Here is a 72,089-nt window from a genome sequence, read left to right as displayed (position 1 = left end):
TACATGAATTGTTTAGTTATTCATGAGATATATTATATAATATTGTATTGTACATTATAGGTATTTAGTAAATGTGAACCCTTATAGGTTGTTATTACGTAAATGTAAAGTTGTTTAGTAAAATTTATTTTCAAAAAAATATTGTAATCAAAATATAATATAATTTGTAATTATAATTATAACGGTACCTACTTATAATAGAAAAGGTGTTGGCAACACCTGTTGTTAATAAATATTTTACTTTTTTGCAGTGGAAGGATTTCCGACCGAATTTCAAGACTAAGCTAAATAGTTTACAGTAATTTAAAAATATTTTTATTCTAATTAAGCTATTTATAGACATTTGAAATGTTGAAATTTTTTTGAATAAATCGGCGTTCCAAACAGCTTAAAAATGTAATAAAAGGTTCATGATAAGTTATTTTAATGGTAGTTTAAAATTATTAAATACATTATATCTGTATCTACGCAAGCATGATTTTTTATTAGCGTTTAAAGTTTAATTTTGACAAAAATCCATCAATTTCGCAAATATTTTCAAATGATTTTGTACCTAGTTAAACATTTATATAATTCTCAATTTTTTTTAACTAAGGATTAAAAATTTAAAACAAAGTTTGAAAAATCAAATCATTGATAGGAACACTAACCGGAATCAAAATGGTAGCCCTCGATATATTCAATTAGTATTTAAAAATGTATTTACTGTATATCTTTATAAAATCCGTGTGGCGTTAATCTTATAATAAATAAAAATAAATAAATATAGGGACACCTTTCAACACATGAAGTTATATACAATGCGCCTTCCATGTATAGAGTCCAGTGTATCGGAGCGATGGTCGAGATGGTCGAGTCAATGAAGGGGTGTTGTATAGGCAACTAATTGAGCATGTTATTTCTCACTGGGTGACTAACTCAACAAAAAAAAACAATTTATTTATACCACTATATAAGAGTTTTATCAATGAATAATTTGCCATTTAAATAAATTGCAACTCTAGGTTTGATGCGTCAGAATACACTACTTCTTCTTAAAAATCAATGTGAAATAAATGTCGTCGTAAAAACTTTGTTCAATACCTTTCAAAGTTAAAACTATCATTTTTAAAATTCTTTTGTTGCTCAACCATGCCGTAAACTATCCAACTTAGTTTTGAAGTTTGCTTAGAAATCATTCCACCGTAAAATTCAAACAAAGTAAAATATGTATTAAAAGTACCTTTAACAGGTGTCACAAGCACGTCAACGTTCGAATAAAGTAAAATATTCAATTTTTTTTTTTATTCACGTATAGACCTCTATTAAAAAATCAATTGTAAAGCCTAGGTTGAGGCGATAAAATTTAATCTTTCTACTTAAAATACTAAGTAACATAAACGTCGTTTTAAAAACTATTTTCAATCCTTTTCCTAATTATAACTAACATTTTCGAAATTTTTATATTGCAAAATTGATACTCGACGATGCCATAAGCTATTTAGCTTAGTTTTGAAGTTCACCCAGAAATAATTCCACCGTAAAATTCAAACAAGGTAAAATATTTATTAAAAAGTTTTTAACAGGTGTCGACAGCACATACAAGTTCAAAAAATATAATTTAATTTTCACAATTTTTTTTTATAGATCGCCATTTTACTAAATTGTAGAGCCATGTTTGGGACGTCAAAATAAACATCTTCTACTTAAATTTCTAAGTAACATAAACGTCGTCAGAAAACTATTTTCAATCCTTTTCCTATAGTTATAACTAATATTTTCGAAAATGTTTTATTGGAAAATCGATACCTACACTACGATGCTGTAAGTTATGTAAGTTAGTTGAAGTTTGCCCAGAAATAACCCCACCGTAAAAGTCAAACAAAGTGAAATATTTATAAAAAAGTTTTCAATAAGCTAGATGTGTCGGACCTAGGTGTCAACAGTACCTACATATAAGTTCGAAAAATGGTTACATTTTCCAATTTTTTTTTTTATCAACGTATAGATCTCATTTTAATCAATTGTAAAGTCCAGGTTAAATCGTCAAAACACACTCCTTCTACTTAAAAATCTAAGCAACATAAACTTCGTTTTGAAAACTATTTTCAATCCTTTTCCTAGTTAAAACTAATATTTTCAAAATTTTGTTATTGCAAAATTGTTATTCAACGATGCTGTAGTAACTATCTGGTTTAGTTTGGAAGCTTGCCCAGAAATCATTCGACCGTAAAATTCATATATAGTAAAATATGTGTTAAAAAGCCTTTAATAACATGTGTAGAGACAGCACTTTTAAGTTGTTTTACATGGTTAAACATTTTTATTAATATTTACAGAGTAATACTAAAAAAATTCATAATTGAAAATTTAATAATATTGTAAACATTTTTTTTTTAAATCAAACCATGTAATGGCATGTATAGAAAAAATGTATACCTAAACATTTTTGTTAAAAATTTAACGTATCTACACGGTTATTATTTGTTTTTGAATATTATAGAAATATTAAAATTTCGTTCCATGTTAAATCATTAATTTACCGGTAAATATCTTATGTCGAAAAAATCTAACTGCAAATACTCATATAAAATAAATTTGACTTTTCAGTAAATATACTTTTTTTTTTGTGTAAGGAAAAATGTATGACGCATAATCTTGTTTTAAATTTTCAAATCTTAGATATAAAATTCAAAATTTTTATGAATTTTAACACTTAAAGCATACAATTATTAATTATAGCTTTTTGTTTCTGAAGGCCCCATAAATCTGGAGGCCTAGTGGATTGCACACCTTGCACACATTGCACACCCATTTGTTGTAGCACGGATTATTCCCTATATATTGTTTTAAATGATTGTAAAATTATGTTAAAAAATAAAGTTAGTTTCCGAATTTAATTTAACATTGTATCTAATATTTCAGTTAATGTAAATTAACATGATTATATCAAACTTTGCACTTACTATTTTATTATTTTATACTCTAAGTATATAATGAAATTGTATAGAATACTTAATTAGTATGTTTTAAGGATTATGTTTTGGATATATAGGTATGTGCTGTATCGACGCGATTTCAATAGCGCAACGCTATAGGTTAGGTATATCACTACAGTTGTATAGGTATTATAGGTTTAGTTAGGTATAGATCATATGTGTAATAAGCCCATAATTAGATTGAAACGACACCCAATATTTATCTTTAAAAACATTAATCTGCACTTATTATTTTTAGTTTTGGTGACAGTCATTATCGAAATAACTGTTTTTTACATAACCTTAAGACTTATTTAAATTGAATACAAGCTTACTTGAAGCAGTTAAGCTGATTATTTTATTATTGGCTATCGTCAACCTTCACTATACGTAACATAATATGTCAAAAATACCTACCTATATGAGTTTTATTATTTGCTACAGTCCGTGTCTTCCGTACTTGTATTTGATAGGTTAGCTAATCTAAGTACACAAATATTATATTATGTATACATACCACGTTCATTTGTTCTCTTCATAATACATTTATAATTTCAAAAGGTTGTATTCCAAGAATGTGCTCATTTGAAATGTTGTGAATATTATATTATAATATTATTATTCTTCTATTGTATAGTAATATTATATTGGTGGAAAAGTATACACGAAACTATTATCACCCTACTGACATTGAAGTATTGAATTTGCATACTGAATTTGATGTAATAAAATGAGCATATTTTATAAGAAAACTATGTATGTAATATTTCTATATATATATATGTGACATGTGTGCAGTGTATACTCATGATGTGGATTGTGAATTTTGTATAGAACTACTTTAGTTTTGGTAACGAACATTATCGAAATGACAACAATTTTTCACATTACCTTAAGATCTATTTTAATTATATCCAAATGTATGGGATTAATTGATATTTCATATACCGTGGGACCGACTGGATTATTTATTCGGAATATAAACTCAACGTTCTACGTATTTCTAGAAATAGCACGGATGATTGTGTTGTTAATATGCACCTACTTATACTTTCATCAGTTCGATCCAGATTTTCATATATTTCAATACATAAGTATATTTAAATTTTGGATTGTTATTATAGCAGCCAGAGTATCAAAAATATGGATAATCAAGTAAGAGTGTAGTATATAATATTATGTTTTATATACTTCAATTCATTTAGGAGTTGGCATTTATTTGTTTGTTTTAAAATAACTTATCTGTGATTTACTTTAAAAAAGTCCATTATTTATTATCTTATACCAATTGACAAAATATATTAAAGAACTAAGGTAAATGTTAAGTTAACAAGAATAATATTATATCAATGAATCCTCTTAGGGATTCAAACAATTGATACATATTAATGACAAGCGATTTGTAATCAGAATATTTTATAGATTGAAACAAAAATATGTTTTTAGGAGATGAAAAATTATCACACGCGTAAAATATATTATGGGTTAAAATGTTTGATAGAGATTCCTGAAACAATACTACTACGGTGAAGTACACGACTTCGCTTGATTAAGGTGATCCTTAAACGACGAATATTTAAATATGACCAACGTTCAACTTAGAAATGAGGTTTTTTCGAATATTTTAAATGATAATTTTTTCGTTATTGGTGTTATTTTTTCTTCTGCTGGAATTATTATTAAACATAGAATAGGTATGTCATTATGTGACTTAAAGTAAAGTAACTTTAGGCTAACCATTTCGTATACATACATTTTCAGTGTTTCTATAGAAGATGATAGTATAACAATTTATAGCCTAACCTAACCTCACCTAACTATAACTATAATTTATTCTATAAAAAATTCTATAGAAGATGATAGTATAAGTAATAGTTTCTACAAATAATATTCTTGTAATAAATTATAACAACAAAATATTAAATAACTAAAGCCAATAAGAAAAAAATAAAAGTTGCTATTTTTTATATAAATACTAGAAGGTATTTTCGTCTTAAAAAATTTACAATTTTTAAAAATCTATGGTATTAATAAGTCTATATTATGCTACATCAAAAGTCTGCTAAAATATTGTCCAACTGAAAAAATATTATTTCAATTATTATGATTCCAAAATGTTTGATTCATATCCAATTTTCTCTTAAATTGATCAATTTCTGTTTTCAGATTTATCAATGGCATTATCGAATTTGATCGAAAAATTACACCAATTTCTACAAATTTGTTGATCACACAGCATTCATTAAAAAAAAAACAGTGGGACAGGATTTTAATTTCATTCATTGTATACCTAATTGGATTTAAATCCTTACAATTGTATTTATATCCTATGAAGAAGGTGAACATTAGTTCATTGGTACAGAGTTTAGTATTCTCTCCACCATATTTTATGGATGCCACAGTGACTATCACTTCGTGTTTCTTTCTTCAAAACTTGTACGTTAGATTCCAGACAATAATCGATTTTTGGAAATGTCTTCCTACTGAATTAGTCGCTGTTCCCGGTCAATGGACGCACACCGAAATAGTGGTTTTGATGGAAAACACTCGGCTGCTGCACTCCGAACTCTGTGAATTGTTAAAAACATTTACCCAAGGTTACGGCCCATTGCTTTTGGGTTTCTACACATTCAGCTACATTACTATGCTTGTCGGTGTTTATTTTATTGTCAACAATAACCTATTATCCAGTGCAAATACAGCTGAAAAGTTCCGAGTAGTTATTCCACTCGTAACTCACTTACAAATGTTCTCGTTCATGGTGTCCATTATCGTTTTTGTTTCATTCGTAAACGAAAAGGTACGTACATAAACTATATTATGCAATGTAGATAATTAAGCAATCTCATACCCAAACATATTTTATTTATTCAATTATTCATATTCTGATTTTTAGAATTTTTTTTTAAGTACATTTTTATATACCATATTTCCATCAGATAGGACGTATACATTTAGTCTCAAAGAGACAATTTTAAAGATCTTAGATTTTTTATGAAATTTAATGGGTATTTAAGGTATATAGGTACATGAAGCATAATATAATGATAATTTAATACAAAATTATTTTTTACAAATGAAAACTACTCATTTTTATTGTAAATTGTTTAGCAATTGATTTTTTTAATATGCTCTAGCCTGTTAATCAATATTAATCAATATATTATGAACAAGTAGCTTTTGGGTTATAAACTAAATATTATATTATTAAAATTAGATACACAATAAAAGGTTAAGATTATCTGTTTTATATAATATGGGGTCTTTAATGAAATAATGAATTAGACATTTAAGCAATAAATATTAAACTAAATATATTGTCTAAAAATGTATTTATTTTATATTTTATGTAAAACCATTAAGGATATCGGAAGCGGTGATTTCTGGCATTATCTAACACGTGTGAAACATAGGAATTTATAAGTGTTTTTATTCCAATGTACCAATTGATCTAGGGAAACCAAAATAAATCTAAAAACAGATTTGAATTTTCGTTATGTCTACTTCAGATCGAATTTCCCACCTTTTTGATATTATCCCATTAAATCCTAAAAAAATCGTACTAAAAATGGAAATGTAATATTACAATTTTTGAGAAGTTAAAATGAAAACATTTAAATTCCGGGAAAGTCGATAGAGACTTGACGACAAATTCAAATTTGCTTTTAAAATTCTTATCGCTTCACTAGATCAATTGGTGCATTGGAATTAAAATAAGTCTAAATTCCTATGTTCCACGTGTGTTAGACAAAGACAGAAAATCACAGCTTCTTATCCCCTAATTCCTAAAGTATTAAGTACTTTTATTTTTAACTAGTAGTATATTAATTTAGATTATATAAAAAATACACTTTCAAATTTAAATATAGATAATATTTTAAAAATAACTAAATATTTTACAGTAAAAATGGATAGCACTCATTTGAAAATTGAAGTTGTAGTATGGACAATCTTTAAAAATGGTAATGGTACACAAAATCTAAGTATTTAAGAAATGTTTTTCTAGTATACATAAAATTTCCAAACATAATTTGAATAAATGCATAGTTACAATAATCTATACATCCCTACCTATATAGGCTATAGGTCGAGTTAAGTTAACTCTCAGACTGCTCATAATAATGATAATTCAAAAGTAAAGTTTAACGTTTCATACAAAAAATAAACATTATGGGTAACCACAATTAAAAAAAAGTGGGTAAGTGGATGTCACTCTGATGTACAGTAGGTTACAAGTGGGTCACTGTAATAGATAGTGTTAAATTTGAATTCTTTGAATAATATCATTGTATCAGAAAAACGATTCTGAGCGAAAACGGTCAGTCAGCCTATGATATTAGGTATACTAAGTAGATTTGATGATATTATTGTGAATAAAGTAATTTATATATTTACCTATTTAAGTGAAACCATGTTTTAAATTTTCAATCCTTAGTTATAAAAGTTGATCATTTTGTAAAATTTTAACTACGAAATAATTATTAAATTTTAAATTTGATAAATTTTGTAAAATTTCGAACTTTAAATGCTTATAAAAAATATTGTGCCTATGAATTTTCAATATTTTTCAACTGCTATTGTAACAATATATCAGGAACCTGGTATTACATTTTCATGCTTTTTTACCCAACAAATAAAATTTTATTGATATTTATAGAAAAAAAAAAACTAAAAAATTAAAAACTGACAATGTCCATAAGCAGCTCAAAGAGACTCAATATATTTTCAACATTTTAATGTTTAAATTTTATGGTGTATAGAAAATAAAAATATAAATATTCAGAAAAATTTTTATGTATCTTATCTAAAAATATTTGTTTTTGAATAACAACAAAATAACAACACCGCTACTTGAGAAATCGATTGAATATATAATATTGTAAAAATATGAATTTCAAATGCTCATAAAAATTTTATTTGATTTGCTTGTAGACATTTTTTTTTATAAAGATAGACAAACTCATTAGAAATCTTGTATTAAATTTTAAAATCTAAGATTTAAAAAGAAAAATTTTCATAAATTCTTAACTCAAAATTATTTGCTAATTTTCACGATTTTTCCATATTTTGTCAATTTATGAACTTTAAATGCTTATAAAAAAAAACTCTGACTAAGGATTTTTTATATTTTTTAAATATCATTGTAACAATTTAGTAGGAGCCTTGTATTAAATTTTCAAGTATTTTTACTCAACAAATTATGTTTTATTGACATTCATAGAAAAAAAAAACTAATACATTTGGTAACTGAAAATGTCCCTAAACAGTTCAAAACAAATCAAAATATTTTGAAAATATGATTGTGTATAGAAAATGCAAATATAAACAACCAGTTAAAATGTAATGTATCTACGGTAATTTGTTTTAAAGTTACACTAAAAACCAAAGTCGATTAAATATCGAGTAAAAAATCAATGTTGCCTAAAAATTCCCGTTTTTCCTTAATTTTTCTTTTGTTTTTCACGGTGCTTTTGAAAATTACTGGGAATTTTAAATTTTGACCTCCCCAACCTTCACCAAAAATATTCACTTTCCCATCGAACAAGATACTAAAGTTGAAAATTGAAGCATTATTTTGACTACTTCTCGTGTACACAAACACAAAAAAATAAATATATTAAAAATAAAAACACACATCATTGTAAAATCAATACATTCATCGTTCCACTGAGAATCTAAAAGTATTTTAAATTTATTTTACAGCGAATAAAGATGATATCATATCTACGATTATACCCAATTTCTAATTTACACTTGGACATAAAACGTCAAGTAAAAAGTATTTATATAAATAGTTTGTATGTTAAAGTGTTTAACTATGAAAAATTTAATTACATATTTTTATTGTTTGGTTTTTATTAATATATTTTAATCACTCAGATCAAAATGTTCATGAATCAAATACCAGCTTATGAATTGAACCGAATTTCGGCGTTTGGATTTTTTGATATCAATTTAAAGCTTGTTACATCAGTAAGTACTGGTATAGACTTAATTAATTAATCATATTAAAATTGTATATATCTTTTTCGTTTAGTATATCGTTGTGCAATGTGAATTTCATATAATGTTTTAATAAACTTGTTATTTCAGGAATTTATTTTGTATTTATACTACATTTTTAGATTTATTGTTTCGTTCAAAGTATATACTTAATTAATTTTTGAATTATTATGTTTGTTTACAGATAATTGTCTTATTGATAACTGGAATATCAACTATGGTTCAGATGAAAGATCACCCAATGATATTACAATTGAACAATGACACTAAATCGTTCTTGATAAAATTATTCAAAACGTCGTAAATTAAATTAAATTAAATATGACCATTTATAATAATTTATATAAATTAACCTAAATTATGAACGAATTTAAGTTCCTGGACAAAATATAGGCAGTAGGTTATAATCACCAATACGTAAGTTTCTATACGAATATAAAAAAAATTGAATTATGTTTTTTTTTAAGCGAAAATGTGTATGTATTATACAAAATTTTGTTTGTTTTTGCGTTACATAGAAACTGTCTTAAAAACAATTTTTAACGATTAGTGTATACAGAATTCAACATAATGGGTAGTACACAATTACCTATATAATACTATAATATACTATTTCGCGGTCTTGCGGAAGAATTTTGTATTTGGTATATTATTTTGTAGAATTTAGTAATAAACATGATCTAACTGACGATTGTTTTAGCAAGTGGCAAGTGTAAACCAATGTAACAAACCATTATATTATCTATTTTACTAATTATCATCATACGTCACATTCGTCATAACTAGATTGTCGTTAGTACTGCACTCTTTATCTAAATCAAAATGTTCGAACTTTGTTTAACACTCAAAGCATTCAGGTTAAAAACAGGTAATGTTCGAAATTATCGCACTTGATCATTCCGTAGAACTGATAATTATTAATATTAATTTTATTTGAAAATTGTACGTGTGTCGAGTGGATTAATATTAAAAATTAATTATTTACACCACAACGTAACTTAGTTAGAAAATAAACATAGATACATTTTTGTATATTAATTATTTTGAAATTGAAGCTATCTAAATGTAATTAGGTATATAATAAAAATAATAAAGTTTAGACATTAGAAATATAAATAATTTTTCTTTTGAACATCGAATAATATTTCAATATATTTTCTTAATATATTGGTCTTAAGTAATGATCGAAACAAGTGAAATTCAAACATAACCTTTTTTTTAAAACAGTGTGCAATTTAACAAAATTAAGTATAATTTAACATCCATGTCAAAAATACACTTACGAATGCTATCCTTGGATACCTTTCATGTCTTGCTTGGTTGCATTCGATTGGTCAGCTTTAATCTACACAAATATATAATATTTTATGCACACACGCACTATATAGTATATACAGTTCCACTTTTGAAATGTTTTGAAATTTTATTGGTGAAAAAGTCTACAAGACACTATTACTTACCCTGCTGGCATAGAAGTATAGAATCAGTGGTGAATTGAGACATTAAGCGCCCTGGGGCAAAATTTTACAAACGCCCCCCCCCCTCCACAAAAAATATACATTTAATATTGAAATTGTCTGTAAACAGCTCAAAATAAGTCAAAATATTTTAAAAATTTCATCAAGTATAAGAATTGATAAAATAAACATATGATATAAATCTTAAATGTCTACGGTTATTCCTTTTTGAATTACAACAACATAAGAAAATCGCTACATGGGAAATCGAGTGAATATCCAATGTTGAACAATTTTGAACTTCAAACGCTCATAAAAATTTAATTTAACTTTCTTATATTAAGACCTATTTTAATTTTATTCAAGTATATAGGTTTAATAAATTGACATTGCATATATACCGTATATAGGACTGACTGGATTATTAGTATAGACCATAAACTCAACACTTCATGTATGTTTAGAAATAACATGGATGATTGCGTCGTTGATATTATGCACTTCATATACTTTCATCAGTTTGATCCAGAATTTCTTATACTTCAATATCTAAGTATATTTAAATTTTGGATTGGTATTATCGCAGCCAAAGTATCAATAATACGGATATTCAAATAACTGCTTATATGTATAGTATATAATATTATGTTTTGTATTTTAATTAATTTAGGAGGTGACATTTATTTGTTTGTTAATTTACTTATCTGTAATTTATTTCTAAATAGCCCTTTAATGATATAAACGTACAAAAAAATAATAATTAAGTGGACCATATAAAAAAAAAAAGAAGATTTTAATTTAAATTGGTTAAAATTGACTATAATTTAACTTATTGATTCATATTCATGCCCGACCTCTTTAAATCAGAACCACAAATAATAATTACCACGAAGGTCAATAAAACATTATTTTATATTTAAAGTATGTATTTGTAAATATACGTTTTGTTCTGCTTAAGGTGGTTTATAAACGATTGATTTTCAAATAAGATCTACTTTATGACTTTCAAGACACTTATTTTACACGAATATCGTGGTAAAATGGTAACTTTTTCCACTTAGTTTAAAAAAAAAGCTTATGTTCAAATTTCATTCGTTCGGATTATTACCTATGGTTACATAAAACCTATTCATTGATGAATATAATAAAAAATAATTTGTGCTTGTAATCTAAAATCATTGTTTTTACGTTTATCGTTATATAACGCGTATACGGTTATGTCGTGTAAATGTGTAATAAAGCCATTGTCAGATTGAGTGCAATTCGAACATTACTACCAGACTAGACCTTATATGCATCTATTATATTCTTGAATAATTTTTTTTTTGTTTCGGCTGGAATTTGATTTTATGATAAAATGATAGTGAAAAAGCGGAAATATAAAGTTATATTGTATATTGAAAAGTAATAGAAATACTCCCCAAAGTTCAAACTAGAAACAACTTGCATACATTAATCACTCCACTAAAAAACAAAACGATTTTAAACCTTAAACGACCTTAAAATCGTCTCAAGTATGTATTTCATTCATCTTTGTGTTCAATTTGTTAATATGAAGTGAGTGCAACGTTTGCGCGTCGTTCGTAAATTATAAACAAGAACAGAGATCTGAGAGGCTACTGTATAATATTATTTCCTAACACTGATCTGTTTAGTGAACTGAATTTTTGGTATTTTCTACCAACCAATTCTGTTGGTTTAAGGACTGCGCGTATTAATGTTATTTACAAATATTTTACATATACAATATACATAAACTACTTATACCTGTACATTGAGTTTTTATTCTTAAAAAGTTTCCACTTTATGTTTAGGATTATAAATAATGCTCAGGTGAACACGACAGTGAAGGATTCAAGGATCTAATATTATTATACCATTAATATAATACATATATACTTAATATGCATGTAATAGGAAACAATGGAAACATGTACATGTTTGTATATAACATGATATAATATAGGTAGGTATGCATCTATTATTTATTAATAATGATGATAAAAAAAAAAAAAATAGAACAAAATCAATTTTTAAACATGTATTTAATTTATTTATACAACTATGCCTTAAAATTAACCATTAATATTGACTAAATTCCATCGAATTTTTATATATATAATATATTATACTAATGTGATACAATTGATCACCACATTATAATATAAGCTTACGTGTCTAATCATTTATAAATAATATTTAAATATATAATAATAATGTTCTTATATTATACAACATTAAATAGGTACGTTAAATTTTAAAATATGGTGCACCGGAATATTTCCCATATGACTAGCTTCACCGTTGGTTATGTATAATATTATGTTTTCGCCAACAATAACTAGGTACTACATTTTTTTTTTTGTTTTTTTACAAATCGTATTAACTTTAATACATTAATAATAGCCGTGTGAAATTATATTTTATTTAATTAAATTTTCTTTAAAAAAATCAACTTCGATATGTTCATACATCGTAGTTCTGTCTTAAAAATCGTTAAGTACACAAAACACGTCATATTTTATTCATCTTGCGCGTTAGTATTTTATTATTTACAATATTATAGTCGAAAAATAATATGAAATCTGTCAGATTACCGAGTATAATTATTATTGTTTATTATTATTATTATCATTATCGTAGGTAACACATCAATATAACAATAGAATTAAACATGGATGAACGTCAATGCTATCGATTTTTTTGCTTTTTTTTACTTAAATTTTTTATATATCAAAATATACATCTATTATTCTTATTTTTATTTTTTATTCACTTTTATGTAATTTACAAGGCACACCAGATTGAACATAATATAATAATACATTTATTTTTATTTTGTACATTTAGCTTTGTTTTTATCATGGAAGTATATTATGTTAATATTATTATATGGTACAGGTATTTTATATAGTTGATTGGGCCGGAGTGGAGGTGGCGGGGTTCAATCACCCCTTTTTTTTTTTTAAATCGATTAAATAGGTACCTACTATTCAATAATATATTATATTATCGCTTACGTAAGGGGACATTTCACACACTTATTATATTATTATTATTTATTGACATAATATGGACATTGCGCCCACGGTTCACACAAGACTAGTATAAACCACGGTAAAAAATTGTTAATTTTGTTCTACGAAAAACAAATTCGATTTATTTACCCCGCATTTAGAAAAATACTATACAATACTACTACATTTAAAAATGGAATTACAATTTTCTTCTGGTCGACATCGCTCTACGTAAACGCTAGAAATAAACACTCATAATATTATTTAACTGGCTCTAAGTGTAAAAAAACAATCTTCAGTCTTTTTTTACATATATATATATAAAAAATTAGAGTTTTATTCATTGTAAGTGTGTGTTACATAGAGTAAAAAAATGAACTACAAGCTTGATTGTTATACATAATATCATATAATATACGGGAAGAAAATAAGAAATATTATACAATATGATGAGATGGTGGCACCAGTTTAAATTATTATTTCTAATCTATAAATGCTCAAAATAGAAAACTAAAATTCCTGTAATTTCTTTTTTAAACGTAAGCTCGTATGTTTATAAAACAATTTACTGATGTATTTTAACGAGGCTATACACGGAAAGGAGTGGTTCTGTTCGTATAATATATAATCTGGAAAATGTCTGCCTCTGGCTATTTTATTTATATAAATCGAGAAAAATGTTCGTAAATAATTGTCTTTATAAAAATTGATTACTTTACCTTGTGCTTGGTTAATAGATTTGACGTTAAATATCACCTTAGAAATATTAAACATGTATAAAATAAACCTATTTATAATAATATATTTATGTATTATATGACATAAAAATACGTTTATACACTATACAAATGTATAGATACCTGACAATAATATTAGGTTAACTAATTAAACATAATATATAATAATATTTTCTCTTAAAATTAAAATTGATTAATAAACTTATTGTACACATGACTAGAGATGCGTGGCTGTTATTAAAATTATGATATAAATTCTTTATAATAATATAATATACTAACCTAAAAATATTAAATATGTAAAACAAAAAATAAAATTACATTATAGACTAGGTATATATAATATATATAAATATTATATTCGTTATCGATAATTCTTTAAATAAATATATATACGATAATAATTATATGGATAAAAATAAAAACATATTAATTATAATATCATATAATAGTACATAATCGTATTTTATACGTTTAAAAAGTTATTTAGTTGTTTCAATTTTTTTTTTAAAATATATTTAATAAAACAATAACCACTTAATATTTTAATAATTAGATGGCTATTTTAATATATTATAATATGTATTATTATGATATTTATCTTATAATATAAGTTATAGTTAGATACTTCATTCTTTACCGCGTATAATATGTTATAGGTATACCCACCAATCAGCAGGTTTTCTACTAATTTAAACAATTTTACCCACGGGGTTTCTTGCACATAATTTTATTATTTGCACTTTTGCTTTGGGATAGTTGCTAGTTAGTTTATCAAATATATCACATTTAAACTGCCCAATATTTTCAATGTTTGGCACAAAATGTATTTTACTGAACCCATTTATAATCATTAAAATAATAACTAGGTAAAATCCTTTAATGTTTCGACATTTAATAGCCCAAAAATAATTGTCTAGAATTAACGTGATGATAACTACTACGATTTCCGATCGCTATAAAATAAATTAAAATCTAAAATATTAAACAAACAATAATTTGTATACACAAATAAAATAAATAATCGAAAAAAAATATATAATAAAATTGAATAAAATAAAATTGAACTAAACAAAATAATAATACATAATTTATGCGCTCGAGATGCGATTGCACGGTCGTAACCTGTATATAATATTATTGTATAAGAATAATAATAATTGTAATAATAATTATAATATTATATTATATACAGGCTCGTATAATATTCGTATAGGTAAATCAGGTAAGTATTGTTACAATATTTTGCGTCGGTTACGATAGTAAATTGGTAACGGTCGGTATCGATGTATAAAATGTAATTTCAAACAGCCGCGTTTGTAGGTTTCGATTTTTTCCGAAGGGCGAAGATCGATTGATCGAAAAACACAAACATAGTAGGTACATTGATACGTGGCTGATTATTATATTCATCACTTTTATATAGTACGTAGTATATTATTATATACAATAGTAAAATAAGTGATCGACACCATCGTCCACAAACCAAATATGGACGAAAAGCTTAAGTGCGCGCGTTTCAGTTTCAATTTTTAATTCACATATTATACCGCGGGCATTGACCACGACGACGGCCACTACCTAAACACTACATGACAATTTATATTATTACAATAATTATTATCTATATAATATAATATACTTATAGTCTAAGGTTTTTTTATTATTATTAAATAATAATAAAATTTTTTTGGTAAGCTGTGGACAATTTCGTTTTTGACAACGATTTAGTTTTTTTTTCGTTTTTTTTTTTCTATATATTATATATATAATATGATATATGATATATTATATTATTTTACAATTAATATTAGTGTTATGTTATTTAATAATCGAGCGTACTCCTAAGTTTTATTTAATAAATTTTTTTTTTTTTTTGTTTTTGTTTGCCTGTCGAAGACGACGACGACGACGACACACTACCGATGTCCCTGACTCTGAAAAATTCGTAATCTAGGACGGAGGGCACGGGCTGCTTTGAATTGACAATGCTACTGTAACCGTGCTTCTTGCAGCGACGCCGCTTGTTGGGCTGCGGCCGCGGTGTACGGAGACAGGCCGGTGAAAGCGCTGGCCGAGCTTGCCGCTGTCGGCAGACCGGCAGTGCTGCTGGGCAGTGCCGCGTAGGAGTACGGCGTGCCGTAGTTGGCGACCCCTGTCAAAAAACAAAACGAAATATCGTCATTAGACACAATCACTGTAAGTACTAACCGGCAGTAATCACACGACAATATTATTATTATTATTATAATGTTTCATTGCTATTGTATACCTCTACGCCGGTAGTACATATATGCGATGGACGACTCAAAACACGCACGTCACGCGATATTGTAATATATGCCATCAATATGCCGAAAATACGGTCTCGATCGTTTTTCGATCGGTAGGGTAATATAAAACACTAAATGTAATGATATTAATAAAATGTAGTAATAGGGCGAACAAGTAAGAAAAATCGAAGAGAAATATGTAATTTATCAAACGATAATTTATTTTGTTATATAATATGATGATATTTGTCAAAAAGTCTCTTTTTTTCCACTTGATATAATTCTTAAATTCGTATTATACCCGGGCCAGTGGTCCCAAAATCTTGGATTTTGAACGATTTCCCAATAGATGTCAATACAATTCTTGTATTACAGGTAAATCGTATTATATATGTTGGCAAACTATCACAGATGATATCGTTATAAACATTTGACGGCTGCAGTATAATATTGATGGACGTATTAAGCTATTCACATCATAAACCTAAAGTCTCGCATTGCATGCATGGAGATCTCTATTTTTTTTCTGTCGAAATCAAACTGTTTTAAAATTAAATTAAACGATCGTCTTTTTGGTCTCGGCTCGTTTACCCGTATATACACAATTAAACATAAAACAACTATAATACTGTAGTATAAGCGGTTGTTTTGTAAAAGGTAAAAAACTATTCACCATTGTACCTACCTATAACCTATTAGATCTGCTGATGTAATCGAGAAGAACTAAATTTTTTTTATTATTATGTGTGCAATATTATATATTATATTGAGTGTAATATATAGATGGTAGGAAATTACATCGGTGAAATTAAACAATACCTATACACAGATAAGGTGTATTATAATATATTGTGTATTAGAATTCCTGTATGGTAAAAACACTCGAAATTCTAAACTTAACCTAACCTAGAGGCGAGAAGTTGAAGTGAACTAGCAAAGTAAGGTTGGTTGGGGTTGACACTCAGCCAAGATACGGAATATCTGGAGTAATACAATCGCTCCGTATATACGGCGAGTGATAACCTCAAAGCAACTTTTCCTATGTCTGAATAGAGGATTTTAATTTTCCGGCGTTAAGAATTTTTCTGTGAGAAAAGTCGTTTAGAAGTTAAGCTGAACTCACCATTTCGGTTACTGACTGATTCCGTATAGTAATAACACACACCAGATGGGTATCAAAAATTTGTGCTACGCTACCAAAAGTGTATGGAGGAGGACGAAGGTTAGGTAGAAAACAAGTCAAAAAAAGATAGTAAATGTATTCTAATTTTGACGCAATTTTTGATTCACCACAACACGGGAAAATTACACTACCCCTGTTATAACACTGTTTCAAAACAGTTAATAATTACCTGCGGCTGCTGATGTGTACGGGTCAAACGATGCAGCCGCCGCAGCTGCGGCGGCGTACTGCGACGGATAGGACGACAGGGCCGCTGCGGCTGCTGCGGCCGCGGCGGCGTTCTGGTACTCGTAGAACTGCGACGTGGCCGCGGCCATTGCCGCGGCGTGCGTTGGGGCAAGTGGCATAACACCACCTCCACCTAAGTACGCCGCGCTGGCCGCTTGACCAGCTTGGTACAGGTAGCTTGGCTGCACCCTGAAACACGGTCGAGGTTGATTAAAAACGTCGCACTCGACAAGTCTGTCGGACTACGCGTAATATTACATTATATGATAAGACTTATCAGACTGCTCTACACGCAAAACGTACTACTACAATTATGATTTCCTTAATAAAATCATTTATTTAAATTGATAATATTATGTGTTTATATTTTATTTTTTACGCAAAAACAATTTAACTGCTGTATTACGCAGTCTATGTGTGTTTATTATATGTGTGTGTTTAATTTAACGTAAAAAGTGTATATATATATATATATAATTATGTTATTACGCACGTAAAATGTCTTAGGGAAAATTGGCATGTCCTAAGCAACGCTCGAGTCCCCAGTACTTCCGTAAATTATAATATGCTCTTAACGGCCATAGTATAGGCCGTAGTAAAGGCCATAGTTATACTCCAATCAAAGAAATAAAAAATATTAGATTTGTCAATAGTACATAATATCGTATAAATTAAACACCCAGAATATTGGCATTCCAAATCGATATCACTATTTCAAAAACTTAAACAACTATTTTTCTGAAAAAGTGATACCAAAAAAACAAAATTGACATGGCGATGTCAAATCAAAGCTCCGCTCTATGTTGTAAACATATTTTTGTCCCTTCGTGCGGTCTTTTTGGTCTTATCCAAGCTAAACTGTTTTTCAGTATAATATCGTAATCAACCCAAAATGGCACTAAAAAGGGACCACTTGTAAGTTACTTTGAATTAATATTTTTGCATAATATAGAATTATATTGAAACTGTCTATACCAAACCTCTTAAAAAGCTGGTTTAGTGTGGCCTTTTCAGTATTCATAACGCGTCGTCTCGAGTTTTAGTGTGATCCCGTGGATTATTTCATCTGTTACACAAAACTGAGATAAAGGCGATGCGGTTATGTGATGTATATTCAATGGTTCAGTGTACATATATAATATTATATAATCCGTTCAGATTCTAAGCAAAGACGAGAGACGTATTCATTTCGACATGAGGGATAAAAAAAATAAATTTTCGAGACCATTTAATTTTTGGAAGAGGGTGGTTGACAGAAGTTGAAGAAGGAGTATTTAAAACGTCGAGCAAATGAGCAATTTACGAGTTTTATAAGATTTATAGGTACCGGGTCTATTTATTATGCAAAGGCTATTTACTCAATAGGTACTTTGTCGGTATATTGTAGTACCGGTGCAATTTTCGCGAGCGTAAAAAAATCAGAAATTGTATCAAATGTAAATAAATAATTAATCGCAAATCTAATTTTTTTTATAACATTATTCACTTTGGCCGTTTTTCAATTGCGTATCAATAATCTAATATAATATTACGAAGTACCTATATAATATTATGCGTATAATAATGATATATAGTTGAATAGTTTTGAATTGTATACCCGAAGGATTGCAACGAATAATTAACACAGCGTTTTAAAAGTTATTATACTTATTTGACCTAGTCACCTGCGTGTGTTGTTTGAAAACGTACATAATATCATAACTTTATGGACGTGTTATTATTTATAATTAATCTGACGCGGTACAATGAGGTAGGTACCTAACCTAACCTGTAAACGGCTGTGTATTCAAAAGAGGGGAATCATTAGTCGTTTTCATTACAGAATGTTTGTATGTAATGCGTTGACTTTTGTCACTAAATTTTTACACAGGCTTTATATTATTACACATGAACGGGGCATACGTACCTACCTACTACCTATATCACACCGTGAAACTAGATACGAAAGTGTGCATGTGAACGCATATATTAAAGTGTTTTATCGACTCTTATTATAAGTTATACACGTTAAATATTATATTGTTATAACTTATAAGTTGTAATACTCAGTCGTTTATAAATATTTATTATGCACACTGTTTTGTAAAAAAAAAAAATATTTAAATATTTGCTTATAGTCGAATAATGTGGTGGTTTACGGTTCTACATTATAATATGTGATTATGTTAATATATCAATTCCAATGTACAGGATTGAGAATTTAATATTTTTTTTATGCGCTAATCAATTTATCACAATATTATATTAGGTATTTTATGATTGCGCGGGTGCTGCGGGTCTTTCAATTTCGTACACAAAAATCGTTGTACGGCCAGGGTCGATAGTTTTTGAGAGAAATTATATTACTTTGGTCGTGCGGATGATATAATATCATAGGTATTGTCATGTAATATATAGGTATGTTATGAATATTTGTTATTATACATTTTATATGCAAGTGGTTTTTTTATCATTTTGAGATGAGTACGTGCGGTACGTCACGTCATTATTGTTTAAGAGCAGAAAACTATATATTATATAACACAATAAACTTTTCAAGTAGCTTACTTTTTTAAAAATAATTTATAGTACGTACTCTACTAACGAAGTAGAGACATATTAATAATTACCCACCTGCACGTGCATCCGATTAAATTAGAAAAGAATTTAAACAATTACTTTTCTGCGGCATTTAATTAAATCAATTAAAATTATAATTGCCCTTCTTAAAATTAAAACGTGATTTAAATTTGATTCCACAGGTTGTTTTGTTATGCGACCTACACTGCGTTCGTAGAGACTTTAAGTTCTTTAGAATGTTATTACGAAACACTTTGTAGAATCAACGCTTGTCTGAAAAGGTATTACGGGACTTAACGAATACAAATTACAAACAGCAAATTGAGTTTCAGCGGCTATAGTAAGTACTATCGATTTTAATTTTATACCCATATACGTGTAGACATGCGTTATATACGTGATAAGTTTTGCGAAACGCATAAAAAAACGGCCGCCATATATGCGACGCATGTTTGAAAAGAGTTTTATTTTTTGAATGGCATTTTATTGATTTAACCCGATATTATGACTAAACATATATAGTTATAGTTTTGTGTCATCTATGAGGACATTTTTATTACTTGGTTAGTCTGGCTTTTAAATTATTATAATATATAATATTACGTTTAGAAATATGAAGTTAATATTGTGCATAAGACAAAATATTTGGGTCTACGCATATTAATTACACGGCCTATAATAGGTATTATTTCGTACCGGAAATGCGAAAAATCTAGAGGAAATCCATTAGTCAATACATCGACTATTATCAATATCGCGTTATGAGTCGGCGTCTGTATTCTAAATAGTTTTAAATGTATAATTAATATTTAACACCCACATACGTATATTCGATGTCGACGAGTGTTTATAAAGAAAATGATATCATCCCCCGCGTTTCAACAATTTATAACAAACAGGTAGGTATAGTGCTTATTTCGTTAGTCGTTGAAGTATGCGCTATAATAGCGTTGTTCGTTAATAATCGCGAGTATTTAATTTGTTAAAAAGAAAAACTACACTCGTCTTATAAATAGATACGTCACGGAACGTTTAATGTTTCTTCTTCGGGGCTGAGCGGCGTGTACGAGGGGGCAGGGTACAGAAGGGTTTGTAATGCTTGATGAAGCTCAACGACCCCCTCGCGTATCCTTCGCACGCACTACAGTAGTGCACCGCGTTTCGTTATTAATCGTAGTGTGTATATATGGCCTAAAAGTGTATGTGTGCGAACAGTGTACTCGGATCGTTATTTAGTGCCATGCCATTTTTCCCTACTTTATAATATGTAATATGTATACATATTGCATATAGTACCTACTCTAGAAAATTAAATAACACGTTCAAATAATAATAATAATAATAATCATATCGCGTTTTACTTCGCGTGAACGTTTCCATTTCGATTGCCGCAGTGGCGGGTCGAAATTGTCATGCGTTTCTATTTTGTCATCATAATATATTATACTGATGTTTATTATCGAATGTTGCCGCGGGTAAAAGATGACGTTACGTCGACGAAAATAATAACAATATTATTATAATAATTTAATGATACATAATCGTGCTAATCATTAATTATTATACATGATATACAGAAACTACGCTATACTGCACTGCTAATGAAAACGTTTACTGTGTTAATTCAATACAATATAATTATTATATATCACAAAATTTTAAAATATAATATAAAAATGTAAATATAAACTGCAACAGAATAAAATCAACCTAAAGCGTTTTCATATCCGATACTGTATGTAATTGCAGTAATATTATAATTGTGACTCACAAAAGGCACAGGCAATTAACAATTGTGGCATAAAAAACCCTCCCCGTGATTATATAATTCTATATGTACGTAATAATTCGTGTTTTATAATAATATAATATAGGAATGTAAAAGCACAGTAATCAATCGATGCTTCATTTCTAAAAAAAATTAAAAAAAAAAAAAAAAACAAAATGTAAAACACTGCAAACCAAAAACCCTGCACACCAAACAGGAAATAAATTAAACAACTATTACATATATCATATAATATGTGTAAACAAGGTAAATAATATATATATATAATATGTATGATTCAAACAATATATGGTTTAAATGTTAAAAATATTGCATATGTAAATTATATTTATTCGTACGTTTTGTTTATATATATCATCAAAATAATTATATTTATTTCACCAAAGCCTACGAAAAGCTCTCACCACAACAGCACGCATATTATTATATAGTATATATATATATTTAAATAAAAAGGATCAACACCAAAATGAATTTTAAACGAAAAAACACCTTTTTATAATTATATATAATAACAAGAAAACAATATAACAAATAATATGATGATGATGATGATGATGATGATGATGATGATGATGATGATAATGAGTTGGCAATGTAAGAGTAGAACAGTGCGTGTGATCGTAATAAATCAATGAAATTATGATAAATTAAATTAATAAAAAACAGTTTGTGCGTTAAAACGACACGAAATGTTTTCAAAACGAAAATGAAACTATTGCAGAATATACACAAATACACAATATAGAACGTCCGATATGTAGTAGGTAAAATAATATATGATGATGATTAATGGATGATGATGGATATGATGTAAGGTAGTTACCTATAAAACAATAATAATAACATACTCTAAATATATGTGTAAAGAAACAAAACATCAAAACCAAATCCCAAAACGAACAACTGAAAACTGTCCGGGATTCAGAAAACGTATATAAAATATATATTTCCACACGTGCAACTGTCATCAACACTTGGTGGCAAAAACAAAACATGGCAAACAAAGAAAATAATAATAATAATAAAAATTATCAAATAAAACCACACGAGACAACGCACATAGTTTATATATGTGTCGAACACGTATAAAAAATATGTGCGCGATGTATAAAATAATTGTATTTAATATTTATTTAGTGTCATAATAATTTTATATATATACGTTTTTGCCGGGTCGATCTCTGCGCCGTGACGGCCGCGATATATACCAACACGGCATCAATAATCTTGTATAATACCGCTCTACTCGCGCAAAACGTTTAATGGTTTTTTTTTTTTTTTTTGGCGCTCTCATTCTACACACTCGGTAACACATACACTGTCTGATGTGAATATCTGAAAATCCGACGAGCAACAGATTAGGAACGTGAATAAAAAGGCACATGCACACACATATCATATCATAATATTGTAATATTATATTGTATCATTAAATGATATAAACTATAAATTTTATAGTTTATATTTTTATTTATTTTATTGTACGTAGGTGTACCTAGTTTTGCCTACATGTAGGTAAGCGCCAGTACATCGTAAAACGTAGCATGTGCCCATAGTAAGTGCACGACTAGCGCGACCGACCATCGACCAACTCGACAAGTTTATAGCTATTGGGCCAACAAAATATTTTTAATATAGTGACCGTAATTAAAAAAACTTTGCCTTGTCTTTGCCCACACCCTCTCCACAACTCCCCAGCTACAAGTCGCTAATCACATTTATCGAGATATCGTCATTTTAAAACAAAAAAATAAATACTTTGGAAAATTTTCAATTTGGGATTAACAAAGTATGTATGGTCTTCTTTAAGATGCTAAAAATTTTAATTCTTTGTGAATGCGAAATAAAATAAAATAACACAAACAGTAAAAAGGTTAAATTTAATAACGCGTGATTTCTTTTAAAATTTGATTCGCCTTGATCTTTCTTACTAACATAAATCTCGGCGTAACACTCTCGATTAAGTATTATATTTTCCGACTAAAAACGGAAAATAATGTATATACTTTGTAAACAACGGGCCACAAAGAGAGACACAACGATAAAAGGAGAAATACCATTATTTTAAACTAGAATTTCACAATAATTTACGTCGTAAGAATACATAATATTATATATTGGGTAGGTAATAATATTTTTATATTGTAAAGACAATTGTACAACTGTATCATCTCGCTGTCTGCACTTTTATAGCTACGCTCGCTCGTAATTCGAGAAAGCAAAAATAAAAATATGTGAACCGAAAGTGGGATTTTCCAAACAAAGAGACTCGTGTGCTCCGTGTAAAATTAATTGCCGTACCAACGACACCGAGAAAACCGTGGCAGTGGCGGGATATTTAGTGTTTTTGCAACAAGTGTATCCGTGCAAACGATATCAACAACAGCTATATACATACACATTACCGAATTTATGTCAATTATGTTCGCTAAAAAATATTGTGTTTTGTTTACAGCACGTGCACCTATATAATATATGACGTGTTCTAGTACCTATACATATTGTTGAGATCCACGCGCACCAGGAGTGATAATTCACGAATTCCGTCTGATAAGTTTATCTGTGTATACAGATATTATAGTTAGTTCATCAATACATCTCAAAAACTACGTACCAACTTGAAGTTAGGAATAGTGGTTCCTCTAATGCTCTACATGTGCAATAATAAGAAAGGATTTTCCAATATTCACATTTTTAAGAGGTCATCAAACAGGGATCTTGAGATTCACGATGGAAATCGGAAATTATTTTGTTGTTTATAAATAATTGCCATTGGTCACTCGGGCAGATGGAGTAAAAGCGTGCATCAAACTGTCGCGTTTATGGTCTTGAATAAACAAATTATAGCTTAAAACAATTATTTCTATGAAAGTTTATTAATTATAAAATGATTCTTCATTGTTTGTTGCCCATGGACTCAAAAACTACTCTACCGTTTTTGACGAAAATTGCTTTTAGAAGAAAAGATTGTTTTTAGAACCATCAGGAATGTTTGGAGAGTAATTTGATCCACGTTCCGAGTTATACTAAGAGCTATAAAATACATCAAAACCGAGATATTTTGTACTGATTGATCATCACAAGTGAGTATCGCGGACCCTTATTTGGCACGGGCAACGCCAGGAGCGGGATATTCATGTATAATATATTTTATATACTCAAAAACTACTCAATTGAATTTGACAAAAATATGATTTGAGAGATGTATAAAAAAAACTGCACGCATGCGAAGCCGGGATATTCAGCTAGTTATTCATAATTTTAAACACATATTATATAATATTATGACGATGCAATGATCGTTATATTATTTTTTTTATTAAATAATAACGAAATACGTCTGTCGTTAAAATTATTATAAAACCTATTTGCAATGGACTGTCATTGGAGGTGTATAATAAATTTAACAAACCACGATTATATAGGTTGTATTAATATAGGTATTTTTAAACTAAACGACTTTTGTGCGAAATGCTTGTCGTAAAAGTGACTAATAAACGTATTTATATTTCGTTGTATGCATTCTAACGTATTATTATGTATTATTATGTATATCAATACGTTTTATATAGTACTGTAATCAATATATTATACATTTATGTACTATTATAGTACATAAATGTATAATAAGTATAATAAGTATTGACGTTCGACTGTTCGAGTAATCATTCAGTCGATGTTACATCGATATTATCGGTACTGCAGTTATATAATTATTATTACACTGGTAAATAATTGTAGTCATTGATATTTACTGAACCATTATCAAATGTGAGTTTTTTGAATAAGTTTTTTTGTTTAAAAGAAACGCTAATAATATAAATGAAAACGTAAGCGAGCATATAAATTCTAAAGAATTCACAGCTTAAAAAAAATAAATAGTTTCGCTATTAATACAATTAATGTAAACTTATCAGTGCGGTATGGGACGAATCCTTGTTTTGTGTTCGTCGATAGTGTATATTATTATTATAAGTTAAAACCAGACGGGACTCCTGCGGAATATTGTAAGAGCCTAAACCACGTGTCCTTATATAACAATATTAAATTACGGTTAGATCGTGTCAAGTTTGGGGAACTAGGTATCAAAATTCATAACTTTCACAGTGCCAAAAAGCAATTTTGTCTGTTTGTAAAGAGATTTCCATTTGAATATAGCTACCTTTTTTTATAAACTGATTTTTATGGGAATGATAGCCATAGACATAATAATAGTCTTGTGTACTTTGTGGGACAGGCAAGCTCGCGTCGTTGCGTCCAGTCGATTATTTCCTCACTGGGATAATATTAAATTTAAAATACGTCGTATTTTATGATTTTAAATGTTCACTATGTAATATTGATGAACGTTCGTATGTATCGTACCTAACAAGTTTTCGAATTGCGTAAATTTTAAACAGCTGATCCGATGGCGCAGTGGTGCAGGATGTAGTCATCCCGTCGCAGAAAAAAACGTATAGACCGCGTTCGGGAAGTTGAAACAACGCTGTCAAACACACCGCTCGTAAATTTTTCAAATTACTCGCACAGATCCCTTTGTTCGCACGCACGCACGGGGACCCTTAGCGGGATTTCCGGCGCGCAACAACCCTTCTTCCTTCGTACACCCTGTCTGCTGGAGTCTCGTCATCGCCACCACCACCACCACCACCACCACCACCGCCACCCGCACTGCTGTATACACCACTTCCGCACTACCAGTGCAGAGTGTACACAGGGTTAGGTTACTCATAAACGGAAAATACTATGTATATACGCTTTCTAGAAAGTTTTTTTTTAGAATTCTAAACGTTTGTCGCAGCGATCTTCCGTCGATAATCACTTGCAAGATAAATTTACGAATGATAAATCCATACAAATCTAACGCAGTAGGTAAAGACGATAATATTACAAAACGATTATCGCAACCCTGGCGGGATCGATGTGACGGTATATTGGTGCCTAAAATACCAATTAAAAATCGTTATTATTTGATCTCACGCTAGTCCGATATCGACGTGCGAATTTAACGGTCGTATTTAATTTAGGTACACACGCAAACAAACACCTGCAGCGGTAGTTCACTCACGCGGGAGATGAGCGCCGGTCGGGTGCGATGCCGGCACGCGAGTTGTGACGGACGGACGGACGGGACGGTGGATCGGTGTGGATGTGAGTGGAAGACCACGGCGGACGCAGGGTGGAGGGTTTAATTTAAATTTTACCCTCCCGTCACCACTTGTCCATAGTAGTTTTACGCGCGTATAGTAACCGGTCGCGTATTACTACGTGTGTATATATAATTATTATATATATATACGCGCCGCACTCCGTAGTAAAGAGGTGTGCACACAGTGCAACGGGTGGGGTGGCTTTGGTGGGGAGGGTTCAGTGAGCGGTGGCGGCGGATCCTCACAAAAGCCCGGGGATAATGACGACGGGACGCGGTGGTGGGTAGGGTTGTCGAACCGAGAGAGAGAGAATGATAGAGAGAGATAGAGAGAGAGAGAGAGAGAGAGAGAGAGAGAGAAAGAGATGGGAGATATAGGAGGAGGAGAAAAAGAAGAAGAAGAAGCGGTGGTGAATGAGCCCTGGAAGGAGGGACAAAGGGGTCGTATGCCCGATGGCAAAGTGCGGCGGGGGTGGGGGACTTTGCAGCGGCGAACGTGCGCGTCCCGGGCAAAAGGGCCCAGGGATTCGAGCGAAAGTGTTTACGACACGGGGTAGGTTGGGGCGTAACAGTGCCGGCGGCGGGGCGAAGAGGTTGAAACGGAAAATGGGGTTGCACCGAGCGCACACGCGCGCACACACATACACACACTGATCGATGGTGACCGGCGGGAGTGCGCGAGGGTGAGCGACGGGGGCTGGAGCTCGTGTCGGACGGGGTAGAAGGGCTAAAGCGGGAGGAGGGTAAGGATGACTCAAAACACGGTCGGATGACTCATCGCGCGCACGACCCCCTCAACCCCGCCACCGTTTATAATACCGTCCCACCGCACGTGGCGCACACATATATGTATAAGTGAGAGAGATAGAGAGAGAGAGAGAGAGAGAGAGAGAGAGAGAGAGAGAGAGATACGCGTGTTCCTTTTTTCTTTTCTTCCTACCACTCTTTTTTTAAGCACTTTAAAAGAAGGGGGATGTCCTCGCACAAAAACGCGCGAACGGACTTAGAGCCATTTTTCTATATTATATAATATGAGTTTATCGCAAACGAGGGTTCTCTACGGCGTGATTATAATAGTAATAGTAATAACGATATTATATTGTGTAATTTTATATTACTTTGTAATATACAGAAAACAGGTGTAATATTTTCTATACCTATAATAATATGATTAACTGACGCGTTACATGATGTAGATTGAAAGATCGTATCGCTTTTAAGACACAAAATCTGTAAGCTAAAAATAAATTAAAACACAAGTTTATATCGAGAACGGGTTGAGCATCGTAGGGAAAATGTTTATCTATACGTTAAAAAGTGAACTTTTACGAGATCAAATAAATTAACCTCCATATTAATTGATATTTTTATTTAGGAGCGTATGATTTATTTTCAAAAAATTAACTAAAATATATTATTCATTTGTATAGTAAAAAAATTTTATGATGCAATCTAAACTTTGATCCAGGGTAGCCTTGTTTATATTTTGAAATATTTTTCGTCGTAAATAATATTATATTATGTTATTTTTAAAACCAAAACCCTAAAATTTTAAACACGTATCCACTCGGAACAAGCGGCGGCGGTGGCTCTTCGACGGCAATTTGTTGCACGCGTCGCCGCCACCGCCGTCGTTTCGCTCTCGACGGGAAACGGCCAGCATGCGCAAAATGCCGAATGCAGCGGAAAAGTAAAAAATAAAACTCGTAACTGTGTAAGCTCTCGGCCGATTCAATCTTATCGTACGCGAACGGGACAGCGAGCGTCTTCTTCCCTTGCCTCCGATTAATGACGTCGTGTTTCGCGCTCGGCGGAGAGTAACTAATATTTCTATACGGCGTATAGGTACATTTACTGCTCTAGAGTTAGCACTTGGCAGCCGCGGAGCTTATAATATTATATAATAAAAATATAATATTTTACGTGCAAACGAGAAATAGCCAAGAGAAAATCACGCGAGGGCTTAATGATATGATAGTATCTAGGTATATCTCTAACAGCGTGGGTATTTGAATATCTATTTTATACGCTACGTGACGCTGATTTTGGGCCCAATTCTATACAAAAAAATATTCTATAAATCATTAAAATTATACATTTTCATGAGATGTGTAATAACAATAAGTACCCAATAACTCATAATAGATCTGATTTTTATAATTAAAATTATTATATTATAGCTTTTTCATTTTGAAATAGATTTAAAATCTATACTAGTATACTACGGCCTATACTCAATAGCAAATGTTTTATTAATTATTGGTGAATGTAAATATAATTTATTTAATTAGATTACAAATAAACTAATAAAAATAACAGATCATCACTCGATAACTACACAGTAGTTATTAAGTTAAGATTTTCCAAGAACAAAAAGTAGACAATATAGATCATTTATGGACAATTTTTATGAGCAATTGAATCTAGTTTATCATTGTATTAATTATTATTATTATTATAGTAATGACGAGAATTATAATTATGATGTACTAGAACTGTTTTTTTTATAGAAATATTATATAGAAGTGTATGCATTTAAACGTGTTATAACACAAAATTTAAAAACAAAACTATGATACTACATAATATAGGTACTATATTGATTATATTATAGAATATAAAATATAGCATATTGACAAATTTATTACTATGGGTAGTAATTTAAATAATATTAAATATTAATGATCGCTATTGCCGTAAATTTATCAATTATTTAAATATTTTTTTGCAAACACATAATAATTATTACACATTGTTATAGTCGTTACAGTGCGTTATTGCGTGCTCTACATTTTTTCATTTGTTCAGTAAAAATATGGTTTTTGTGTGTTTCATCTGTCACGTTTTAGTTTGAAATTTGGCGTTACAAATGAATAGTGCTGCTTACAGTTCAAAGTTATATTTTTTACAACTCAATAACCATTGTTTGAACCAGTGTTACCAAATACAACGAATTTATTTGTAAGAGTAAAATACTAGAATAATGTTTATTTTTTCAAACTTGTTTATAGGTACTAACGGAAAACATATAATGGTTATTTAATTACTAAAGCCATATAATATATTCTCATTGAAATTTTATATGAAATAGGCACCTACGGTATTAATATTATTAATTATTATATAGGTACAATCAAATACACATAACGAATTTTCTGAAACGGCGTTTTATTGAGTATTACTATTAACGTTGTTATTAATTGTAATTATAATTAATTATATAGAAGTATAGAACAAAATATAAACACGTCGGTAATTGAGCAAAATTAAAATTATTAATAATATGTTTTAACACGATTAAAAATTGACTCTTATTTGTACACAGTAGATAATAATAGGGAATCGAAACAATATCGTATATTCGTATGTTCATAACCCATAAGATATTATTTTTCCCTGTAGGACATTATGTAATAATATACGTGTATGAAAAAGAGAACGATAGCACATGCTTTAGGTATATCGGAAACTCGAAAGAGAAAATATAAGGTGCGTGTTTGTGATGGCATAGAAAAATCTTTTGGAATAATCTAAAATGTATAACCTATTTTTTTATCTGTGTGAACATACATCAAATCGCTTTGTTACTTTGCGTTATCAATATGGAGTAGGTAATCAAATAATTATTATTTCAAAGCTTTCCATGTCGAACTGGATTTACATATATGTAGTTATGCGGGAAATGAATACGGAAAAACGCTAGGTATATTATCAAATGTGTAAATAATATTATAATATATTTATCATATTAATTGTTATATTTAAAAAGATTTATAGTATAATTTTCTTCTTTTATCAGCTCGCTACTACGGACAGTTTTACGTGTAAATGATAAAATTTTGCAATTTCAGAAGCATACATGATTTTGTATTTGTCGTCATCTTAATTTTTCGAGAGCGTAGAGGAAAATACTATAACTGCACGTCCAGCCTCTGCCCGAATTGGGTACGCGCCAGAAGCAACGGTAATCTAGCACCTGCGGGTTTTCGGGATTATACACTTAATTTTGTTAAATTAATTTTTCTCCAATTTCGCCGCCCGGTGGGACCGCAACCGCAGGCAAAACATTAAACGATTTATTGCGACGACACGTGCATTCGTCGAGACTTGAACAGCTAGATATATTATATATACCTATAGTTACTGTATAACTGGGCACCTATTAATATTCATTTAAATTACCTTACTTAAGTACGTTGTCGTTCGCGCCACTAAATCGTTAAATTTAAACGTAGTATTAATTCCCAGTCAATATTATACAATAGGTACCAATATCAATTGTGCTCGGTGGTAAATTTATACACAGGGTGACTGCATGTAAAACCGCTTACTAGACGTATATTATATTAGGTACATATATATACTTTTATTCAATTTATTAATGCATTTTCAGCGTATAAAACGAAGTATAGACTCAATCTGCAGTACATATAATATTACTATCGTTAAAATTAAAATCGGTCGCTATAAATTATTGTTTCAGAGATAGTACATTTTGTTGTTCAAATGGGCTTCGATTATTATTAACTGAATATTTGTAACTTTTTAAATTTATATTTTCATGTTTGTAAAGTTTGCGTGAACATTTAAAAATAAACGCATATATAAAACCAAGAATAATATATTTTTTAAATGCATATTGTGAAGTTTTTTTTGAATCTGTTCCCTACCAAAAAAAATTGTATTTAAAAAAATATTGAATTAGAAAAATCAAAACCCTGCAGTAAGGCCACCCTGTATAATATACGCGTTCACGGAGTATAGTGGCATATTATTATGCTATAGCTGCAGCAGCGCGCGATGTCATTGTCGGCGCGCTCGTGCAGTGCGAAGGGGAGTACCGAAAAAGTTTCGATGGTATAATATATATATATATATATATATATAGGTACTCGCTGCAGTAAGGGTGGACTGCAGTGGCGATTCGTGTAAACCTCAATAGTGCGTGTTTCATTGTTTTCTTTTTTTCGTGCCCGACCCGATCGCATTTTGGATCCCCTCGTCGTATGTGAACGCCAAAAGCATAAAATACATACACATACGAATGTAAAAAAAAAAAGGAAAATTAAAATATAAAAATTATATGGGTTCCGCGCGTATTCCTATCGCTAATAACGTGACGACATAATATTATAACACTATTAAATTTTATAGGTACTATACCTACATACAATATACATATTATTATAAAATTATATAAATGTAACATGATAACAATATGTGTGGTGTGCTGGGTGACAACCGTTTGCGCGCATTGTTGACAGATCAACTGAAATTTGATGGACCGTTAGCGTACATAACGAATAATATTTTGTAGGTGCCTACATAAATTATAAATATATTATCATGTTTGTAATACTAACAAATCGTACTAATTATTTAATAGATAATAATACATTTTACAAAGTCCTACACACACGTGTGCAATTATATAGAATCTTATAGAAACATTTTCTGCAGTCCATTAGTTACATACAGTATTACATAGGTAGGTATTCAGACTATTTTAAGTCCTACAGTATAATATAATAATAATTTAAATAATAAATGAAACGAAATTATGGTTAGAATGAAATTAACACAACGGATAAGGTATAAATAATAACCGCATTGTATCGTCATTACTCATTAATAATAATTAAAATTCAAAATTATGGTTGTAAATTAATACCAATGTTTACCGATATTGTTTTAATTGCGCTAACGGTTTATTATATTTATCGATATTTGTCCGGAGCTACAAACGGTCTACGAATTGTCATGGGAATGATTTTTAAAATGTATGCAAACGTGCAATGATATTTTTTTTAGATGTATGCATACGTGCCATTATATTTTTGAAAATGTGTGCGCAAACGGTGTTTAAAATTACAGGTACAAAATTCAAATCGTGCGTAAATGGTTGTACGCAGAAGGGTCGGAAGTTTCTGGCTACCTAGTTAAAATATACTTGAGATGCGGGCTGAAGGAGGCAATGTAGTTTATATAGCGAAAATTGCAGTGTTGCGCGTCGTCTCGGCGTATATATATTATTATATCTTTGAAAACTATACGAGCCTTTTCACCGAAACTTTCAATTGGCTGCGCGAATAAATAAATTTGCATCGAGAGAGAAAAACGACGTTTTGGAAACTAAAAAAGTTTGCTCGTTGGTGTTTTGACAAAATGTGTTGCGCGTACAGCTCTTTTTCTTTTTTCACGTACCTACCCATATAATACGAATTATGACCAATATATTGCAGCAGAACGAATCTCACTATATTTATTATACCGACAAAATGATGTGCTAACTACGCAATCCACAAATTATCGTATAAATTAGTTTCAAAACAAAAGATCACACATCAAACACACGTTCAAAATGTCCAAAAATTAAAAAAAAAATTAAATAAAAAATAAAACAAAAATTACTCAATATTTGAAACGTTTGGTTTTATTATTATTATTATTTTTTTTTTTTTTTAGAATTGCAAACCACTCAAGCCTCACTAAAAACCTCCAAACTCAGAAACTTTTTTTTTTAATATGATTTACTTGAATATATATTGTATATACTGGTTTCTCATTTCGTTTCATCCGCAGAGAACATCAGCTACTCCTAATCAGGTTCCACAAACCCATAACGAAGCCTGTAAATAATAACTTCTGACCAATCGTATTTTTTAAATGGTGTTAAATAAAGCCTATATTAATATAGTATATAGGTGCCTGCTAGAACAATGCTTTTTTTTTTATAATATATAATTGTATATCTAGGTATCAAGTATAATATTCATTGTTAAACGATTGTAAAAACATATAGCATTGCTTGCCCGTAAACATCATCATTACATATAAATTTGAATTTGGGCCAAATACTATTTCTTTAACTAATTATGAAAGTAACTTTGATTGGGATCAGGCCAACCCCAGCTAAATAACATAGTTATTAAGAAAACTGATAATTTTGAAAAGTATTAATAAATCTTCACTACTTTTTGTTCTATTACCGTTATGATATATTATATTCTTATTTTAGTAGACCAACATTCCTGTTATGTATTTAACATCTCCCGAACCCTTTATGAATGTTATATAAGTATATAAAATTTTTTTTTATTGTTTATATTAGCAAAAACATAAGATAAATAAATAATTGTGCAAGAGCATATGTAAAAAATGAAATCGACTTACCCAAATTGGCTAGGTATCACAGCCGAGTATCCAGCTCTTATACTCGGAAAAGCAAATGCTGAAAAACACAAACATACTTGTTATATTATTTAATTACTCAAAAATGTTAATTATTATCATTTATCACCATTATCATTACATAAGTACCCTGTGTGAAGCATTACACCTCCATCTTGGTACCCACCTACCCATAGTGTTAACCAGCTTTATATTATGTGTATATATAGTTAATATATGTATAACAGCTAAGAAACTCTAATATATTATACGCCTCTAACGCCAGAAAAGGAAACCTTATTTATCAAACACATAGGTACATTATTACATACACATAGAGATCGGTTACACGTAAAAGGACGAGGAGGTTTATCAAATTATATGATAATAAGTGGCATAAAGCATATTTTTTATAAACTTTCAATTTGATACTCATAAAAAAATAAAATTACAAGAAGACTGCTGTAGCGGCAATACTATATATATGTATATATAAATGTCATTAAAAATGCTATTCAAATGTTTTTCTTCTTCTATAATAAATACACCCTATCTAATGATAAATTATGCACGGATAATACAATAGTATACATAACATATATTTATACTTTTAAAAAGTGTATAAGTAATAAGTAATACGTATTAATACCCAAACCTTTTTACAAAGAAAACAGTTTAAAAAAAATGTAGAACCATTATTGTAGGTAGGTACTAGGCAGGTACGAATTAGTACTATAATTAGTGCTATCATGTTAACATCATAATATTTTAAGCTAAAGCTAAATTAACACCTCCTTATTTAATTTTGTAATAGGTAATTTTGCCTAATATTTGAACGTTTTTGTTACAAAATGAGAAATGTTAAGAGCGGTTTTGTTAAACTTTGTATGTGTCAGACAGATTTAACAGATGTTACGCCGACATCCTCTTAATTATATCGCTAATGTAGTAATGTCTCTATACTTGTTATCTTCATTTGAGTCGGAAGTCTTTAAAATGTACATTAATAATATAAATATTCTGTTCTTTGGCACGGTGACCTCTGAGATTGCGTACCTATAATATTTTAAGGAATGTAAAAAAATCCATCAGTTAATTTAAAAAAATGTATATTTTAAATTGAAAATTAGAAACTCCTTATGTTGGTCTTTAATTCGTAATTTTTGTCAGCTTATGTCTTATGATTGAAAGTTAAACTGAGTTAAGATATACATAATAAAAGCACTATTAAAAAAAATGATAACGTATACCAAACGTAACTGGAAAAAAAAAATAAAAACTATAGGGATTTCTATAGGTATTAAATAAAAATAAGTTTTTTGAAATCGATAGTTGGCATAGGTACATAATATGGACTATTTTCATTTCTTCAAATTACGTAATCGTTCATAGATCCACGTTTATTGCTAATAGAATATGGAGAATACCTATGTATGCTGCAGGGCTAACGTCTATATATACCTATACTATGGTCTATGAATCATGAATGGCTTCGGCCGTGATTTTGCTAAGCTATAATATAGGGTTTAAAAATCGTTTCATTTTATAATGTTGCGTGTATACAGTATACAATTATATATATATAATCGTATTTCTATAAATGAATCATATGAGTTATGACAATAAAACGATTTAAGTTTTTAATATTTTGTCGAATTATTGGTTCTGCATTTTAATGGCCTGCAGGTACTCCTAATTAAAGCAGCGCTCTCATGCGTGCGTCAAATTGCTAGTACTTATAATTGGTCAGACTAGCTAGTACGTATAAAATAATACAATATATTAAACCCATTTTTTCTGAATACTGGATAAGCAATTTTAAATACAAAATAAAACGACAAAATAACATTTTTTGCGGTTTGTTGAATGAAATTATGAAGTCGGAGTAGCTCCGCGGACCACATAATAGTTGTGTAAAAATAATTAAATGCTATATATTATATTATTTTTACTCATAAAGTCATAACCGTGCATGTCGTGGAATTTTAAGGATGTATAAATGGAGAAAAACGAGACCGAAGCACGTGTAAGTTGAGTTTTTGGCAGCGACAACGCCGGTGTACCGATGTGACCTGTCGGAAAGTCGGTAAATAGCTATATACCGAAAGTATGGCCGCCGACCGCGTATCGCAACGGCGTAATAATAATTTAATGGTGGTCGCTCGCTGGGCATAAATACTGTAAAGTGCTGTTGACAAAAAAAAAAAAAAAAACTGCCGACTGTAAAAATAGCCGAATACCGTTGCCAAACGCTGTTCGGGGACTCTGGAATGACGCGCGGTGTTATTTCTAGGGATCGCGCTCGGAGACGAATAATTTTTGACACGGTAAAAAATACAGTCGCCCGACAACATTCCGAGCGTTATAACACGCGTTTGTTATAATTTTTAATAACAACAATAATAGCAGTGAAATACACGATATTTTGCTCGTAAATTAGTTTGCCCCGCAAACCACGTAACCTCGGGGCCGTCAACGTTTATAAATATGTATGCGCACACATTATACGCCGCTGTTGCAAAGCTATAATATATTATTATTATTATCGTCTATAAATGGATTACATACGCGCACTGCCTTTGTACAAGTAGTAGGTACCTAGTCGAAATTTCGTTTTTAAATAATAAGTAGGACGAGACAATCGATAGGTTTTTAGTTTAATGGCGTACGCGTATAAACTGTATACGTCTGCTGCAATACGTGTGTATATATATATATATATATATTATATATACATAATTTAATACATATTTATACCATGCGAGTGTGTAAAACGATGGACGGCAACGGCGCGTAGTGTAATATTATTGTAATTTGCTGCGGTGGCATCCGATTCCATTTTGTTTTAACTTTTAATTTATTAATAGCGAAGGCCAAGGAGACAAACGTCGTACGCGCACCAGCCACACATGCGCTAAACACTCTTGTTCGATAAAAATGCATATTATCCAGCGTCGTTTACAGAGGTATACTATTAATTATATATTACACGCATCGACTACTTATAATGATGCAGGTTCGGGAGGTTGACCTAACCACCCTTGAATAATTGATGTTATTCCCCGAAAAAAATCCAAGCCAATTGCGTAGACAATAAGATTATTGTTGATTAAATGTCGGAAATTTAAATCATCGGAAGACTCGGGAAATAAAAAATTAAAGCATGCATATAATAATACGAGCACTAGTCGGGATTCGTAGTTTCGTGATATTTTGTTACATTTAATAAGTGAGAGAGGAGAAAAACTTTATTTTCTTATAATATTATTATAATTTTATCACGGATACGCGTCCCGGGTTGGTAAATTCGCCTGTTCGTACATCGCAGATTTTATTTTATTTCGCTAATAACCTTTTGTACTCATACACAATATAAATAGTGAATATATAATAATATTTTCATATATGATAGGAATATTGTATAATATCATTATTATACTGCGAGAACACGAAAAATCTTCAAACGTTCCGTATATAGTACGTAAGCGTTGGCTACACAGACGAACGCTTGGTTTAAATATAGACATATTTTTTAACTGCTTGGAAGTTCATTATAAGGTAGGTGTCAGTTGTCACATGGTGGAGGCCAATGTTTCTTATACGGCACGTTTCTTGAAATAAACTAGGTCCTAAATAAATTGGACTCCGCTCAAGTGGCTCAGGTGAACCGTTCTATAGAAGTCACATCTATTGGATGGACGGACGCTAACGCCGGAAATTTAATAGGACGACGAAGCGTCTAGTTTTAGTAAATGGCATATTATACATTTATATACGTGGACAAGAATGTATACTGCGAGAGGAAAACATGTCCTGAAGGACATATTTCACGCACGTATGAAAGAAATCAGTCGTTTGGACAGACGCCGTGTTGCTGGATTAACAAAATTTTAATATTATGTAGAAATGTTTCGTTATATAGTATAGGTATACCATATACAGAGTAATTACGTTTCACCTCCCCCCCACACTCACCAAAATTATATTTGATCCATATACATAAACATATATAAAGTAGTAAATTTATATATTGTTTTATTTACAGAGAACAGACTATACATCACAATAAAACGATTTATGTCCGTATTTGGTGAGATTATTATACATAATTTTACAATATTTCCACTGAACTATAATATACAGACAATGAATTGCGGAATAATAATCCCCAACCCTAGGAAAAATTATCTGCTAACTAAAATATTAATCACAATCACATGAAATTGATTGATCAAATATTTTTTAAAATCTAATTTGTATAATTACCACATTATTGATATTTAATTACAAATATACACTATGTTTCGGTACACTTATCATTAAAAAAAATTAATTTAAAATAAAAAAATTTCAAACATTAACAATAATATTATTTTGTTTTCTATCATGATTTGAAACAACATACGTTAATGGTTCTTTTAAAAGAATAGGTAGGTACTTACATTCATTAACTATTTGTATTTGATAAAGATGTGTTTGATAATTATTTGTATGATTTGACTTATCGATCATTCGTGATATTTTTGTTTTTTATTTTACAGTAAATATTTTACCCTATAAGTAAAACTTGTAAAAAACGACTTCTAATAATAATTATTAATATTTAAAATTAGTATCTATCTATTTCCCAATTTAATAACAAATAACTTTTTAATTAATGAATGACAAAACTAAAAAAAATTACTAGATATGACAAGCCATTACACAATTTTTAATTTCGTATTCCACACAAAGTGTGCCGTACTACACACAATTTTAGTCCCTAGTAATATTTCTTTAGTACAACATTTTTCAGTGGGAAGAATAACTAAATGTAAATTTAGTAGGTACCTATTCTTTTTAAAGATTTTATAGTTTCTTAAATCAGTTACATACTACAATAAGTATACAAGAACATAACACAATACGATTTTTGTGAGGTAGTTTATATCGGGTAACGTGTTAACACTTATATTATACACAATTATTGTCAATTATCATAATATACGAGCCATATTATTAATCAATGATAGCCGATAGGAATAGTTACTTAATTCTTCAAGTTTTTTTTTTACTTCGGTATTGACCTTTGACTACATTTGATTTCATGACATTATATAACATTGTAACATATTATGTTTTTATAATAAATTCGAGTGTCTCTATATTAATAGTTAGTCTAATTAGTAATATAAATATCTTTATTACACGACATGTAAATATGTAATGCAGACACGACATGTCACAGTAAAAGGTAATCTAACTATTCCAATCTACGATAAGTATCTAGGTATTTTGTAAAAATCGGGTATTGCAAATTTTGAGTTAATAAAGAATGTTTCAGAAAGTTTAAAAAAGTTTTAAATATTAACTTGAAATAAAATATGCATGTAAATGGTTATAATTGAATGTAGTAATTTTAATCTGTTTTCAATAATTTACTACACTTTAAATTTTACTACTTAGCTTAAATCAATATATTAAGATAAATATTATCAGTAACATCAGTTTAAACTAGCAATATAGTTCTTGATATTGTGCGTTTATAAGATATACATAATATTATAATATGTTTTATAACGGTCATTAACTTAATCAGTTTAAAATGTAGGTGCTTTCAACTCTATTGTTATTAAATTATCATACATAATATAATACAATCATTGTCATTTCATAATAATTAATATAAGATTTGAAATTTAACAGGTGAAAACTGAAGGATATACACGCGTGCAGGATGTTTCAACTTTCATTATTCAGCGCAACGTTTACCAATATTAACCGAAATGGGCTGCGGGGATGTTAGTTAGTATACACTATACACTTAATGGTATTTAATATCAGTTAACTCTGTTTCAAAATCCACAGTGATGGTGTATAAGTACTTTGCACTGTGACAATCATTTTCCTCAAGTAGTCGAGTCGTACAGAATATTATATAGTATTATGTAACGTAAGGAATATAAATGAAGAATAATATTATGTATTGTATGAGCTTTAAGGGGGCTAACGGGTGTAGTTGGCTGTGGATGCGAACGTATATATATAGGTACATTACATAATAATATATGGCCGGGAATGAAGTATGATACGTTGAGTGACTGCGACAAGACAAGAGGAAAACAAAACGGTTAAGAGCCGGGCTCATTCAAAATGCATGCGGGTTAAGGTGAAACGGAATAAGAGATGATATTGTAATAATATTATCATCTCGCATAAATGTTTTAATCATTTATCGTGCAAGAAACTATCCTTCATTTGTGTGTGTTTAATAGGTACGTCAGGACCGAATGTATAATAATGACGTGTATAATACATTATTATTATAGCGCGTAATACATATTACAATAAATATAGTATGTCATATTATTAGTTATTTTTTATGTTTACAATTTGAATAATACCAGGAATGAATTATTATTGAAATACTTTTATACCAATGTGGTTTTTTATTTCACATTCAAATAGGATCATCTGTATAATATGATATATTATATACATATTATATAGAATCGTGTACATCAAAATAAATCAAACGTTTGAAATACATCATCTCGTCGACTATCCGTGAGGACGGATCACTAGAAATACGTATTATATTGGAATTGCATTGCACTGAACTTATTTTAAGTAATAGATTTAATCTTAAAATCGCAAATAAAATATATTAATACGGCTTCGTGGACATAAAATCGATAACATCTAACTATCTAAGTTTAAAGATTTATTTAGAACTAACCGTACAAGATCTAAAACTATGGTAATTTACAGTAAGTATGACCTAATCCAATAATAAGAGTTATAAAATAATCAAAAAAAATATTATATTGTTTTTTATAATACTCTATTATGGGTATAGATTAGCTTTTAAAAGTCATAATATTACATATAGGTAGATATAGACCTACTTATACACTGTATTCAGATGGTTCCTTAAAACGTAATATAAAAAAATGATAGATCGATTATACAATTTAAATTTGGGCGTATTTAGTGGTAAATATCTACGTCATATATTATGATCATGTAATAACGGAAACTAAATATTGTATGGTACATTAACTATATTATATACGTATGATTAATATTTTATAAACATTTTTTTAACAATATAATAGCTGTACTGTGAGGAGGTTATATAATATAAATTATTAGTATTCCAAAAGCAGAAAAAGATCGAACCATTTTTATAACCGAATTCAGTTTGGGTAGAATAAATCACAAATGGTATTTACTAGTACATTTTTATCCAACAGGTCATTCTTTAAATCGTTTTTCAATACCTACATATTATATCCAATTTTTTCAAACTCCTTTTTGTATTGCATAATTAATACAAACCGAACGAATAAAAAGTTTTGGAAAATATACATTAATAATGAAATTTGGGAGAACCCTGCAATATTAATTTCAAAAGAATTTTTACCAACCGTCTTTTTATAATAGCTTAAGTTTGTACCTAATACTATAACTACTATTATATAAATGTATGTATTCCACGTTTGAATGTAGAACACGTATTGCCGTACATTATACGCCTACCGCGGCTTAATCTATTTTGGTTTTTATTTACTTCGTGGGGGTATTATAATCGGCACATCGTGGAAGTAAAGAAAAAACACTATCAACTGTCCAGTCAATATGCAACATGGACGTTTTATTGGAAGCAAAAAAAAGAACAGGGATTAAGGAAATTTATTTAACTTGTTAAATATATATATATATATATTATATAATACGTTTAGCGTGCTCGGCGTTTCCCGGGGTTTTGTGTCCGAATGTTTGCCGTTACCGTGGTTACTGCGGTAGTGGCAGCGGCGGTGGTGCCGAGTTGCGGAGACCACGAATACGTTTAGGTTGGATGGTCGGCGGTGTGGGTAGGTGATTCGGGTAGAAGGGAAAACCGTCCATTTTATCGGTCTGGCCGCACGGGTGTTTACAGTCGAAACGAGACTGCATTTTTAAAACCCCCCGGCGATTATTAAACGAAAACCTCTCCCCCACCGCCACAGTGAGGGGGTGACAAGATTGTGGGGAAGGGATGGAAGAGGTGGAGGGTACTAACGCGGAAGAGGAGGTGGAGGGGGTCGAACGCGGTGGTCTCGGCCAGTGGAAAACGTTTCGACGTCAAAACGATGCGACATGTGCAAACACAACTACCACTACAATATAATATTATACTTATATGAGTGACTTTTTATTTTTTGCCAACAATATAACGCGTGAGGTAATAATATATAATGTATAATATGTGTAAAAGTGTGTCGTCTGTGGCATTGTGGTGTGTAATAATATTATATTATTATATAGAGAGAATTTCGTTCATGATTTTCGTACGAGAACGAGGAAGGCAAAACAAAAAAAGACGAAATTGAATCCGCACCGCCGGCTATTATACTCGGCTTTTCCCGATCCCACATATTATATTATATACGTACGTGTTTTAATATTTATTACGAGCACATACATAACATTACGCCTTTATGTGGATTTATATTTATTATCTTATAATAATATGGTCTTATTCTTGTTTTGTCGCCAGTTTATGGATACATATTTCTCCTCTTGGATATAGTTTTAACGAAACGTATCTGTAGGTCGGTTCATATTTTATTTTTTCATATACTAATAACCTATGTAGGTAAGCAAAATTTTATTCTAATTTGTATTTTCGAAATACGGTCTTGGAAAGTTACCGCAGAATCTGCTAGCCATGAATATTTAAATTGGCATAATTTACGGTTTACAGCCTAAACTTAAAACAAAAACATAACAATTTAAATGTAAGTATAGTTTTTTTTTATATAAAAATACAGCTGATTTATTGAGTTAATAATAATTTATGAAGCCAAACATTTTAAAAGTTGAATTACATAGATTTTCATTATAAACATTCTAACGAGTTCGGTGAGATGCAGAGTTTAAAATAGAGTATTTTTAGGTAAGTGTACCTATATAAGCGGGCGAGTGCAGACGAAGGCTGCAAATACATTGAGGCACTCTGAACAATTTTATGTAATAATCGAGTAGGTACTTAAATCTACGCGTTTTCATAAGCGATGCGTCATTTTGTTTTATTGATTTTTTTTTGGTTTTTAATTTGACCCGATAATAAATATTTTAGTATAGAAACTAACGACTGTCGATATGAATTCTTTGTTATTAATTCACGTTTGGATAAAAGTATTATTTGACATGCACTTTGATTTATATGCACTATAATATACATATATTTATACCTATATTCCTCGTTGAAATGATTTATGGTTCGTCATAGTATTGTTACCATTATTATTGTATACTTTAATATGCGCGTTTTCGACGATTAATTTAACGATATTCGTGGACAAATATGTTTAACACGGGTATTTCACTCAACATTAATATTCGACGATTTAACAATTAGGTCCATTGACTAATTTATGTACGATGAACTTTGGTACTCAGATTTATCGTTTACGGTTTAGGTAATTATAATATTGTACATACGGACGATAACATTTTAAAACCATAATCGATAATTTTATATTATGTGTACATTTGATAAAGAAGGCAATAATATAATGAATTGTTGGATGATAATATATTTTAATATACACGACGCGTGTACTATTATCCAGATAACGTATACAGTTGTCTGTATACTAATCGTACTTAGACCATTTTCATAATTCCATCAAACGCGGCCGTAACTATTTCAATAAATTAATAATGTATAATTTGATACTCATATATGGATGAAGGGAAGCGTGTATGACTTATCAGTACAGAAAATTATGTTAAAAAATGTATCGATATATTCGTACCTATAAACTATATAAACAAAGTACTTTACTATTAGGTTATATAGGTAGCTAATTGAAGTTCAGATAAATATTAAAGTTTATAAGAATTTTTATATTAACGTTTATTGGTTCATAAAATTGACTATTGAGTATTATAGTAAGTAGGTAGGTATATAACGTCTGTGGGACGTGGTTATAGCGTAGTGAGCGTCTAAAGTTTTGATAAGTCAGAGTAAACGGTGGCCGTAATTCAATTAAGTTAAAACATATAAAAAAGTTTGTGTTTGGTTGTTTTCGACGGGACTTATCCGAGAGTAGTTTTCAACGTAAACAATATAAATAGAAAGCAACCAATATAAAGTTAAAACATTAATGAAAGATCGAAAGAAAAAATTCTTCTTCTTACTAAATTGTTTAAAAGAATTCTACCTACGCGTCCTAAGCTATACTCAGAGACCAATGTACTCCATATATACATTTATCTTATTAGTAGTTTTAATTTTGGAAATCGATCGCTTACACTATTGAATGTATATTGATTTATATTTTATACATAGGTAGTACCATAGGTTACTATAGTAATAAAGTAAATTATGAGATTTAGATACTTGTCAAAAAGAATACGGAATCGGAATGTTATTGAAAACTACGTTTAGATACCACAACCAATCTTATTTCGCGACTAAAATGTATTATTTAAAAACTAATTGAAAAACAATCTTAATATACTTTCGGTTGTGTATAGTTTGAAAAATAATGTCTGGATCTTATTCTTCAAGTTTTTCATGTTGTAATTTAGACCTAATGTAAGCCTCTAATAACACATATTCCTAATTCTGCTTATATTAAATAGATTTGTGAATTAACAATTTTTTAAAAATAAAATGTCTTGCCGTTTAGGTATTCAATAAACAGTTATCTTTTAAAGTTTAAGTTCTAATTCATTACATTCCGGTTTGTATATGCGATATTTAGTATTATATACCCACTATAGATATCATCTAAATAATACCAAATCCCAATTATAGAGGCACTCTAGTACTATAATATTAAAATCATTTTCTATAAAAAAAACCACGACCACCTTGCCACTGTTACGATATTACGATATATAAATTCGATATCAATATTGAAAATGACCGAAAATCGTCGTGCAACACTAATAATCTAACAATCAATGATAATACTGTTATCCATGTACAATTAGACCAAATAGTAGCTAGTTGCATGACAATAATTAATAACACAACATATAGATCAATATTACAAGCGAGACACCCGTATTACACGTTTACGTATAACGTTCCTAGTGTGTATATTAGCGTTCAATGCCCCGGCAGACGTAGTTACACATGTGTACGCGAGGACGGGGCGAAATTTTAGATTTACTTAGCACGCATACAGTTGCATACTAATATAATATACAGCATGATAAAATATATGAATGAACAGAAGATATAATGTGGACGACGGCGAAGGATCAGATCGTATATATAATATATATATATAAAAAAAAACTGTACGGCTAATCCGGTTTGGGGTGAAACGGCGAAGGAGGAAAAAGTGTAATGCACGCGCGCACACAAAATATAATATCATACCATAAAACGCACCAAACGTCATCGTATCGCACGTATACAGTGTGTCCTCGTTCACGCGACCACCCTCGTACAGGATAATATATTATTCTCCCCACGGCCTAGTTCTTGTCTACAAAAACCATAGATCACCGCTGCACACCGTGACCGTTTGGAATTTCAATATAATAATACACTCGATGGAAAAATCGATATGCACGGTACACGATTATTTGAATATATTTCGACATGGCTCCCCGTCAACCCCTTGGAGATTTTCTAATAAAACGCGATAACCGTTTCGGTTTAACAGTTGACGAGAATATACTGAACGATATTAGCTATCTCAGTTATATGATTTCCGATAATTTTCTGAAATCCCGTTTTGACGATACCGCATTAGTCGTATCGAAGAAAATTAGAGTTATCGACGGTATAACACTGTAGTCTACAGCCCGGCGATATACCGCACCCTGTATACGCTGCAACAGAAACATCAGTGTGTATATATATATATAATATAAACGAAACGTGCAACTGTGAATGATTATTACGTATACAAAAATAAAACTCGGGGTTAGCGTTCCCTTCGTTCTAATTTGGCACGGCCCGTGAGCAGCAGGGGCAGTTGGTTTCGTGTCAATGACCCGCCGAGCGTTCACCGATATTATATTGTATGGTTGGGCATCGCCCCTCCCCACCCGGTACGCCACTGCACACACACACACCCATTGCACACTGTATACACACACACGCGAGACCAACAGGATAACCATATGTTATTTACGGATAGGTCCCTCCAGCCGGCCGTCGTTATAATATTATAGCCGTAGGTTTTTATGTTTTTAAAAGGTGAAAAATATGTACACTATGTCGTATAATAACACGATGGTGTGTATATTGTATTATATACCATATAATATTATTATATACTGTAAATATACGGTACACAGAGTACAAACGCTGCAGCAATACCTCTATATATAGGTCTACCCGTGTCGGTCGATGGAAATCATATGCAAAATTATAAAACTGTATGATATTATATAATTAGCCTATATATATATATTATATTATAAATACACGAGTATAGGTATCTGGTATACTAATATAATTTATATATATATATATATAGCTGTCCGATGGTTCGTATGTACTGGCGCGAGACTCGAGACGTAAAACGTCGTGGCCCATGGGTGTTAATAATGCTATACACGTGAGGATATGACTTTAATATCATACCAAGATATAACAAAGTCATAGGTACCTATATGTTTAAAAATTAACGATGTAATTGTCAATTACTATAACAACCGATTTGAATGGGACGACCGATTGCAGAACAATATTTAAAGTCTAATCGAGGATTACATTTTTGGGATGCTCGAGAATCGAGTAAATTTGTAAATTTGTAATATTTGTATAAAGGTGCATAATATGACTTATCGCATATGGTGCACGTTCGTGGTCCATACACGAGGAAACAATCGATCGATACGTAAAATGTGTGTGTATAGTATTACGCGTATATTTTATTATTATATTAACAATCGTAATGAAGCAGTTAGTGTCACGAACAACGACGATTGATATCCCTCGATAAACCAACGAGTGCGAACGACTAGATAAAAAAATTGCACTCGTTAGCTGAATCAGAAGAAGTTTTATTTTTTTGCGTTATGCGTAAAATATCTATACTTTTCAGATCTGCAAAACCACTGTGCAATCACGTCTGATATCGACTATTACGACCGGCGCAAAGTTACGTGATATTTTGGTCCAAACCCGTTTTTATATTTTAGAACTTTTTGTTCTTAAAGCCTATTTTTTATGCAGCTTTAGATAGGTGCTACAGTATAAAATGACGGTGAAAAGTTCATCAATAATATATAGATGAACATGATGCGCTCCAGACAAGCACAATAGGACAAGAATGACGCGTTGTCACGTACATCTCGATCAGCGAGGGCAATACATCATAATGTTATTATATAATATTAATGTGCAGATTTCGGGAAACTCAATCTCCACGCAAAAACATCGTATACCTGCGATGACAGGCAGGCATATATAATATATTATATGTCTATACCTACCTACCAATAATTATTTATTTAGGTTTTCATATTTTCATATTTTAAAAGCAATTACATCCCATTTACGTCCCAATGTAATATTACACAGAGTAGAATAGCAAATGAGAAAGAACTACGATTGTCGTAACGTTTTGCGAAGAGTAATTATTTCGTCAAGTGGGAGCGCGTGTACCTACATTATGTCATTATGTTATTATAATAACGCGTTATTCTGTACTCACGTAATCTGTAGGTTTGCAGAGGGTACTTTTAAAGTTCTACAACGAATGCCACTATTACTATATTATTTAACTATTTAAAACGAAATACATATTAAGAATTTTTGTTCATTCTCAAAAACATTTGTGTTTTTAATTTTCATACTCAAAATTAGAAACGATTTAAATTTAAAAATAGATATTCTATCGTATTTCTCGCAAAATCCATATCACGTATAAATATATTTCACATGATTTTTACCCCAATTTTCACCCATTCATCATGGACCCTTTCACCAAGAATAATGAAATTATCCTAATGTGACATTCGTTGTTGTAACACCCTGTGTGTATAACGTACATATTGTTATCTGTACTCTGATAATCATCTCATTACGTATTCCTAATGCGTGTGCGGTGTGCCACCACGCGATTTACGCTATATTTACTATATTATAATATTCTATATACACACTCGTACGCCATGTCACTGAAATGATGTATCCGATCATCACGAAGAACGTTCGTGGTTATTGATATGCTTGTATAAATTTCAATTATTAATTGAAAGCCGAGGGAATATTATGAAATTAAAATAAAAGCCGTTCGAAACGGAAAACGTTTTTGGAACGTTATACAACGCCACACGCGATGCTATCATATTATACGCGTATATAACCTATATATATAATATTATATTTAAACAGTATCGTTTTACCTAACCGAGCAAAGAGTATACATTTTTGTGCATTATATAAGATAATGATAACGATAACGATTATAATAATGATACATTTTTGTTACAGGTTAAAATGGCCAGTACCCAACTGCGATTAACCACGATCGGATTATAAATTTTTTTAAACACATACTCATATAATATTATATACCATACACCTACAGACTAAAGATATTATATAAACGTCTAATAATATTATATCACTGTCTTACCTGGCTGTAAATTTCCTCGAGGTTTTGCTCCAAGTATGGCCAAGTTGACGTTGGCCTTCCGCCCGTCGATGATTGGGTTCGGTTCTTTGCACGCCCTCTCGGCCGCCGGTCTGTCGCCCATAATCACCTGCAGAATAAACCAAATATCGTCGTCGTATCATTATCATCGTTGTTATATTATTTGGCGAGCGCGAGGCGAATTCCCGGGGAAAAGGGTGATTTTCTGGGAGCCTGCACTTATCCACCTCATGCAAAATATTATATATGTAGGCGGTGGGCGCGAGCTGCAGGGACTGTCGAGGGTTGTGTATAGCTGGACACAGATCGGCGGGGGGGGGATAAAGTTTGAAGGGTAAAATTGAATTACGTGTCGAGAGCGAAGGCAAGAGCTGCAAGAATATAATAATAATATATATGTGGTGTGCGTAGTGCGTAGGTACGTATATAATATACCTATATGTATAGTACGACGGAATCCGAGGGTGGTTGTGCTGCGTGCAGCGTGCCCGGCGCGAGACAAAAGTATATGTACATATATGTATTATGTATAACCACGATAAAAGAGCACTTGTGTGTGCACGATGAGAGGGTGGGACTTTTGTAACGTCATATACACAAGACCACGGCGAGGTTGTGACGCGCGCGCGATTGTTAATATGCCGTAGTCACGCGTTTCCGATTTTTTTTTTTTTTTGTTTTTCATTATTCGTTTCGAAAAACCCGAAACTCGCACATCGTATTAATAATACGCTATGCATGCTGCAGCTTCAGCGAGGGGCGGCCGTCAGTATAGCTGTTCATATATTGTTCGCTCTGTATATCATAGCCAGCACGTCATACGACTATTAATAGTTATATACATAATATAGCAATGTGCGTTGCACGTATGATATGCCTACAACTATTTATATACATATTGGACTGGTTCTAGAGTCGTCTTTTTACCCATCAGGCGAGTCCTCGGGGACGGGACGCGAATATCCTTTCGACACCTCTAGCACGTGACGGCGACGGATGGTGAGGGGGGGGCGGGTGTAGCGGAAGTAACTGCGACCGGCGCGCGAGAAAGGAAGTAATGGAAATAAATGTCGTCCCGAGGTCGTCTCCCAGCGGACTGGGCGACGCAATTATGCCGTCGCGCGCCGGAAAAGCGATTTGTGCACGGGCGCGAGACTATTATATTTATTATATGCACATATACGCCGTACAATATAGACACGTAAATGTATATAATGGACCTCTCGTGGTGTATTTTAATCGACACGGCCAACCGCGTCCATCACCAGGACCACCCTGTATGTATTTAAATATAAACGTGCCGTGTGCCAGTCGTCGGCATTGACTCGCATGTCTGTACCGAAAACTCGACGCGCGATTTGTTTTCTGTTTCGTCGTCGATTATTATATTATATTTGCGGCCAATGTACCGAATCAAATTAGGCAATACGTTGAAAATGTAATTTAATACAATTAGCAGTTCGAATAGGTAGTCGTGAGTGCGAAGATATCGATAAAACCCTACGGGATGAAAAGGCGTTTGAAAAAAAAAAAAATCGAATAATAGTTGCATTGAATTTATATTATTATAGCTACTATAGTTAGGTATACCTACTATGCGAATTATATATATTATATATAAAATACTTAAGTGAATAATAATGGGATTTATTATTAATTATTTTTATTTTTATTTTTTTATTCGATTTTAATGAGAACAAACCAAATCTTTTGTCTTCCGCATCGAGTGTTGTGTATACGTTCCAACACTTCGTTGCGGAATGAAAAGCGAAAACGTTAGCAATATTCACCCTTTACCGCGTCTCTGCTTTTCATTTTCTTTCTCTCTCTCTCTCTCTCTCTCTGTCTCTCTCTCTGTCGCCATTATTTGTTTGTGTGAAACTTTTCGTAATGTGCGCAAGTGGTTTCAAACGTCTCGCTCGCATTATGGCCGTATATTATTATTGTACACTTATGTGTCTGAATATATATATACAGCACGTATACATTATATGCTTTATACACGTATAAATGTATAATATACGTATACCTACGACTCTAGTGCGGCGCCTATACCACTAAAGTACGAACACGAGACTTGTTGTAGGTACGCGAACACGCGAACTTAATAAACTCACATTGTGTCATGATTTAATAATATTCAGTTTTACACGTAATGATGACACAATATATTGGTACAAAGATGAAATAAAATCTTAATTAAGTTATTGGGGGCCAGCCGATCTGTCAGTTTTTTTGAACAAGTGTTCGTACCTAGTGGTTAGGTTGATAATCCGTCTCATCTAGCAGCAAATCAAATCACAGAGCCTCACTTTTATATCGTATATATGTATAGTGAAAATGCACTATCCGACTATTATCTTCCCTTTATTATCTTATTGACTCTACTGCAGTACATTATATTATACAGAGTGTTTCACTTCGGAAAACCACGGCGGGCCAACTTAATATACAATCATCACACGACGGCGTCGGTCTACCAGTGTTTATGGCCGCCTATGGTATACGCACCTATATATACATAGCTCGCATGTACCGTACCTCGATCGGTTTCCTCGACACAGTCGTAACGATATATTATCATATATATACATATAGCTTATACATAATACACACGCACACAAATATAAAGTATATAATATAGTGAGTAGCGACTGACGGACATCAGACACGGACGTGATCAGACTTTTGAAACGGAGTGAAGTCAGGATGGGGAAGCCACGAAAACAGTCGTGAAAACCATCGGACCAGCCAGTATTATAATAATAATAATTCTATCACGAGTGCGTACTCGCCACTCGGGACGACCGTTTGTAATACGCGTATTAGGCACAGTGTGAAACCGGAAAAGGTTAGCAGGTCGCTCGTTCATCTAGGCGGTCGAACGCGCTCTGAACGTCGATATAACACAAATCTTTCGACAGAGATTATGATATTATGCAACGAGGTAATATATTATTAATACGCGTATAACCGAACAAACTTATGGTAGGTAGCGGGTATGTGGTATAATATAGTATAATAGTTTACCGCGGCCCAAACTATCCGCCGAAAGTTTTCACGGATCTGACGTCACACACACGCGCGCTCATCACATAATACGTTTGTTATAGAACAATGTTTTACGACTTGATGATTATATGAATATATTATTATGACGATATCATTATTATCGCAATCGTCCAAGAACGTCTTTGTACGACGGATACCGGCGGCGCGACAGCTGCCGGTTTTGAAATTGTTCTCGCCGTCCTTATATTACTCCTGCCATCGAATCGAGACCGATTTGCGCATCGATTTTCGTGATTCCATAGGAAGACAAGACGTTGCGGAAGCTCACGAAATCGTTCGGGGAACGCAAGTCGAACAATAAGCGAGTTAATTATTAAAAGTGGGACAGTGACAATGAGTCCGGCGCGTTTGGTGTTTCTTTTTCGTCGTCGATCGCTCGAAAAACCGTCACCGTTTTTTGCCAGCGACTTTTTTGATAACATTCACACACATACAAGTACGCGTATACGTACGCGCACTGGCACGCATGACATATTCTACGCTCATATATATATATATACACAGTGCGTAGACACACACACACACACACAAACACACACATGCACACACACATACACGTGCACACACACACCCTAAACATCTGTCGGACAAACACAAACACAGCCACACGCGCTGACGCACTATATAGCTGCCGAGCACGAAAAATTACAATATTTAACGCTATTATATTATTATGTATACCTACATAACATGTACTACAAAACAACGCGTGTTACGTATACATTATTATATTATTATTATCGTCTATATTATTGCGCATCGGTCTATTAGGTACACCCAAAGGATTAATTTCGATTTTCTACTAGAAAAACAAAAAATAAATTGAAACGGATTGGGGCACACCCCCCCCCCCCCACTGGAGTGTCATGTTGAACGAGTGAGGACTTTCCCGTGTTAAGTGTAGCTTGGCCCCATACGAGTCTCCTTCCAACCCTGCTGAAAATCAAACCTATACCAATGCTAGTTTCTCAGTGGCGCGCAAAGTGAATATTTTTATGCATTTAAAATACTGGAATTTAGCACATTGACCCGAGTTTGCAGTGTATGGTATTAAAAAACTGAATAGCTTGCTAAAAACGCGGAATTGAAAAATTTAAACGACGTTACTCTACTCAATTGTTGTTAATTATCGTGATATTTTATTGCGTAATTAAAACGTCGTGCAGTTGTATACTCACAAATCCGTAGCCCCTGCTCTTGCCGGACTGTCTGTCCGTGATGACGACTGCCTCTTCGATGTCGCCGTACACCGCGAAGTGATCCCTTAGCGACTTGTCGGTGGTGTGGTACGGAAGTCCGCCTACAAACAGCTTGGTCCACGTGGTGTCCTTTTGCTGGCCACCACCACCGCCGCCTCCGGTACCGGGTACCGCGGTCAGACTGGCCAGGCTACCGACCAGACCCTCGGCCGTACCCAACAGGCTAGTGTCCGGATTGGTCATTGCACCAGACATCAACATGACGATCAACGACAAAAGTTATTGTACGTATGTTATGGTATTATGAGGAGCTGACGCGAAGATGGTATTAATCACAATAAATATTATGCGACACCACGAGGAAGAAATAATGTAATGTGATAAGACGGTCGTCAGCGCGTATTAATAATAATTATTGGGACGAACGAAACGAGGCGAAAAATGATCGGGGTTGAAAAAAAAATTCGCGTAACGAGATAAAACTTTTGAAATAAAAATTAAAATAGAAAAATTTATTTTTCAAAAAAAAAAAACAAACCAAACAAACAAACAAACAAACGAGCAAACAGCGATGATGACTAGCACCCGGACGACATGTTCGCGTGACAACGTGTGGTGCAGTGGCGCGCGTGTGCTCGAGTGAGTGACGAAAATAATAATAATATATAGCTAGAGTGACCGAACGTGCTGCGGTGCGCGCGGTGCGTTGTGTTTTATTATTACTATTATTATTATTTCGACGAGACGTAGCGAATGAGCGGACCGCGGACCGTGTGTGCACCAGAAGGGATCCCCGTAACGTCACTGACTGCGCGCGCTGTCGCTGTCGCCGTTGCCGTTACCGTCGCCGTCGTCGTCGTCGTCGTCGTCGCCGTAGTCGTCGTTACACGTCCAACTACTCCGGCGGGGCCGTCTAAATTTAGTACGCGTACGAGGCCTCGTTCGGTTCCCCTCGGCGTGTGCAGCTGTTCCGGCGGCGACGGGGCTCCTCCTGGCCACCGCCGCCACTTCCCTCCCACTGAGCCAACCGCCGCCCCTCGCCCGACACCCCGCCACCCGCCCGTCGCCTAACCGATACGGCCGCCGCGCCGTACGCGCACTATACACTTATATTGTTATTGTACGGCCGCCGCCGCCACTGGGAACGCTCTGCTCCGGCTGCTTGTGGCCCCCGCTTGCCGGCAACGGCGGTGACGGTGGTGGCCGGACGAAAACGGGAGTCCACTCCACCCCGCCCGGCACACCCGGACCACCGTTCCGCCACCGTTAACCCGACCGGGAGAGCGGCCGCGCGCGCGTGCCCACCCGACGACGTTGTGCGTTTTAGGCGCGCGCGCGCGCAACCCTCGACGACGACAAAGCGCGCCGTATATACCGCCGCCGACAGACATCATCCCGTGAAACGCGAGACCCCAACGCTCGGCGGCCGTTTCCGCGCGCGCAAAGGCTTAGATTAATGTTGCGCGTGTAACCCCTTCCGACCATGGTCGTGGTCATCACGCGAGCGGGTGGTAAACGCACGCACATGCATATCATACTATACACAATCATATGACGCATATATACATTGTATACGTTATTATAATATTATAATTTGCACGCGTGCGCCGCGTTGTTGCCGACTGCCCAGTCTCCTCTCTAACCGACCGCCGATAAAATATCATACGAATCACGGTTACGTCCACCGGTCGGTGTGGTCGGACTGCGATAAATGTATTAAACTATATATGATTTTATTTGTACAATCTCGACGATCCTACGATATAATATTAAGTCAAAATAATATGGGTACCAAAAATGATTAAAAACTGATGTAGGCCCCTACCGATGTACGATTGAATGATTCAATTCGAATCACTGCAGATAATACGTTATCGGTTTATGGAACGGAATACTACCTGGGTACCAGTAACGGTATATTTACAATAAAAATAGTAGGTAAAGTAAGATAAACTGAGATTTTATCGGTACCTATATTGTTACTACACTAGTATTAACAATATAATATTAATTGTCTTATAGCAGTCGAATTCATCTATTTCTCATTTTAATTCCTAGGTTATAGTACCGGGCTCCTTTGGAAGCTTAAGCAGGTTTCTATTAATGCAAATTTTGAGCAACGCGAGGGTCTTGATGTACCTCATAAACCAAGGGACCTTTAAGCATAACCTTATAAGGTTATGCTCTGGAGAATTTAAAGATGAAAACTAAAATATAATATATTATAGGTAGATTACGTTAAACGTTTCCGTACCCAGCAATACACTTTATTAAATTAATAATAATATTATATTGTGGTCTTACGGAATAAAAATAATAAATAATAATTTATGATGTATTTTGCTCGACGTAGGTACCTTTCGCGAAAATATTAATATTACAATTATTATACATTTTTTTATTAACATTTTTCGTATATCGCGTATTCACGTGTATAATACCTATATCATAATATTATAATATAATATAATAATATAATATTCTGTATAGTAATAACTTCCCGTCTTATATGACACCGCAGTTTTTGTTATTCGGTACAAACGTCAACAAAACGTTTTCCGCGGATTTTCCGACTATGCATCCACCTCACCACATCACCACGTCACCATCCCACGACTCGGCTTGACGGTTCCAATTATTGTTGTAGTCGTTGTTATTATTATCATTATTGTTATTGCGTTTCTATATGTACAATAGCTCACCGACCGGCAACGGTGACAATTATTATTATTATTATTATTTCATCACGCGCGCTTGTATAGGAGCCAACGAAACAATTGGGTTTCCTGAGCGTTTGTCGTCACGAATTTGATTAATACATTTCAACAGGGTTGTTATGTCTTAAGCGCAATATTTTAAACAACTTGTATAAAACACGTATGTTTACAGAGGTTGTTTTTAACGTTTTGTAAATTCTAAGTAAGATTGAACAATTTTCTTTTTTCTTGGCAATTATAGAATTGTTCGAGTAGGTATCATAATTAGTAATTATTTATAACATTTTGAAAATTTTACGTTTTTCATAAAATACTATAATACCATAAGGCATTGCAATGCTATCTTGCAATACTTTTTTGTTTTAAATTATAACAAAAGATAAGTACATATCAAACAGAATGGCACACATATCCGATATATAAAGTTGCTAACAGTAAAACATTTTAGGGCATATGCAGGTTACATGCATGAATAATATATACCATTTTTAAATTTTCTGTAGAAAATTAAAACTTTAAATAGTTTAAATGCATATAAAAAATACACATGCTTATGTATCATTGTTATTTTTTGACTGCTACAATAGCAACTTATAAGAAACCTTGAAATACATTTTCAAGCTTTTTGACCAAATAAACAATTTTTTATCGATACGTATAGAAATGAAGCACTAAAATAAATGGGAAATTTCAAATGACTATAAATAACTAAAAAAAATTTAAAAAATTTTTTAAAATGTTATTATGTTCAGAACACGATAAAATAAATATTTAGTGAAAATATCAAGACGTATCTACGGTTATTCGTTTTTGAATTACAAGGAAATAAGAAAATCGTTAATTTACGGGTGAATATCGAATGTAGTAAAAATGTTTACTTCAAACACTCATAAAAATTAATGTGAATTTCCTGGAAGGTTTTTTTTTTTTAAGGTATATATGCTTATGAGGAATCTTGTATTAATTTTGCATATATATTAGATATAAAATACGATCTTTTATAAATTTCATACCAAAAATAATTTGCAATTATTTATGATTTTTTCGAATTTTATACAAAATTTGAACTTCAGACATTCATAGACAAACAAAAACTTATGAGTACTCAAGTTTTTGGCAGAGTAAAAAATTGTGTATCGACAATAATTCAAAAATAACTAAACATTTGAAAGTTTCTCATACCTATAAATAGGCAATACCTAGCTCAGAAAGAGTCAAAATAATTTGAAAACTTTATCATGGGAAATACTCATAAAAAAATTTAGTAAGAATGTAATGTATCTACGGTTATTCGTTTTTGAGTTACATCAAAATATCAAAATCAATTTTGTTGAAAATTCCCGTTGTTGATTATTTGTTTTTTTTTTTGTTTTATTCTACGCTTTTGAATATGACTTGGAAATTAACTATTATATGTAATTCTGTTGTAAAATGTATCCAATAGTAAAATACTTCTAATCAAAAATAAAATGTAATGTTGTTTATGAAAAACACTATAGCTGTTGCAGACCTAAATACTCTATTTTGTCGATAACATATTACAGTTTTGAACAAAGTTAAACTGTTTTATACAAAAAAAAATACTTTTTTTTCTAAATGAATAATACGCCAATTTACATTTCAACCATACTATACTACGCGTGACATACCTATAGCATTTTTGTATTGTTTAGGTGTACAGATTCCGAGTTATTACGTAAGTACCTAATACTATATGTCTATATTATGATAGTATAGATGTATAATATTATTTAAGATTTGGTGTCAACAACAATGTTGTTTAGAAATTAAAATTAAAAGAGTTCAAGTTGAATTTAACTATTTATTTATTGCTTTACATTATAATTTTTAATATAAGTTATTAGTTAATACGAATTTTTTATAAATAATAATAATTATATACATCAAAAAATTCTTATATGGGAAGTATTCAAAATAATAATATTTTCTTTAAATATTATATACATAGTATGTATGATAATACTAATTTTGTTTGTTTTTTTTTATTTAAATTATATTTATAATACATTTTACTCTCTTATGATTAAAAAATGTAGTACGTCTTGCAGTTCATTTACTTGGTGCTTACATAAAATATTCTTAAATTCAGCCCGGGATATTTGTAAGGATTAAAATGTACATTTTTCGACTGCGTTTTCGGTCCTTTTTGACTTTGTTTCTGTACACTCAGTATAGTATTCGCATACCGACGTTATACTCCAAACGTTCGAAAGTTCCCAATTAAAATTCAATCGTTTTCATATAAGACGCCCTTTTGTTCCCTTGTTAAGTTTTTTAGGTATATACAAAATATATTCAGAGTGATTCGCCAAGAAAACTCAGTACTCACCCTATTTTTCTATTAATAATGAATTTATTCAAATTCTGATTTTTGGAATTTTCAAATAATATACTCATAGAACACATTTTAAAATTCTTGAATTTTTTTGCATGTAAGATGGTGTTATGTAGTTATACAAACTTCTGTTTTTCAATTAAGAACCCAATTTTTTTACTGTAAATTATTTGTTGGAGATTTTTTTAAAATGTTGATGTACCTATCTATAATTCTAAATTTAACATTTATTAAATTAGTAAGTTTAATAGTAGTTTAACATTTATTAAAAATTTTATACCAACGATAATAATCCTTAAAAATAGTTTAGCAAAAATATATAAAATAGGTATAATATTGGATCTAGCATATTATTATACTTGGACCATTCTTACAAATCATAAATGTTGATAGATTAATATTAATTTTTCAATTTTAAAATAATCACCACCCCCATATCTTTCCAAACCCATTATCATGGAACTATTAAGCCTAGTGCTTGAAGTTAAAATACTTAAAAACGACTCGTTCTAGTTTTGATTCTGACACATTTTCAAAAAAATGTTCTGCCAAATAATTTGCAGTAGAAATAATAAAGGAGATATTTATTTTAAAAACCGAAATTTGCATTGTCACATGACACTCCATAAGTAGTAAAAAATTCTCAAAATTTAAAAATATGGTCTTTAAGCACCTATATGCTATATATATTTTAAAGTTCCAAAATCAGATTTTGAATAACTGCATTATTAAAGAAAAAAGGAGATTAGCAGTTAGCACACTTGGTGAACCACGCTGTTATGTACTATTATATGAATTGTGTTGTTAAATTCTAACAATATTAACTAACTCACATTAATTTAGTGCCTTAAATAATTTCGTTATTTTATAACTTATAAAGCAGTTTTTGTAAGAATTTTTTACTAAAAAAACGAAAAAAAGTTGCTTAAATATACCTACGTTATTTAATAGTATTTAAAAATCATGACACATTTAAAAAATATTTACATTTTATTGATGAATATGGTTTATTTCATATATTTAATTCAGTCCAAGTGTAGCAGTATTCAACATTTGGCAACTATATAACACTTTTATGCATAAAGCGTGGTATTAAAAAACACAAATCGTATACACACCAATACATGTATTATGCACAATAATCTTCACAGTTTACAGATGTCGTACATTACTTATATGAAATAAACAACTTTATATATAATAAAGTTAAATGTATACTCTCTTGCAGGATTTTTAGGTACCTACATGAACTGATTTTGAAACCAAAAGTCTGTGGTCCAGGTTTCACGTGGACAGGCAGTCTAGAACTAACCCTTCAGTATAAATTGCCTGTGTTTACTTTTGGAACTATGTATTTAATAGCTATAAAATAGGACGATCGAAAGCTTTAAGGACCCTACAGAACTCTTGCCAGATCAAACGAACTTTGATTAATTAATTCCAGTCAATATGCAGGGGAGGTAGATATAGTGCAGATACATGCAGGTAATAATTACATATAATAATATTACAATATGTAATTCTATAGTAAGGTAGGTATAGCTAATTATTTCAATCGGCTGTACCTAGGTAGGTACTTTATACTTAAATAAATATACTTATATGGTGTAATGATATACTGCGTTAACGTCTCGCTGTTTACTGATTGGTTGAATCATTCAAATAATTTAAAATCAATTACAAAACCAAATATAATTTTTTTTTTTTTTTAATGTATTTAATTAATTTGAATAATTTGCCGAATACGACATTTCACATGTATTTAAAAAAAAATTTACCACATTTATGTAGAAAAAAACTCATAGTTATAAATAAATACACACCATAAAAATAGTTTAATTATTGTTCACAGGAGATATATAGGTAAATATATTATATACTTCTTAATACCGATTGGATGAAATATGAATAGTTCGTTAATATTGTTGTATTGTATAATATACGTTTTGAATTTGTTTATAAAAACAAATTACTAAAGTGATGAATAAATTGCATTATTACCATACAGTTGTGATACACGTATTATAGTAATAAAAGTATATGCGTGACCGAGCGAAACGATTGAGCAGCCCTCTCGTATTTATTATAAAATACGTTCTATGGGTAAACATTTAAAATTGCGAAGAGATCGAGCAACACCCGTTTGTGTGCACATTCTAAGATAAATAAATTACGGTCATTTCGCAGAGAATGTTTCCTAAAAGCGCTACTCGGTTTTCTTGATTTGACCACCCCAATATTTTCTTTGCAACTACTTAAACACAAATGTTTACAAAACCCGTCGACATTTCTCTTGATATAAATAAATGGATTGCATTATTTATATAGTCTATTTTATTGCCATACACAAATTAAAAATGAAACGTAATTTTCATCACATACATAGGCTGTATTCTGACGAAAGAAAACGTACATTCCGAATAACTGTAATTCCGAGGTAATAAATAATATATAATGTGATTCTTTTAAAAGCATACAACTCTTTGAAAGTTATAACTTTTAAGGTAATTTATTTTTTTAGATAAATTAAATACATTATTAAACAGCATTTTTACTTTTTTTGAATAATTGCTTTTTTATTTCAAATTTTGAAACAGAATATTTTTGTAAGAATTCCGAGTATTAATTTTCATCATTCATGTATAAAAATTGAATTTCGAATAAGTATTACTAATTAGTTATAACTTATAAGTACTTTAAGTACTTTTAAGTAGGAATAGTGAGTATGAGTGAGTAGGTTAGTGAACTAAAATGTTGCTGGGTATCACTGATCCACTCCTCACAGTTCATAAAATTGGGTAAAATAGGTAGGTACAAAGCTATAACTAATTATTAATTAACTACTCGCACGAAATTCAATTTTTAAATACTTTAATTAAAAAAAAAAAGTCTGCTTCAGAAATAAAAGAAATTAAACCATTTAATTATTGTTCAAAAAAGTAAAAACTTGAAAATGATTTTTATTTTTTTACAAATTGTATTTTGTTATGACTTAGTTAATTAAAAAATATATTTCCCAAAAAGTTTAACTTTTTAAGAAAATTAGTGTTTACCTTTAAAATAATAACCATCTACACCACTCGCCTTTGTATTTTATGAATATATAAATGAATGTTTATTTATTTTTTTATAATCATCGAAATGACTCAATAATGTAACAAAATATTGACCTATCGTTATTTGTCAATTGTCAGTGAAATGGAGCTATAATAATCGTATTTTTACCGTATAAAAAATGATTGAATATTCATTTTTATAACATTATATAGGTGTTTAATTATTATTATCTCCCTTCGAAACGATATAAATACAGATCACGGATGGTTATTAACTGTTTTTTTGTTTGTCATTTTTATACAATTCTCATAAAAAATATTTCTAAAATGATTTTAACATGTGATACATTTGTTGTAGGTACATCTAGTATATCCACAAACAAATAGATAACCTATGGGATTTGGCATTGGATTTTTTCCCATCCTTTGAAATGACGATAATACACACACACACACCAGCTGGTTGACAACAGCTTTAACCTATAATTATATTGTAATTATTACGATTTGTACTCGTTCAACATGTACGTATATAAAAAATACACACACACACGTTCAAATATATATACATATACATACTATGTTTAAATAAAAAATAATAATAAATTAATGTATATTATCCAACAAAGTTGCACAGAAAAAAATAAATATTGCATCGTGAAATGTAAAAAAAATATATATCGACCATTATCGGAACAAGATATTTTGTTTCAATTCAAACGGATTTTAATATATTTTTATAAGTGATAAAATACCGCACGTAAAACATTTTGAATGGTTTAATGTATATAATATGACGATACATCATCATAACACGTGTAATTTGAATGGTAGACAATAGCTTATGATCTACAGTGGGCACATAAAGGTCACATATTGCGTGCATTGACCAAGTTAGTTTAGACGATATACATTAGCGTTCATGTACCTATTTGAAATTATTACTATACAACGCATAGGCGATTGAGGTCATTTCGAATAGGTAGGTACAGTATTTGAAAATAATATCACAACGTACTTACTATATTTATTACTAATGTACATCAAAAAATCCATACAGCACGTTTAAATGTCTACGAAGGTTTTAACATTTAACTAAAATCAATTGAATCGAAATATATATTATTTATATATGATTTGTAGTGTAATTGAAATTAAAATTAAAATTAGTAGTAGGTAACCAATAAGTAGGTACCTCTATTTATTTTATATTTTTAAATTTATTAAATTGGTTTTATAATTTAGTCTACTGGCTATAAGCACATCCTAAACGAGCATATAATATTGATTTACCGATTACAGTTTAGTATAATATAATGTCTGATGTTTGATCTACTTTGAAAAAAAGAACGTTATAGTTGTCACAATTTCAAGGGTCTAAAACGGTTACAACTAATGAATATTTCTGGCCATTAGATTTTATGACAAAATTGAATGTTATGTTATGTTTAAAAATATAAATCATAAATAATAATATTCAGAAAACTGGTTCTAAATCATATGTATTGTGTGGGGTTGATTGACCCGATGAAACGGCGATGTTTGAAAAACCGAAAAACTTGTTTTGTATACATACGAATCCCCCTATGACACTCATTGTTTGTTTTGCTGTCTATATGTATGAATAGATTAGATCGAAACACGCATAATGTGCATTATGCGTGTGTTTCGAAAAAAAGGGAAAATTATTGTTAGGTAGATATTATATAGGTATAGGTACATAATATATGTCGACGTACAAACAATTTCAGGATCGAAGTATAATATTTCGGATATTAAATAGGTTAGCTGTTCGATGATCGACGTACATAATAACATATATAATATAGGTAGGTACTTGACATCATTATCATTCAGTCGGGTATTTGTGTACAGTTCTTTTTGAAATATATATATATATATATAGGTAATAACATGTAAGTAAATTATCTTGAATCTAAACATTTGTAGGAAACGTTACTGGCTGTTTCGTACTTTCAACTATCACCAGAACAAATTATATAAATCCAATAACGCGGGTATAGGTAGTTAACATGATTAATAATATTGGAGTCGTCGTCATAATAATGTCAATTTATATGTATACCTACACAGTTGAAAATGTTATATTATTCGGGAATTGTTCTGTCAATACCCAATACTATTGGGGATTTCAGATTTAACTTGTGTATAGGCACTGTGCGCGTGGCTGGGTTTATAGGTTCATGCACCTACTTATAATATAATATAATAATATAGCGAACAATATCAGAATATATAATATTATAATTTGCTGCAACGAAGTCTTGTTGTAGGTTTTGGTCGTCAAAGGCGTAATACGAGTAAATGACGAGCAATTATTTTACTGAGAAATCAAATTGGATTTCAGAACTTAACCACAAGCAACCGATATTTATTAAAACCACAAATTACAAACTATACGACTAGGTACACGGTGCAACTTAATCAAATTTCTAGAATTTATAAGAAACGACTAAAACGATGAAAACGTATAGGGTAGGAATAGCTAAACGAACTGCATATTATTTTATGGAATGTGATATCATGTCAATATCATAATGTTGCAACGACAAAGGATATATATATTTTAAATATAATCCATCTGTGGTGTAGAGATACACCACATACACCACACAATATATTATATACCATAGACATTGCGTAGGTAGGTATATACACTGAAAGTATTGTGTGTGTACTCACTATACTCATATTATACGCTTTGTCATGAGCTGCACATTTCGGTACAAAAGGGGAAGACAATCATAAATTGTAATAAAGTACACATTGTCACTAATAAATATAATATATTTTTTTATTCTATCTTAATTAAGAACGGTATACTCAGATAAGGGAGTCCTCGACGCAATTAAAACAAATATTATAAGACAAACAGTATGTCACTTACGGTTCGTATAATATATTAATATGTAATATTGCAAATGTACTATTATAGTATGTGCGTGTAATAATTATAGCGTGGAATACATATTATAATAATTTACCATATACGACGATACATATTATAATTGTAAAGCGTATAGTATTAAACTATTTGCGATTTCTCCATAAAGAAGGAACAACCTAAGCATAGGATAAAAACTAATTAGTGAGTATTGTGTCACGAACAGTCTTATTGAGAATACTTTTACAAACAATATTCAACATATTCCTAAGAGGGCATTTTATGTTAAGTGACTGCAGGTCATATGCACAATTTGATTAAATCCCTATAGGGTTTGTATAATATTATTTAACCTTTAAGGATCGATTAATTGATTTAAGTTAATATACAACATTTTTCGGCGCAGAACTAAATCCTCTGAACCACGTCATCTATATATCTACAAATAATTATTAATGGTTTTTGAATAAAACAACAATTAAGAGTAATTAAAGTCAAACCAATTTAAAACTACAATTCTAAAAATTGGTAAAATATGAAAGTTGTTATAATTTACAATAAAATAGTGAAATATTAATATACTTTCAATCTACAGTAAATAGGTAGTTTGTAAAAAAAATCTTTCAAATAAGTCTGGTTTTAATTTCATAACTTCAAAGATTCTAACATGACAATTAAAAAATAATTTTAAGCATACAAATATGTTATTTGTCCTGTGTGTAAATATTGACAATATAAGTACAATAATGGATTGTGGCCTGGTGTGGTTCCTGATTGGCCTCAGTCACAACTCAGCTGGTGCCACTAGTTCCCGGATGGGTGACCACCTGGGTTTTAGTGACAAATGTAGTGACCTAACTACCTAAGCTAACCAACAGTTCCCCTGTGGTAAAAACAGACTAATAACTATGCAGTTGATGCCTTAAACAAAATAAAACAAAATAATATATAGTTATAAAGATAGTCGTGTTTTGAGTTTGAACGTATCTATTATCACCATTTATCTATCTACGGTTAATATATTTTAGGTAATATGTTTTTATGTTTAATATTTCAATTTGATCGACGCGAGTTAAACATTTGATCAAAATAATATGATTTATTGTACTATATTATTCGCTCCCGCCATGATATCAAACCAGAAAATAATTTATACGTAATTATTTGTTATAATATGTATATAGCAAGATATATATAGGTACCGATATAATATAATATATACATATTATATAGGTATTGTAATAATAATATGGGCGTGTAACGTATGTGGGTACGCGAAAACGAGACAAATAATATTATAATAATGGCGCATATGCTGTGACGAATGCGTCCGGTGGTGGTGATGATGATAAAATATATTATTTTTTTTTTGGAATGTAAAAAATTGTTATATTATATATTATTATATTGTATACATATAAAAATATAATATCCCTATATTATATTACGTGCGTCACAGAATAATAATGAACAAAAAATAAAACGTTTGTATCATAATCAACCATATATCTATTATTATGCGTACAAATGTATATAATGTATGCCACATGGGCATATGGCGTATTTTGTATGATAACTGTTAATAATATGTAGGTACTGTCATATTATGTCCTTTAGCTTTAGTACAATCAATAAGTAATACGCATTTTTGACCATACAACTACAAATTGCAATATTGGTAGAAACAATTGGTGAGAAAAATTTTGCCCGAATACATATTTTCGACTCGACATCATGAGCACGCGCAACCTGCAAGTTTAGAAAACACGCTGCTTAAAAATACTGAGGTATTTTTTCATATGAATTATAAACATTTTAAAACTTATAAATATGTATTCAGTAACCATCATAGACTAATAATCTACGTTAATAGACTGGTCGTCGATATTTAACCATAATAAATACATACAATGTACGATAAGCAATATTGCCAATGTTACACCTTTTAGTGCCTTTCAGTATTATAACCTCAATATTGGTGTTGCATAGACAGATGTAATATTATGCTATATTGATAATATTATAGATATACAAATGATAATATTCGTTAATAATAATATTATAATCGGAATATTTTTTGAAAAAAATACATTTCAAAATTTTTTTGCTCATTTTCTTGTATTGAATTTGATCTAGTTTGTATTAGTAATGGGATGGAAAGGAGAGGTGGTAAAAAATTACGGAAAAACAGGAATATTTATACTATACAGTGTTTAAGAAAATTTATTTAACCGTATAAATTAGAAATATTTACAAAAAATATATTAAATTAGCATTTTTTTTTTGACTTAATATAATTTTTTCAAATACTTTGGATTTTTTATGCTATTTATAGACATTATAATGTTTGATGTTTTTTTGATTCATGTATGTAATTAATTTGATTTGTAAGTATGAGGCCATGCAAATTTAACGCAATGTTTTTTACAAGTTATTCTTATACCACAATAAATATCAAAAATATACATTGATATAGTACTATTTTGTTTTTATGAACGTGTTTAAAGTTAAAAATGTGTAAATATGTTGTTAAAAATGCATACAATTTTTAATTTAAATATCTAAAGTTTAACAATTTAATTCAAAATTCCTCGTATGTGTTTTTTCTGTAATTAAAATTACTAAGTTTAGCGAAAATCCACCTACATTTTTATGAGTGTTTGAAGTTAAATTTATGTATAATGTATAGGATTCCATTATATAGTTTGTTTCCGCCATGATTGGCACAGTATGTCCTTTGGATTATAGATGCATACTACTTGCATCCCTAAAAAAGGTAAATTATACAGGTAGTAAATTCAAAGCCAACACACATAAAAAGTCGATAATCTTAAAATAATAATTTTTATGATGGTTTAATTACAATTTTTATGATTATTATTTATTTAAATTATTATTATGATTAGTTATAAACTGTATAAGCAACTAAATTTGTATGTGATTATTATGTATGTACTCAACATTTACATGACAATTTTCCAAACATATTTTTAATGACAATTTTAGTAGGTATCATGACTATTATAGTTGTTGGGAAATTATAGAAGAAATATAAAATATAAAATATTGTTAATATTATTATAGTTTGTTAAATTATTATATCAATAGGGACGCAACTATGGGTTTAAAAAAAAAGGATCACAGTGGTCTGGGTGGAGAATTATGTAAGGACCTTTTTTCTGAACCTTTTTTATTCGGAAGCTACTTATACTTACTGATTATAATTTCGAACGCAAATAGTACGCACTGCCGATTATGTAGGTATATAATATTCATAAAAAAAATCGACTGGCATTTTCACCGAATTTTATCGCATTGTAATCCCGTGTCCCACGCCACCGTAGGTACTATAGGTAGGTCCCTAAGTATACTTCGGTTTGGAATGAATATTTTGAAAAGGTAAATGACGTGGAATAGAATGTATATACATAGACTGCGCATATATCGGCATACTGACGATGTCGTAAAAATCAATGTTTACAATATGCTATATGGTTCAGTTTATTTTTTCGTTTTTCCCGCGAAATAAATTCAATTCCACAAATGTCAGTGTATTTACGTTTCGTGTCCATTAAATTCCCAACCATACAAGCGAGCTCCAGCCGCACACAAATCACACGGCCAACATTTTCGCAAAATATATTACACATTATATAATATACATATATTTACATTTAACATTATACGCACAAAAAGTAAATAAATTATTTACTTTTTTCGCGCGAGTATATTATATATATTATTACATGTGGTGCTTTAAAATATTCAATTACTTGATGATATATACGATATTATTTCACTGGTTTTATGTATGTATATACAGCCATTATTATTGCTTAGATTAATCACGCTATAATTACGCGTTGCTCGCTGTATTGTTTTATTGTAATGTATTGTTCTCCACACGACACACACAAAACGACGTTTTTCATTCGACTACTTTGGGCAATGTTTTAAAACGATGAACAACAGTTATCTAACTCGTTGAGAATTGTAGGATAGACGTATAGTTATGCCAAATTTATACTATTGCCTGCAGGCTATTATTCGTGGAGTTTTTGATAATATGTTAACAATATTTTAAAATCAGAATAATATATAAGATCTTGTATATTACTATTTATCGCACTCTTGTTTATACAGCACAACTATTTTTATTCTAATGCCCTGTCGGGATTTGTGTACCTAAGTGCCTGCTTAATATTTAAATAAGGGTGCAATGACGAAGAAAATATTTAATTTAACCATTTAAAAATATATTAATTTTGTTTCATACATTTTTTTTCATAACATTAATATCTATATGAGATGATTACAACGTATGACTTTACTTATGTAGCATAATCTGCAGTAAACACACACACACACACACACACGACACACACACATATATATATATATATTACAATATAATATTATCTAGGGTGTACTTAGTATTTGACAATTTTTACATTACATTAAATTTCATACCTACCGGATACGCACAGTGTACACGGATACCAGCTCGCTGTTAAAAATTATCCAAACAGGCTTTCATAGTACACGGTGATTAATGGCCATTTTCGAGTTTTTTTCCCCCGCTCAGGACTTAGTGATGGATAAAGCGATGATATAAAATCGTACCGGCTCTCGATCGAAATAAATAAAAGCAAATAAAAATAAAATGTATATATACATATATATACTTATAAGTAAAACCATATCGATTTATGTACGTGGTTATTTTTTATTTTTTGTATTTAATGGTTTTAATTTCGCGGACGCGTCGTGGCTCGTAAACAATTAATATATTTTGTCAATAAAACCAAATTAAATTTAAAGAAATATTATACGACGTCCGGACACGAGCTCACATTATACATATATGCGTAGGTATACATTATTCGCTCGCGGATATTATGATACAGGTACACTCGGCGCCGTTCGTTATGTGTTATGAAACGTTTCCTCGTGTGCGTTTCAGTTGTAAAATGTATGTACGGCGTACCTATCTATAGTCGTAAATATGCCCCTTTGTTACGCTGTGGCGGATAGCGTTGTGTTGTTTTTTTAGACGCATAAACAAAACAAAAAACTCGTACAGTTTACGCCCGTCGTATTATATGGGTTTAGGGTTTTCGTTTTACGAATTGAAATACGTCTATAAAAATCTCGCCGTTTTCGTTTTGTTTATCACCTGTATTATAACAGTAGGTACGATCTCCGCGCATTCGCCATCGGTTCTAAACTTTTTTCTAAACCGTACACTGTAACAATATATCTAATATACTACACGGGTACCTACGTCTTTATCATGCACGCCTCACAAGTTATATAATACGCCCACGTAAATAGGCTACGGTGTAACATTATGAACTGTATTATGATGTATATATATAGGCACCTAATAGCGCGTATCTCGCTGACTCGCTATAATACTTACAACCACCCCTGCGCACGACACACAATATCATATACGTATGATTCGAATGCCGAATACTATGGTATGCCACTGCACAGCTGTCGAATCAATATCCGCGGCGTGTACCCGGGTTAAATATCGTCGGCTGCCGAAATAATTGGTCCGTCAAACAATATATATATATTCAAAGCGACTTGATGTAACTAACAAAGGTTCGTAGGTATTTGCACGGGCCATTCGTATTCCACCTCTTCCGTATATATTATAGCAACAGCGTTTCGCGTCGAATTATAATAACAATATGTACCTATGACGTTCGGCGTTCGCGATATCGCAAAGGCTCGCGCTATGTATACCATATTGTTATATACAGAATGCCACTCGGATCGTGTATAATAGTGCTATTGTGGGGAATAGCTACTACTTGTGGCGAGTTTGGACCAAATCCAAAAGACGAAACAATCGTTTATTATAACATGTGCAATGTTTATATGAACAACGTACTTCATATACGCGCGTGCGGTCGTATTATAAATAATATTACTGTAGGTATCTGGTAATCGGTTATATATAAATCATGTATGGTATACGAGCGTCGGTAAATTATACACTCTATACAATACCATATACTTAATAAATAATATTATTTGAATCAGTATTGGGCAAAACAACCTCTATGATTAGAAATATGTGTTTAAAAATTACATCCATATAATATGTATAGATTTGTATTAATATTATGTACACTCGTTGAATTTGTGAGTAGGTACTAAAGAGTTGTTATGATATATTACTGATGTATAAATAAATACAATTTAACTATAAATAAAAACTTGTTGGCGAAACTAATCATTCGTAATTAAAAAATAAAAATGCAATCGTCGTCCATAATTCATTTTATTCAGCTATATTTGCTATCAATTATAAAATACATTTCAAATTATTATCATATCATTTAGGTATATTGACCCATGAAGGAATTGACAAATTCAATGAATGTATATTTATTGAAGTTAATCAATTTTAAATATTATAGATATATATTTTTATTTTTATACAGTTGTATAATACTGTAATATATAGATAATAAACTCTAATCATGGAGTCATCAAAAGGTTTTATGCAGGTATTATTTGATATTAAATACAGGATTTATATCATCATGTTTGTGGATGACTATAATATATTTTGCAAAACACGCAATTGAAATAATATGTGATTTACTCTGCGTATGAAAATATATTACCTATACTAATGTCTAATTACCAATCTCAAATTTTAAATGAACACGAAAACAATCCATTTATTTTTTTTCAATCTTGAAATTAGCCAAACATAAAAACACTTTAAATGATTATTATTTTGCAAAATCAAGTTTCAAAAATACATTCTAGGAAAAAAATTTTACATTATATTAATCTGCAAATATTTGTAGGTTAGATACATATGGGTACAATTCAAACGATCACACATAGGTAATGTAACAAGGTTCGTTGTTACTATGACATAATATCTCTATAGAGACGATGAAGTGATCGTTCTTTTAATGGAAGAAATGAGTTTTTGTTTAGTTTATTTTTGTGTTTTTGAGAATAAAAAATGTTTTTAAATTAGTTGAAGTAGTAGGTACTTGTGACTTATAACTCATAAGTATTCTTAAAGAAAAACACAAACATTTATTATCACTCTGTGTATATGTATATTGCAACGTGAGAAGTTTATATAAATCTTGGGCATTAATAATAGTTAGGTATAGTCATTTATTCTGTTTTTTTTTCGCACGTGATATCTTCAAAAAAATAAATAAAACAAATCAGATAAAGCTCTGTGCAGATATACCAAATATGTATAGGTAGGTATTAAATAAATAATAAATACGTTCCAAAAGCGTTTCGCGCAAACTTGTGGTAACGATTTATTGACGAATTAATTACACACAAAATGTCTTAATACGAGTGAGAATATGCCGTTCTACGTAGAAGATTGATTATGTATACAATAAATACCTAGTTATTTCGTCGTTTAAAATTTATTATTCGTTTAAGTACGCAACACAAAGATGGTTAAATTTTGTGATCTTTGTCTTTCACACATCACACATGTATTGCAAAACTGCAGCCTGAAAAAAACCAGTTGACGCTGAAATAGGTCATAAATGATTGAGAATTAAATAAAATAATATTTTTAGGCTGTAATTTTATTCTTGTAGCATTTTTTATATAGGTTAAGTATTAAATTTAGCAACATTCAGTTCA

At 30.9% G+C, this 72,089-nt stretch overlaps 1 protein-coding gene across 1 annotated transcript; it reads right to left on the bottom strand.

Annotated features, from left to right (window-relative positions):
* Positions 1–14,940: 14,940 nt before the first annotated feature.
* LOC100165456 (RNA-binding protein 24) lies at positions 14,941–54,414 on the bottom strand. Its single transcript, XM_001947998.5, has 5 exons — positions 53,379–54,414; positions 49,111–49,237; positions 34,529–34,586; positions 17,797–18,044; positions 14,941–16,326 (listed from the first exon to the last, which is right to left on the bottom strand). Exons 1-5 carry the CDS (start codon positions 53,658–53,660, stop codon positions 16,163–16,165), a joined length of 879 nt encoding a protein of 292 aa, XP_001948033.2. The 5' UTR covers positions 53,661–54,414; the 3' UTR covers positions 14,941–16,162.
* Positions 54,415–72,089: the final 17,675 nt, after the last annotated feature.

Source organism: Acyrthosiphon pisum, chromosome A1, assembly GCF_005508785.2.
Source record: "Acyrthosiphon pisum isolate AL4f chromosome A1, pea_aphid_22Mar2018_4r6ur, whole genome shotgun sequence".
NCBI lineage: Eukaryota > Metazoa > Arthropoda > Insecta > Hemiptera > Aphididae > Acyrthosiphon > Acyrthosiphon pisum.
This window is presented reverse-complemented; position numbering and strand designations above follow the sequence as displayed.

Excerpts from the sequence above, each read along its gene's own strand:
- LOC100165456 (XM_001947998.5), bottom strand. The coding sequence starts at position 53,660 with ATGTTGATGTCTGGTGCAATGACCAATCCGGACACTAGCCTGTTGGGT. Across the intron at positions 34,587-49,110 it reads TCGAGGAAATTTACAGCCAG|CATTTGCTTTTCCGAGTATA; the intron begins GTAAGACAGTGA and ends TGTGTTTTTCAG. Across the intron at positions 18,045-34,528 it reads GTGATACCTAGCCAATTTGG|GGTGCAGCCAAGCTACCTGT; the intron begins GTAAGTCGATTT and ends ACCGTGTTTCAG.